This window comes from Camelus dromedarius, chromosome 14 (assembly GCF_036321535.1).
Source record: "Camelus dromedarius isolate mCamDro1 chromosome 14, mCamDro1.pat, whole genome shotgun sequence".
NCBI classification, from domain to species: domain Eukaryota; kingdom Metazoa; phylum Chordata; class Mammalia; order Artiodactyla; family Camelidae; genus Camelus; species Camelus dromedarius.
In genome coordinates this window covers 55,959,867-56,020,814 of record NC_087449.1, presented here as the reverse complement: position 1 = coordinate 56,020,814, position 60,948 = coordinate 55,959,867, and the positions used below count along the sequence as shown (strand labels likewise).

The window sequence follows — 60,948 nt, the reverse complement described above, 5'->3', positions numbered from 1 at the left end:
GTTCTCACTTGTAAGCCGTGGGCCGCCCTGATTGTAGCCTGCTTCTCTCCCTTTTGACCCCTGGGGAGCAGCTGCAGGGAGCCACCGAGAAGGCTTGTTTACAGATGCGTTTGGCACGGGTAGGGAGACCAGCAGTGTTGAGTCCTTGAGTTCCAGCTTCCAGCTGCTCGCAGGTGCTGCAGAGCCTTCCCTTCTGGGCCATGAAGAGACGAGTCCTCACTGTTGTCTTTGGCTGAGGCTTCAGGAACTTGGAGATGAGGAGACTAGGAGACAGTGGGTCAGATGGCTGTCAGGGCATCGTTTATAACAGAGCCACGTGGGCTGGCCCTCCAAGGGGGCCTTGCATAGGGACCAGGGCTTGAGGGCCCAGGCCAGGGCTTTTCTCTGGGGCCTTGACAGGGGAGTGGGGTCCTGCTGTCCAGGGGTAGTAGTGGATAGAGATGGTTTAATCTACTCCCTGGACTCCTTTGTTCTGGAGAAGGAATCCAGAGTAACAGCCGTAGAGCTATAGCGTTTTGAGGCTTTCAAGGATTCTAACCCACTCCTCTGCTGCCCATTATGAGGCCGGCAGCCCACGGTGTGCCAGCCTAGTGCTCAGCAGATGGTTGGGTTGCGTTTTTTTCTGGAATGCATGCCTTGGGGCATTTGACATTTATTCAGTGCTTCCTGACACCCCTGCCATGTAAAATAGAAGGTCCAGATCCCATCCTGAAGGAGCTGCAGTCTGAGGGGGTGGATATAAACATAGAAGCAACAGTGTGTGGGGCACAATGTGACAGGTGCTTCAGGCGAGCACAGTCTGTAAAAGGGGCACCTGCTCACTTTTCTGTGAAGTGTGTCCTCTGCCCAGCTGAAGTGTGGGGAGTGCACCCTGACACACCTGGCTCAGCGCGTCTCAGGATCCAGGACGAGGAGGTGATGTTTAAGGGTGACAGGCAATGTGCTTTATCTTCACAGTAACTCAGTTTATCACCGAGGAAACCCAAGTGACTTACCCGAGGTGTGCAGCTAGGACATGGTAGAGCTAGGAGTTTTTGACTCCAGAGCTTTTAACTGCTAGACACCCCTTGTGGAGAAGTATCAGAAGAGCCAGTGGACAAATGGTGTATGTAATGTGAAATGCTTATTTTAGTCACAAGATTTATTTTGAAATGGCAGATAGAACTAACAAAGCAAGGGTTTTGTCTCTCAAAGGCTGGGAGCATAGGTTAAAGGTTGAGAATTTCTTTCTGATGCCTCTGCTGGATGAGCTGGACAGAGCTCTTATCCTTGAGGGCAAGTTGCAGGGGAGTAACCTGCCTTTCCCCTCACCGTGCTGGGGTCCTCCTGTCATACTGAAGCTTGCAGATGGGTGCCTGAGCAGCTTGGAATCATAGGCCATATTGAGTGTCCCCTGGTGCTGAGAGGAGAGGGCTGGGGCATATGTGTGTAGGGTGCTGTCATCAGACGTGTGACTTTGGGACTTGGCCAGGTGGGAAGGGGAGAACACATGTCCCAGGATGGAAGGGAAGCGAGTGGGACAGGGAACTATTTACTGGACACCCACCTACATTGTGGTCCAGTTCCCACAGTAACTTCTGAGCTAGCATCGATGGGGGCGCTGAGACTCACAAGGGTTACCTTATCTAAGGTCACTCAGCCTGGGAGAGGTCTAGGAGAGAGTCAGTCCCAGATCTGTGAGACTGCAGCTCTCAGGCTTTCTCCACACCCTGTGCCTGTTCTTTTTGAAGGATGAGTCTAAAGTCCCCTTTCATTTTTCCTTTCTGATTTGAATGAGCTGCCCTCTGTCTCAGCCTCCCTCTTTCTGGACTGAAGCAGTCTGAATTCATAGCAGCAGCCTTGCATTCTCCTGGTCACTTTTCTGGACCCGCTCCAGCTCCGTGATGAATCAGGGGCAGCAACTTGCCCTGTCCTGACTGCGATAACCATCAGCTATTCCTGAAGCTTCCCAGGTGGCTCCAGCCGAAGCCCAAGAAGGGGATGAGAGGAGGCCCAGGCTGCAGGAGGTGTTGAACGGAGGGAGGAGGAGGGATGGGAAGACTCCCAGGAGAAGGGAGACCCAGCAAATTCTCATGTCACCTAAACCTGATGGGACTGGGAACCTACAGTGCCAGTCCCACACCCCCAGTGAACACTTCCCCTCATTCTTAAAGAAAGAGCCAGGGTGCTGGCTGACGATGACCATCACTGACCCTTACAGCCCCTCCCAGTCCACAGAGCATGTCTCCATTTAGTGTTTCATGGTCTTCCAAAAGCTGCAATGGCGGGGCGGGGGAGAGGCTGTATAGAGTAGTGGCTTTGGAGTTAGAAGTGAGTCCTGACTTGGCTCTGCCATTGTCTTCACCTCTCTTTTACGGAGGAGAGTTAGCACTTACTCACTTGCCTCAGATTCCGCAGGCTGCGGACCATGGGGCTGGAATGAGGCCCCGCATCCTGGTGTCTAGAGTGGGGCTGCATGAGGAGAGGAGGGAGGAGCAGCATCTATAGGGCTTTGGTTCGCTGCTGGTTAAAGTCCTGCTTAGGAATCTGCTTGTTTCTGTGTGCTTACAATCTGTTTGTTTGCCTTCAGTTTCCTAGTAAAAGATGTTTTTGAAAACTACTTCCCTTTTTGGCTGAACTGAAGGGGAAAAGGATTCATCTCTTCATCGATACGGTGGTTCAGGCTTGATGCTCTGGAGCCAGGTGTGGGAGAAGCCCAGAGTTCAGACTGGATGTCAGCCCTGTCCTGTGGTGGGCAGGGACCGACAGCCTCTCTGGCAGGCTTGGAAGTGGACTTGAAGTCTTCTGCCACCCCTGCCAGGGACAGGGGCTGGTAGGCAGGGCTGCTGTTCCCAGCTGTGGTTTTGTCAGCCCTAGCAGTGTGACTGTAGCCTTCCTCACCCTCTGCCCTAGAGAAAGCTGCCTACAGAGCAACGTGTAGGTTCCCAGGAGAGTGAAGTGGAGCTTAGCCCGGCCGGAGACAGATAATGTTGTTTTGTGGGGAGGGAGTGGGCTCAAGACTCTGAGGCTCTTTGGCCCAGGAAGCATCAAAGGTGGGTCAGGCCAGCAATGGGGTGAGGACAAATAAAGAGGCTTGTGGTGGGCCTGGTAACAAACTACATCCTGACCAGGAGCCTGGAGACCTGGGCTCTGGCTGTAGGCAAGTCTTCCCTTCTGTGGGCCTCAGTGTCCTTATTTGTAAAGTGAGGATAAATCATGCAGCTGCCTCTCAGCTGGCTTTTCCAACAGGAAGTATTCCTGGTCTGTTACTTGCTTGTGACCATGACACGGGACAGTGCTGGTAGGCGGCGTTAGTGTGGGAGCCAGTTGCTGCTCAGTAAATGGTGGTGCTGTTGGATATTGATGATCAGCACAGCATCCTGAGGGGCCTGGCCACGCAGGAGGCCGTATCACTTTCCCTAGTAGAAGCTCCATGGAGGCTGTGGTTCCTGATGTGGCTGCAAAGTCCACAGGTACCTGGGTGGGTGAGGAACTGAACAGGATGGGGGTTTGGCTCAGAAAAGAGATACTCCCAGAGATGCTCACTCTCTCCTCCTACTAGGAAACTGCTGGACTCCTCTGCCCAGATGCCCTCTGGTCCCTTAGTGCCTGCCTCTCTTTCTTCTGGTGTCTTTCTGTCTTTCTGTTCCTGTGTCTGTCCCGCAGGCTGATGAAGGTAAAACTGGGCTGGAATCAAGAAGCGGGGATGCAGGAGCAGGACCTTGTCTTTGGGCTCTCCCAGTGGTTGCTGGCTTGAACCAGGACCAGTCTGTGCCAGAGTTTGTTCTGGATCCCTCATGCCTCCTTTGGCACCATCTCCCCATTTGTCAATCTCTGGGCCTCTGTTTTTTCTCCTGGGTCCCCCTTTGCCTTCTCAGTTGTGTGGGTGCTACTATAGTCTTTCCAAGTTGGGCGATTTCCTCTGGGGCTAGAGACTGGCCCTGCTCCAAGGTCATACACAGTCTGTTCTCTCACTAGACCATGAGCCCCTTGAGGGAAGGGCCCAGGTCTGAATTGCCTCCGGGCTCCCATGTCCAGCATGCAGCCTGTGACCCCCAAGTCCTGACCAGAGGGCCCAGCCCCTACTGGCCTCAGTCGTTGGGCTGGCTGAGGTAGCACAAGCCTGAGTTGGCCAGTCTCCCTCACAGGTGGCATGGGTTGGGGTTGGGGAGGGCACTGAATCAGAGTACATGGCTCCTTGTGTCCAGCTTCCTCTTCCTGGCTGGCCAAAGTCTTGGGAACAGTGGCTGCCTTTCTGGGGCAGCCAGGGCACCTGGCCAGAGTATGCTCTGTCGGGTACTGTCAGCTCTTCAGCAAGCCCTGGTCCTCCTCTTAACCTAGAGAAGGCCCCGGGTTATTGGTGTTGTTCTTGGCGGACCACTGGGCCCCTCAGCAAACAGGGAGGCGAGTGTGCACCCGGCCTGGGCCTGTTTGTGTTGGCCTCGCCAGGCCGGGGATTAGCTCAGCTGGGCTGCTAATTGCCTCCGAAGTGCCGGCCGGGATGCTGACAAGGGCTGGGCCTCTAGGCCCCTCCTCCCCAGCAGGCACTATGCCAAGCTTGGGGGCCTGGCCCAGAAGGGCCCCTTCTCTCCCCTGTCAGCGCCTGCTTGGCCTAGACCCTTGAGATGCGGGCAGGGGGTCAGCAGGCCTGGCGGCTCAGGAAGGAATGGGGGGAGATGCCTATGAAGTCATCGCCTGGGCCAGGCTAGGCCACACTCCACCCCTCCCCCACATCCCTGAGACCTTCTTAAGTCAGATGCCTTCTCTTGAAGCTCAGCACTCTCTCCTCTTACTAGGAAACTGCTGGACCCCTCTGCCCCGAAGCCCTCTGGTCCCTTGGCACCTTCCTCTCTTCTGGTGTCTTTCCGTCTTTCTGGACCTGTGTCTGTCCTCCCACCTGCTGCCCTTTCCTCCCTCTATTTCTCAGCCTTCCTTAACCCCTCTCCGCTGCCCTGTGCTTCCTTCTACCCTCCATTTTCCTGTGTTCTCCGGTCCTTCCTTGGCCGAAGATCCACTTTAAACCCTGCCTCTGGTCTCTTCCCTGAGACCACTGGCTGTCAAGAAGGAACTGAGAAGGAGGTCCCTTTTATCATGTGGTTTTACAACCTTCCCAGAAACCTTCAGGCCTTAGTCTGAGGGCTCTGTCAAGGATGGATCTAGACACAGCCTCTCTGCAAGCTGACCTGCCTGAAGTCCTTAAAGCCTTCCATCCCCACAGGCGGAGCCCCTGGGCCCCACAACCTAAGCTTCCTACAGCTCTGACATGCCCACCTCCACTCCTAACTGTGCCCTTCTTCACCCCCGCTCCCTGTCCTAGCCCTGCTTCTCACCCATATTGGGACCTTGGTTCAGCCTCCTACTGGTGCCTGGAGCAGCTTTGCCATTGCCTTGCTGCTCCCTGGATGTCCTGATCCTTGGATTCTCCCTTCCCTGCCTGGGGATCTCTGCCCTGAGACATCCCCCTGCTTCTGATCTCTGGGATGGGGCCACAGTAGGACCACAGTCTTGGGGCACCTACTTTCAGCTCCTACCCTACCCTACACTGTCTCTGCTTCCTCATCTCATCTTCCCTTTGACCTCCTCAACCTCAGTGCTACCTTAATTGCCTCCTACATTCATGAAAAGGGAATTATTATATTTATGATAATAGCTGCCATTTGTGGAACTTGACATATTTTATTTAACATCCCCAAGAAATAGGTTCTATTACTATTTAGCCCCATATTATGAATGAAGTTGGGGCAGCACGAGCAGCCCCATATTATGAATGAAGAAAATGAGTCCTCAAGAGGGACAATGAGTTGTCCAAGGATCCATATAGTGAAGCAGTGGTAGCACTGGGGTTCCAAGCCAGGTCTGTTTGATGGCAAAGCCTGGGTCCTGTTCCCAGTTCTAGAAAGTGGTTGGGTGTGGGCATCACCTCTTTGCTCCGCCTTGGACCCTCTGTATCAACAGTCCCTTCCTGTCTGTTTTTGACCTTGATTTGAAGATGTGTCCTTTTCTATCCACCCATACTCTAGACCTCCTCCCCAATCCTTTACAAATCTGTGTGTACCCCTGCTATCCTAAAAGCATTTTGCTTTGGCCCTTTTATATCCCAATGAACTTTTGGAGAGCGAAGCACATAGCAGCCTAACCATTCCCAGGCTAGTGTGGATTTGTTGCAGTGGGCGGGGGAGTGGTGCATGGCCCCCTTGCTAAGGATGAGGACTTCACTCCCCTAGGCTCAGGTTCCTGACAAGCCACCTCGGGTACCCCTGGCAGCTGTGACTTGAGTTATATGGAGTTTTCCATCCAGACTTCTCATCCCAACTGGGCTCCAATCCTGGAGTTTGCTTCTAGCCACAGGCTTTGAATCCTTGTGTCCTTGGCAGGAACTAAATTCTTTTCCATTTGTCCCCCACCTCCTCAAATCAATACCCACTTTGCCAGCCCCTCCTCTGTCATTGTCTCTGTCCCTTCTCTCCACATCAGTGCTTTAGAATGATTCTGAGACCTTGGATCAGGCCAAGGTTTGAATAGCTGGATCAGAGAAATGCAGATACAGCCTCTGGGTGTCAAAGGTGAATCCCAGACAGCATGTGGGTGGGTTCCTTGAGGCCATCAAACCAGTTACTCAGAAGGTGAAAGGGCAAAGAGGGTCCCCATGGCTAGAGTTTGCTACTGTTTCTCTGCTTTCCCCATGCCCTTCCCCAGGTCTCTCTTCTCCCTCTTCTACAAAAAGAGTCACTGCCACAGTTGCAAGATAAAGAAATAATCATTTTATCGCGCATCGGACTATTTCATGGGGATGTCACAAAGGCAAGGAGCCTAGTATAAAAATTGGGGATGGCGCAGGGACAGCAGAGGGGGTAGCAGCAGCCAGAGCCGGGGCTTGTCCAGCCCTAGGCCTCAGAGGACACCTTTGCCTTGTGGTAAGACTAGTGGAGAGGGTTTCGGGCAGGGCTTGGACCCTCTGGCCAGCTTCCAGGGTGGGTGGGCTCTGTCAGGCCTGTGCTGGTTCCTCCTCTTTATTTGGGACAGTTTGGAGCTGGGTGTGTCCAAGGAAGTGCCATTTTCCTGCGTCTGTGGATCCCTTTGGCCTTTGGGGTGCTGGTGGCAGCGGTGGTCGGGCTGGGCAGAGGTTGCAAGAATCTTGGTTGCTTCACCGAGGTGACACCCTTCAGAACCCAGGAGGATCTGCTTTGAGGAGCCTCCTGGTAGGTGGAAAGGTGAAGCCTATGAACGGGCACAGGCATTCTCACTTCTTCCTGGGGTAGTGCCCATCTTACCAGCATCCAGCCTGGATCTGCTAGTCCCCAGGCTCTGGGGACAGGACTTGGGGTGGGGGAGGGGTCTCCACTGCTTCCTTTGTGTGGGCCTGGCCTCTGCAGTGAGGGGTAGTATTTTCCCTGGCGCTGAGCAGACAGCTGAGCAGAGCCCGCCAGAGGAGCAGTGAGCCCAGCTGGGCTGCTGTGGGGACACTCGGTCAGCTCAGCTTTCATCCACATCAGAGCCTGCCTGCCCCACGATTATCCCTGCATTTGAATGTGGGTCCAGCATCTCACTTGGTTTTGGCCTTCTTGGGTGGACATTGAGCAGAGAGCTTGGCTGGGGGCCAAGGGTGTTGACCCTCTCTTCGTGAGGGAGCCAACACCAGGAGGCACAAAACACAGGCCTGGAGTAGAGCGTCTACAGGCTGGAGCCCGTGTTCTGGATCTGAGACTTTGAATTTAGACACAGAACCCTGGAGCCAAGAACTTGGGGGTCTTCTGAGATCCTCTGAAGGGGATCCCAGAGCTTAAGACATCAAACCAGGAGCTTGAAGCCCCAGTGTGGGGGCAGCTTGGAGACTGGGCTGAGAGCAAGGCCCTCTGGGGGTTGGGAGCCCATCTGAGAAGCAGTTGGGTCAGGCCAGGGCTCTCTATGTGCAGGTCCTGCTCACAGAAATTTGGGCTGGGCTCCTGCTGGTTTGGCCCTGCACAGGGCCGGGCCCGGGCTGCTGGTGCTGGCTCTGCGGGGCTCCTCAGAGCCCGAGGTGCCTGGGGGCGGGAGGGCCTCTGCTGCTGAGACCTTACCTCGTCAGCTTTCCAGCTGTCCTCCTGTTCCCTCAGAGCCTGCTCTGTCTTGGCTGGAGGGCTCTTCTGGCTCTGCCTCTGCACCTACTGGCTCTGGGACCTGGCTGCGCCTTGCCCTTTCTCCTGCAGAATGGGCACAAGCATCCCTGTCTTGTCCTCACGAGATTGCTGTGGTCGTCCAGTGAGACAGCCCAGGACAGGGCCCAGAACAGTATCTGCTCGATAGATTTGGTTAAGGGAGTGAAATAAAGGTTGGGAGAGGGCTTTGCTCCTGTGTGTGTGTGTGTGTGACGTTTCCACTCTTAGCTTCAGCAAGGAGCAGCACCATGAAGAGACGCACACTGGGGTGTTGCTGTGAAGGCCCTGCTGGGGTCTCTGACTTGGGACGCAGCCGTATTCCTGCCTGGGAGGGACCAGGGGGTAGAGGTCTCCCTCTGTGAGGGGTAGCTTGGCTGCTGGGCTGTGGGGTCTCACAGAGGTTGAACCTCAGCTGCCCTTGGCTGCCTGAAATTAACCCTTTGCCCTGGACCTGGTATCTGCCCATCTCCTTTGCAGAGGGCTTGAGAGACGAGGCCACCGAGCTGAAGCAGCCAGGGATCTGTGTATGTCTGGGGGTGCCACTGCCATGGAGATGGCGCCCATACCCCTGCCATAGGGTCACCCCTTTCCCTGGAGGGCAGAGTCAGTAGGCATGTGGCTGTAACACTCTTTGTTACCCACCTTAAGTCTACAAGTAGAAAAACAGATACAGATAACTGAGTGGTCAGCAGCAGCCACATGTGGACAGCCAGAGGCATGAGCAAGGTCCCTTTGGTTAGTGGCAGCCACAAGGGTCCAGGCTGCAGGGAGGCCCCGGTTGGTGCTCTTGGGGTCGCCCGCCTGGTTTCGGCAATAAATAACATGAGGACCCAAAAACCAAACCAAAACAAAAAATACAACCAGTATCTTTTGGGGTGGGTGGTGAGGGACTGTTTAAATTATTGGCCTTCCCCGGGCCACGGGGTGGTTGCTGGGCGCAGAGCCGGGCGGCAGTCACCGGCACGTGTGCAGCTCGACGAGGCGCTGGCACTGCCGGCACTTGACGAAGCAGCACCAGTGGAATTTGCAGCTGCAGCGCTCAGCTAGCTCTACCTGTGCTGTGTGGAAGCCACGGCCGCAGCACAGCAGCTCACAGCCGTCGATGGCCTTGGATGTCTTGTTGCACGTGCGGCCCCTCGTGCCCAGCACGCCGCTGCGCATGTCCTGCTCACAGAAGTCTGGGCTGGGCTCCAAGTACACCAGGTCCTCATCTGTGTGTGGCTTGAACTGCGCGTTACGCGGCACCAGTGCCCTGGAGGAGCCCACACGGCGTGGCTCCACCTCGGTGGCTCCATCAAACTTCTCCTTGAGTGCATGGCCCACCTGGCGGAAGGGCGGCACGGCTCGCCAGCACGTCTTTACCTCGCAGGAGCCCGACACCCCGTGGCACTTGCACTCCACCCGCATGTGTGTCAGGATAGCCTGCGGGGGACGGGGAGGGGAGAGGGGCCGTCAGGGGAGGCCAGGGAGGGGCCGCTAGGGGGTGGGCAAGGCGGGGGCAAGGATGCGGGGAGGCCCGCAGGAGAGGAGGAAGTTTGACTGTTGTGCTCCCTCTGTATTAAGCTCCTGCTGTGTGCCATGGTAGGCTGGTAAACTGTTGGGAACAGTTGAAGACATTGGCCCAGCCCTTGGGGCACTCAGAGTTGATAGAGGAGAGACATTAAAGGGCTGTGTCATACAAAAACAGTGACGTGATGGAGAAGAACACGGCTGCACTGGACCTGCACAGGAACCTTGCAGTCGGGATCAAGGTGGCAGATGGTGTCACAGTTAAGCACATGACCTTTGCAGCGACACAGAGAAAGTGTCCAGCTCTGCTGTTTATTATGTGATGTGTGTGACAAAGCGGGATGGAGACCATACCTGTGTAGGTATGTGTGTGTGGGGCACGTTGGGGGCACACGTGCTGTGCTGCGGGCCACACACATGGTTCTGTAACACCTGGTCACCTGTCTGCTTCCCTCTCCCACCACCCTGCACCCCACTGACCTGCAGGAGGTGCCTGGTGCTAGTGAGAGCCTGTTTCCCGAGTGGCACATGGGTGGAGAGTGGGGACCTCGCCGAGCCCGCCCTCTCCCAGATGAGGGGTGGCGGGGCTGTGCACACTACCTTCCTGCCGGCCTCGTTGTTGTGCAGGTTCATGAGGGCCCGGCTGGACGAGGCCCCCTTGTTTCTCTCCCGCACGTCCACGAACGACTGTGAGAAGGCCACACCGTAGGCAATGTTGTCCGAGCATCCTGACCACTGGAAGCCTGGGGTGCGGTGGGCATGGGGAGCCGAGGGTGAGTGAGGGCCAGGGCCCAGGCCCCTGCCCTCCGCCCACGCCCTCCCCACTGCCTGCACTCACCCTGTGGGCTGACCCCATGTACCGTCCGGTCACAGCCGCACTTTTCAAGCTCCCCGCTGCTGCATGCCCGCGTCACCGCGAAGGCCACACCTGCCGAAGAGATGGCGTACACGAAGGCCGCCTCCCGAGTCCCTGTGGGAGGCAGAGGGAGGGCAGGGCTGGGTCCCAGTGCTCCTCCCTGCACCCTCCTTTTTAGAGGGGAGGGGTAGATGGGGCCTCCATCTTGGAGAGAGCAAGGCAGGCTGACTCCCGCGGGCCAGGACTCAAACGCTGTGCCGGTGCTTGTCCTTACCAGACCAATGGCTAAACACACTTGCACACGCCGATCACTGCTCCGCGGTCTGCACGTGTGCTGACCACTTATCCTCACAGCACCCATCAGTTAAGTACTGTTATCATCCCCGTTTTCAGAGAGATTAGCCAACTTGTCCCAGGTCACACAGCCCATGGCTGAGCAGGCAGACAGCCCAGCTTCAGTGCTCTGAGCTACCGTCATGTCCTGTTCTCACAGCCTCGCCACAGGTTTAGTCATTTTATGAGACAAGAAGGGCTCAGAGAGGTGAATTAACTTAGCAAGACTACAGAAGTAGCAGAGCTGGCCTGTCCACCCAGCCCTTTTTGTACCTGTTCCCCAGCTGGCCCCTCTAGGCTGAGGGGTCCCCCACTCTATGAACCTGCCCCAGCCCCCCTGCTGAGACTGGGCCCATTTCTGAGACTATCTTGCTTCCTTACACCTTTAAGAGCAGATCATAGTGACAATGGCCCCTACTGCTTACCACAGCCATTGCTGATGAGGGGATGCCCTCTGCCGCTGGGAGTTTTATCCGTGCCCATTTCACAGATGGCACTGTGCAGGTTTGGGGAGGGGAAGGGGGTCCCAGTCTCCCAGGCAGGAAGGGATAGGACCAAGGCTCAAACACAGGTCTGTCCGCCTCTGCTGCCTGTCTTCCCTTCTGCCCCGTGGCTTCTTGGCGGTTCTATTTCAGTGCCTGCCCCATCTCCTGCCTGAATGGGTGTTTTTATCCTCCTAGGAACTGTGCCTCAGGGGGTGTAGCTGCTGTGTAGCCTCTTTCTGGGGGTGTGGGTGGTGGGAGGGAGTGTATTTGTGCGTGCGTGTGTGTGTGTGTGTGTGTGTGTAGTGCATGTGCACACGGCTAGCTGGGTGTGTGACCAGACGGGCTCTGCTCCTGTCCTGGGCCCTGTGAGGGCCTCTGTGTGCCCGTGACTGTCCTTCTGTCTCTTGCTGGAGTGTCTGTGTCCGCAGGAGCGGAGGGGGCAGGCTTTGGCCTCGTGGTTGGCAATTACCTCTGCGACACCCAGGTCTGTGCTCTCGGCTGCCCCGGGGAGCAGTCGCCGTGGTCAGGCGGAAACAATCACCTCCTGTGTACCCGCGTCTGTGGACAGGCAGCGGAGGCCGAGTGCTGGGGCCGGGGGCAGCGCAGCCCCGACGGCTCAGGACGCCCTGTTCTCGGCTCGGCCCTTGAGCCGGGGATACTGCCCACCACCCACTCTCCACAGCCCACCCTCTGCCCTGGCCTGGCCATTTGGGGCCAGCATGAGGGGGCTTGGCTGGAGCCACGGGGGCCTTGACAGCCCGAGAAGGAATCCTCTCCAAGTTAATCGAGGTTAATAGCAGGATCATGTTGGTTGGTTTTGTGCTGTGGCCGCCCAAAGAGAGACGACTTTAGTTTCTGGTATTTCTGGTATTTCCAGGCCTGAACCAGCACAAATCTCTGCCCCAAAGACCAGGGGGGAAGGGAAGGCGGGAGGTAGGGTGGATGGGACTGGCAGGGTGGCCCCAGCTCCTGGCCTGGCATGTCCTTTCTCCTCTGCTTCTCTGGGCCCTCAGGCAGCCCCTGGCCCAACCCCAGCTCTGGGCCCACCTCCTCTCCCGAGTGCTAGCAGTCCTGGCTGCAGAGCTCCCTGTCAGGTGGCTCAGGGAGACCCCTGCCCCATCCCCAACCAACATCCATCTCCAGGACTCCAGGCCCCCTTACCCTGGCCTTGGGAGCAACTGGCTACGGTTCTCTCCATGGGGGCCTGGAAGGAAGGTGATAACAAGAGCTGAAGCTTGGGGAAGTGGCCTGTGCTGGGCGCTGTCTCAACCCCTGATGGAGTTTATGTACTCTGCACAACAACCCTGGGAAGTAGAGACTTTTCCTCCTCATTTTCCAGAAAAGGAAACTGAGGCACTGAGTGGTGAAGCAACTGGTCCAAGAACACCCAGCCAGGAAGTGGCGGAACCAGAATTCGGACTCAGGCAGCCTTGACATGATTCGGCCTCGCAGAGCCTGGAGGCAAGCCCACAGGAACCTCCCTGCTCCCCGACAGTACATCTCTTCCCATCTCCCACGTGTGAAGCCATGAGCTGTGGGACGTGTCTAGTTCCTTCTGTGGGTTCTTTCCTGGGGGTGGTGAGCAGCTGGCCTGTGCTCAGCACAGGAGGCCCCAGAGGCCTGGAGAATGTAGATGAGCAACTGTGCCCTGAGAGCCGATGGCAGCGGCTCCTCCAGCCTCTTGACTCCAGCGCTGTGCCCCTCTGGGCTCGTCCCCTCTGCCCAGCTGGAGCTTCACTCCCCGGTGGGGCACCTGGCAGAGACCACCGAGACACAGGAGAAGGATTGTGGTGCGACTACGAGGGCAGCAGAGGGGAGCTCCCCGGTGACCGGCTAGATGAATGGGCCCTGGTCCGGGCGTTGGCCGGTTCCAGCTGCAGCGGGGAGACAGTCCTGGCTCTGTCCTCCTGGGACAGCAGAGCCGGCTCTTGAAGGTGCTAGCAGCTGCCCTGGGACCTTCTGCCTTTTCCATAAATCCATTTTCCCCCTCCCACAGCCAACACCTCTCTTCCTGCTCTCCCTTCTTCCAGGGCACCTCCTTCCCTGGCTCCACCAGCTTAAATCCTGAGTGTCCTCTGGATCCTGCCTGACTGCCATCTTTTCCAAGGTGTTAAGGCTGCCGGGGGCTGGGAATTCAGAGTTATCCTGAGGGGATAGCTCCACTCTCTGAGGGCCTACGAGGGCTTTTCCATCTGCTGTCTAACATCTGCTCATGGCCACCTGAGCGATTGGCTCTCTCCGGCTCTGCCTGATGGAGGAAAAAGTGAGGCTCAGTGGCTTGTCTGGGGTTCCCTGGCCAAGTGGGAACTGGAACCAAGGCCCGCCTGACTCGAGGCCTGTGCTCTTCCGTGAACATCATGTGCACTGTCTCCCCAGATGTCAGAAGAAAGAATGTTTGAGCAGGAAGGAGTGTTTGGAAGAGAAACAGATGAGGCTGAGTTGGGCTGGAAAGGAAGCTACGGACATGGTGATCCTTGGGGCACCGGGCAGGTGTCCTGGTGGCAGTGTCATTCCGAGCATAACTCATGTGTTTCCAAAGCAGACCCAGTGGAAGTTCTGGGGAGGTGGGGCAGGACAGGCCCGGGTCTCTGAGAAAGTCACTGTCCTCGTCCTCTCCACATCCCTGCCCCCAGCCTGCTTTCCAGTTTCCTTTGCTTTCTTCTCTGCAAAGTTCATCTCTTCTTGAAACCGCCTCCAGGAAGCCTCTTTAGATTTAAGAGGCAATGAAAGACAGGGGAAAGGGGAAAGGCTTTGGAGCTGGACAAAGCCATGTTAAGACTGTTACTGGTGATGTGACTTTCCCCAGTTCTAACGTGAGGAAAATGCTGCTGCCTGGCAGGCAAGACCCCAGCAGTTCTGCACATCCCTCCCCCCATCATGGACTCCCAGGACTCCGGGCGCTCTCACTGGCCTACCCGCCCCACGCAGAATCGGACAGACTATTTCATCTTCTAAGTGCCTCTGCAGCCAGATTGGAAGGTCCAGGGGCCAGGCTGTCCCTCACCTTCTCTGCCCCACCTTGAACCCAGCACAGGGTTGGGCACAAAGCAGGCCCTTCACAGCTACCTGGAGACAGAGGTGGGTACTGGGGAGGAGCGAGGATGCTCAGCCGGGCAGGCCTGAGATCTAGTCCTAGCTCTGCCCCTTCCTAGATGTGTGATTTCAGTTTTCTTGTTCATAGAAATGGGGCTGATCATAGTTCTGATCTCTTCAGATGGGTATGGAAATCTCATGAAGTGACAGACAGGAAGTGCTCAGCCCAGTCCCTCGCTCAGAGTAGGTACCTGGGACATAGTAGCTACTGTGAATGTTGAGTTGGGCACTTAAACCCTGAGGGCCTGTTGTCCACATATTTGCATTGGGGTAAAACCTTCCTTAGGGCAGAGACACTTCCTTTCTCATCAGACATCTGTTAGCCACATGCTGTGAGCCGGGCTCTATAATGGCACCAAGGATGCCAAGGATGGGAAGCCAAGGTGAGTCTGTCTTCAAGGAAGCCCCAGTGCAGAATGTCTCTGGGGTACCCCCTCCTCAGACCTCCTGTGCCTTATCTGCTGGCACCACAGGCTGGCCTGAGAGGTCCCCAGAAGGAAAGCACGTTCTCACCCTCACTGGGTCCAATGTGATGCCAATATTGAGGACAAAGGTGAGAACACAGGTGTTAGTCACTGCCCAGGCCCGAAAAGCATCTGCTCAGCTCCAGCCTGATGGTGCCGTCAGTGAGGTGTCCTGGATGTTAGACGCATGGGGAGTGGAAAGACAGTCTGGGCTGAACCGTCACTTTGCTACAACCAGTGCACCACATCACCTCCCGGTGAGGCAGCTGGAGCCCAAAGGGGCCTCAAGGCTCATCGAGTCCTCTCTCTTGGGACAGGAATGTGATCAAGGTCACAGAGAAAGATGTGAAGAGGCAGGGGGAGGCCCCGCATTGTCTACAGAGGGAGGGAAGCAGGAGAAGAGGGGTTGGCATCGCCTTCCCATATGCCTGCCCTGCTCTGGCCAGCCCGCTCTGAGACCCAGCACACCTGCTGCTCACGGCCACACCGAACCTTCACCAGACTCCACCGCCTCTCCCTCCCATCCTCAAACTCTTGTCGTTCATTCCACAAATATGTATCAATTACCTCCCACGTGCAGGCGCTACTCTAGGCACTGGGATCAAGCAAGGACCAAACCACAGAAAGGCCATCCCACACCTGGCCCTGAATGCCTGCTCAGCCAAAAACCACCCTCTGCCCCATCCAGCTTCACCACATGTCTGGCAGATTTTCAGCCAGAGGACACAGTTTGGCCCTGACTTATACACAATCGTCACTGGTCACCATAATGTCACCATCTGTCTTGCCTCTGTAGGCCAGTAGCAGGGGGCCTACACTGCCTGGGAGTGGAGGGAGGGTGGGGTTGGAGCCTGTGTAACCTCGGGCAATGCTGGCAGTATGATAGCTGCCCCTGTCCCCTGAGGGGTGCCGTGGAATCAATCGGCCCTTTGGAAATATCATCTCTGACTCCTGCCGGAAGCCTGGGAGCTGGGTCCTGGGATTGCCCCAACTTTCTAGGGAGGAAGGCGCAGAGACAAGGACAGGGGATGGACCCTGCCCAGGATCTCATGCCAAGAGCTGGCAGGTGCCGGATCTGGGTGCACTACACCCTCTGCCTGCTGTCACGTGGGAGCATTCCACACTCAGGATTGTCGTGAGGGGGGTCTGATGCAAGACAGCACCCAGGAGGCCCTCAACAAATGGGGCTCCTTTTCTCCAAGCACGCCCTGGCTCTGGGAGGGATCTGTTTTCTTTTGCACAGCAAAGAAAACTACAAAGAAAACAAAAAGACAACCTACGGAATGGGAGAAAATATTTGCAAACGATATGACTAATAAGGGCTTAATTTCTAGAATATATGAACAGCTCATACAACTCAGTAACAAAAAACAACCCAATCCAAAAATGGGCAGAAGACCTAAACAAACATTTCTCCAGTGAAGACACACAAATGGCCAACAGGCACATGAGAAAATGCTCAATATTGCTAATTATCAGAGAAACAGAAATCAAAACTACAAGGAGGTACCACTTCACACCAGTCAGAATGGCCTCATTAAAAAAGTCCATGAATGATAAATGCTGGAGAAGGTGTGGAGAAAGTGGAACCCTCCTACACTGTTGGTGGGAACGTAGTTTGGTGCAGCCACTATGGAAAACAGTATTGAGATTCCTCAGAAGACTAAAAATAGACTTACCATATGATCCAGCAATCCTACTCCTGGGCATATACCCAGAGAGAACTTTAATTAAAAAATATACATGCACCCCAATGTTCATAGCAGCACTATTTACAATAGCCAAGACATGGAAACAGCCTAAATGTCCACTGACAGATGATTAGATAAAGAAGTTGTGGTGTATTTATACAATGGAATACTACTCAGCCATAAAAAATAAAATAATGTCATGTGCAGCAACATGGATGGACCTGGAGATTGTCATACTAACTGAAGTTAAGCAAGAAAGATAAACAAAAATTCCATATGATATCACTTATACGTGGAATCTAAAAAAACTACACAAATGAACTTATTTACAACACAGGAACAGACTCACTGACATAGAAAACAAACTTATGGTTATGGGGGGAGAGGGTGGGGAGGGAAAGATTGGGAGTTCAGGATTTACAGATACTAACTACTATATATAAAATAGATATGAGAGGGTATAACCCAGTGGTTAGAGTACATGCTTTGCATGCACGAGGTCCTGGGTTCAGTCCCCAGTAGTTCCTGTTAAAATAACTGACGAAATAAACCTAATCAACAACCCGCCCACCCCCCCCAAAAATGGATAAACAACAAGGTCCTACTGTATAGCACTGGGAACTATATTCAATGACCTATAATGAGAAAGAATATGAAAAGGAATATACATGTATATATGTATATAGCTGAACCACTATGCTGTACACGAAAAAGTAATACAACATTGTAAACCGACTATACTTCAGTTAAAAAAAAAAAAAAAGAAAGTAGATCTTAAAAGTTCTCACCACAAGACAAACATTTTTGTAACTGTGTGTGGTGATGGATGTTAATTAGACTTGCTGTGGTGATCACTTCATAATATATACATACTATGGAATTATTACATTATACATCTGAAACTAATATATGTCAATTATACCTCGATTTAAAAAAGAAGAAAACGAAAGTAGGTAGCTGAATAAATACATCACACAGAGATTTAAAAAAAGAGTATCTGGGAATTCCTTGTACTATTTTTGCTATTTTTTTGTTAGGTTTGAAATGACATCAAAAACAAGCCCCCCCCCAAAGAGAAAAAAACACCAGCATGAACAAAGAGCTTTACAGCACAGAGGTAAAAACAACCACCTGTTTGCAGGAGCTGGGAAGACTGTGGAGGAGGAAGCTGCTGAGCTGGTGGAGAAAGAGGGCTGGGTATTTGGAGTAGAGGAAATAGCATGTGCAAAGGCACGGGGGTGTGAAGGGGCCTGGCATGTGAAACCCTGCCAATCTATCCACCAATCCACCTACAATATGGAACACCTACTGTGCATGAGGGGCTTCCCATGCTTGGGGTCTGCTGTTTGAGCCTAGTACCTGGGCCTCATCAGGCGGGCAGCCCTGGGTGCTCGGCAGGGGAACCTTCACCCTGGGAGGTCCTCTGCTACCAGGCCGCTGACTGGGTCTCCGCTTCTTTTCTGGAGCAGCAACGTTCAGTCATGCCAAGCATGATCGTGCCTTTTTGGTCCCTGCCAGCTCCCAGGAGAATGGCTTCCAAATTTCTATCACAGTTGGTTTCCAACAGCATCCAAATGGTTTGCCACAAGCCCAGCAGCCCTAGCCGTCCAGGACCACAGGTGCCAAGACAAAGGTTGGCCCAAGCAGTGCCTTCCTGCTGCCTGAGCAAGTCAAGGGGCCTGTTGACTGGAGGTGGCTCAGGAGTGTCAGTTTCACACTCAGGAAGTAGAAGAGGCCACTGGCTTATAACGCTCCCTCGAGGGCAGCGGCTTGACCTGGTGACCTCTCAAGGAGCCTTCCAGTTGCATGGAACATTCTCTCTGCCCTGGCCCACCTTCCTCTGGCTTAATGCCTTCTCATATTTCTGGTGTCAGCTGAGGGCCCACCTCCTCAGGAAAGGTTTCCCTGAGCATCCTGTCCTGGCCAGAGGAGGGGTCCAGTCTTGTGCTCCCGAGGCTCCCACATCCCCTCCATCACAGCATTCTCTCATCGTGGGTAAGAGCAAGACCCTGGAGCTGGACTGCCTGGGCTCAAGTCCTGGCTTGGCTATTTTTTGGTTCTGTGACTTTGGGTGAGTTGACCTCTCTGTGCCTCAGTTTCCTCATGTGCAATAAGGAGGCCTATCTCAAAGGGCCAGATGAGTTAATACTACTGAAAACACTTAAAGCAGCATCTAGTCCCTAGCTGGTGCTCCTGGTTTGTACGCTGCTGCCCCTGCTGAGCTGTAGTCGCTGCTCTGACTGTGAGTCCGGGAGGACAGGATCCGGGTGCTGTTATTCCCAGGGTCTCCAGGCTGGGCACGGTGATGCTCTCTGCACGGTTCGTCAAAGGTACAGACGAACAAGATGGGCTTGCTTACGAGAGGCCGTTGCTAAGGTAAAAACAGCATGGGGCTGGGGGTCTGGAGTTCCAGGTCTGAATTCTGATTCTGCCGTTTACCCTCTGAGGAGCCCTGGGCAACTCTATCCTTTTTCCCTTGCCTGAGCCTCAGTGTCTGACTGTACAACGGGATGGGAGCTCAAGGACTGACAAGATGGCACACTGTCTTGTGCTGCACAGCCAGAGAACAGCATCCCCCTCCAATAGCCCTCCAACCCGGACTCCTGCCTGCCAGGTCCTGATGCTCCTGGTGCCTCCATCTGCATCGTATGTGGCTTTAACTTGGTAAGTGATGGAAAGGTCAGGTCACTCATGGGCATGTGGTTCCCTACCCAAGGACACGATGGTCTCTTCCAGGGTCCGCAGCACCCCCGCCAGCCCCTGCCTCACCTTGCGTCACCACCTTGCCAAAGACAGGCAGCGAGTCGAGCGTGGAGCAGTTCCAGCGCCGGTTCCGGAACTGGTACTGGCACTCCTCGATGGCGAGCTGGGCGCCGCGGCGCACCGAGTCCATCACCTCCAGGTTCCGCTTGCACATCTGCACCTGCCTCTGGATCAGTCCCTTGAGCTTCTCGCATGTCTCCTCCTCGGAGATGCTCCCCACCGAGGACAGCTTGGCCAGGTACCTGGGGAGAGGGTGGTGGGGGGTGGGACGCGACGCAGAGCCCCTGCCCTCCTCCTTCCACGCCCAGGCTGAGGCCATGCCTCGCCCAGGTGTCTGGGGGCCGACTAGTCCCAGCGATGGGTCCTAGAGGTCGATTTCTCTCTGGATCCAGTGATAGCCCTCCTGCCCAGCTCCTGGGGTGGGAAGGGGGCAATGCTGTCTTGTACAAGGCCTCTGTCTCCAGTTAGACAAAGAAGGGGGAGCTCTGGGAGGGAAGCTGACAGAGCCTCTGTGGGATCTCTCCCTGATGGGGTAGCAGCCCCTGCTCCAAACTCTGTGCCCTGATGTTACCTCAGACCTGGCCTATGGGCTCCAACCGCTCCATATCGAGATACCCTCTAGGTGGGAGGCTGCAGCCACTGTCTGCCCTGGCTCTCTCTTTCCCGCCCCCAGGCAGGGACCCCCATGACCTAAGCCCACCTTCAGGATACAAGGCCATGATCCTCACTGCCAGCCACAACCCAGGGCCACCAGGTAGAGACCAGCATCAGTGCTGCAGCACCTGGGACGAGGGCAGTAGGGGGCTGGGGAATTGGAGACGGTGGTGGTGGTGGGGGCTTTAAAAACAAAGCATGCCATGCTCTCCTCTCAGCCTCTGGAGTTTTTATAGCCTGAGGATGGGGCACCAATGCTTGCCCCACCTCACAGGGTTACAGTGAGGACTGCAGTCCAAATGAGATCATTTATGTCAGGGCACTCTGGGATGAGGCACCTGTGGGAAAGGCTTCTACTGCATCCATTTCAGCAAGGACAGAGAGAGCACTACTGTTGATTTGAACACCTACTATGTGCTATGCACTGCGGCCAGCACTTCTTTCTGTTGCTTCCTCACTCCATATCAATGAGGTGACAATTATGTTCATTTTGTGGCTTCTAAAATAAAGGCTAAGAGGGTGACATGCCCAAGATGACCCAGGTAACAAGTGCCAGAGCCAAGCTTCAAACTCCTGCAAACCCCATGGGCATGCCTCTTGCCTGTTGCCCTCCATGAGGGCCCTGGAAGGCTCTGCCCCATCTAACGATGGCCACTTTGTGATCTGGGCCAGGAGCTCACGGGGCTGGGGCAGAGCTGGGGAAAGACCCTGTGAGGAAGAAAGTGGTTTCTCTCTCAAGGGAAGGGAGTGCATTAACTGAGCACCTACTAAGCGCCAGGTATGTCTCAGAGCAGTGAGATGACTGTCAAGGTCACCTGACTTGTAAAGGCAGACATGGATTGGAGTCCAGGTCCGGATGACCCTGAGGCTTGTGCTCCAAACACTGCCCCTCAGCCTGTCCCCTCTCATCACCCCAGCATCCCTAGCCAGGGCCCAGTGCACATAGTAGGTGCACAAGTGGCAGCCTGATGGTGGGAAGAGAGCTGAGTGGTGACTCTGGAAGTGCTCCTCTCCTTCCCCTGCCTCCCTGTCCCACTTCTTCAGTGGGAGATGCATCCTCCCAGGGCAGGGTTCCCTGGTGCTGCCTCCCAGGTTCTTGGAGGCAAAGCAGAGTGCACAGGATCACAGACTTAAGGAATGTTCCCTGCCAGGTGGTCTGGTCCAGACTCCTTATTTTACAGGTCAGCTCAGAGAAGAAAAGGGGCCTTTCCATCACCTGCCCGCAGGAAACTCAGACCCTGGTTCTACCTTCAGCCTCAGCCCCACAGATCAAGGGCTCTGAGCAAAAGAGAGCAAATGTCCCACTGCCCCTGACTCCACAGGGAACCAGCCCAGCAACCCCAGTCTTCCGAGCAGCAGGGGGCGATGACCCTCTTAGGGGTGGAGGTGAAGATGCTGGTGCATCTTACAAGGGAAGCTGCACAGATCTCTTGTCTAAGGAAGGATAAATGGGGAAGCCCATCACTCTCCGGGACTCAGTTTTTCCATCTGTAATGTGAAGGAGAGACCATGCTTGCGGCCAAGTCAGGGGACTGTTGTCAGGAGCAAGAGCGATCCTGCATATGAAAGATGGTCTGACCGGGGTCTGAGGCAACGAGGCAGAAACTCGACGTCTGTTTGCTGAGCGAGGGAATGAATAAGTGAGTGGCCCCAGACAGAAAAGCACACAGAAAGCCTAGTAAGATAGGGGAGATTTTTATGACGATGACAATAAGACACTTTTATGGCCCTTCATCAGCAAAGCCTAAATACTTTACTTACATTATTACATTTAATCCTCACAGCAAGCCAAAGAACCCCCATTTTGTAGAGGAGGAAACTGAGGCACAGACAGGTTACGCACTTTGCCTTGGGTGCAAGGCCTCAGAGCTAGTAAGAGGCAGAGCCAGGACTCGAACCTGGTTTTGTCCGGCTTCAAAGCCTTTGGTAGAGACAATATTCTTTTATGTAGCTCAAGGAGATGAAGGACACCAGTGGGCAGAGGCTGCTGGGAGCTGGGTTTGTTCAACCCAAGGTGCAGTTGGTGGGCTGCCTGCAGGCTGCCAAGCTCTCCAGCCCCACGGGTGCACAATCAGCAGCTGGATTCTATATGTCAGGCACCTGGGCTGGACCAGAGCGATGGTTCTCAAATCCGGCTGTGCATTGACACATTCGTGGGGTTTGTTGAAAGCACAGGTGTCTGGGCCCCACTCCAGGCAGGGCCTGCTGGGCATCTGGGCTTTTAACAGGTTCCCAGCAGCAGCTGTGAAGCCAGGCTGGCACTAGCATGGAGGACACTTTATGGGAAGCCCTTGGGGAACCACTGGTGAGGCTTCCTTTTAAGCCCAAGGGAATCTGATTCTGGGACCCGCTCTCTTCCTCACTGCCGCACCAGCCCCCTGGCTGTGTGGCCTGAGTCTGGCTTTCTTTGTCTGGAAATGGAGGTCGTGGTTCCTCTTCTGCAGGCGGCTGTGAGAAGTTAACGTGATTAGACGCGGCTGCTGCATCCGGCTTTCACCCCGGCACATCATGAGTGCGCCGTAACTGTGATGGTCTCTCCCTTCCCTGGCAGCATGGGCTGGTGGAGGTGGGCGGTCTCGGGCTGAGGCTGTCTAAGCTGCCTTCACTTTCCCCACGTTCCTTGCCTCCTGGGACTCTCCCAGTCTTCTCTACCAGGTCCTGCCCAGAGGATGCAGACTAGCAGTGTCCTGAGGCGCAGGCAAAAGCCTGACTTTCTCAGACAGGAGACAAGGGTGGCTGAGGGTCAGGGGTAGGGTGCGTCTGTAAGGGAAGGGGGCCGATTTGGCACCTCAGCCCTGCCTGGCTGCTCCCTCTGCCTCTGCCAGCTGAGGGAAGGGGTCCCCCGTGGAGCTAGTCCCACCTGGTGCTCTTGGCCTGCAGGGGGCGCCAAGAGCCTGACTACTGGCCATGGGCCAGGTCCACGTTTGGGAGGCCACAGGTGAGGGGACAAGGCGTTGGGCCTAAAGCTGGATCCTTTCCTGCTCAGATGCTAGGGTTGGACTCTAGAAGAAGGGGGCGCCCTATTCCCTCTGTGACGTGGGGGCATAGAGCTGGCATGTCCCCATCTCAGCCTCTGCTCTTGCGTCCGGCCAAGGGGCCAGGTTGGGCTGTGCTGGGCCCTGGCTTCTGTGTGCAAGGCAGGGGTTCTCTGGGCAGGGGAAGCAGGCTGGGGAGGCCTGGCTGAGCCACCAACCCACTTTGTGACCTTAGGCAAGTCCCCACCCCACTCGGAGCCCATCTCCTCACGGTACCGTAAACGAATGGGTCTATGTCAGAGTTGGCTGGGATGATGGGGGCAGGGGGTGGGTCCAAGCCTCAAAGGCCTCCTGGCCCCATGCCAGGCTGATAGATTGAGCCCCTGCCACTGAATGAGGAGGGAGATGGACCGGAGGAACTACTCATCCCCTCTGCCAGGCTCAGGACTCAGTGAGGGGACACAGGCTAAAATAACAGTAGTAGGATTTAGGGGTGAGCTGCTGGCCTGCCATGGCTGTGAGTCACTGGGACAGCTTCCAGGAAGCTGAGGGACCTCTTCTGCTGAGGAGTGTCCCTGTCCCCAAGGCTGGCACCAGTGCCCACCACCCCCAGCCCCTGCCTTCTTCTGGCCCCACAGCTGTCCCCTTCCATGCCATAGGAGGTACAGCCCCACCCCCCAACCCGGCTCTCTCCAAACCCAGAATCTTGCTTGGGAAGGACTGGGTGTCAGAGTTGGAAATGGAGCTGGGAATGGGGTGGGGACAGTTTGTACCCCAGGCATCACAGGCCCTTGTCCATGCTGCTTACTTGTCTGGCATCCAGTTAGGGTACCTGGCCTCATTTTACAGATGAGCAAACTTAGGCCCAGAGAGGTGGAGTGATTTGCCCAAAGTCACACAGCTAGTGAGTGGCAAAGCTGGAATGCACACTCAGCTCGAACTGGGAACTCTCTTTCCCCTGTACCCTGGTTGTGGCTCTGCTTTGTTTGACAGCCATGGGGGGCTGACGCCACCCTCAATGTCACGTCGTGTCTGTGGCCTCCTTGATGCCTAGCCCAGGGCGTGGCGGGTAGAAGGTGTTCAATAAATGCTTGCAGTATGAGTGGAGGCTCTGTCCTGACTAGGTCCCCTCTGCTCCCCTCCTGGTAGAGTGCTCGGGGGTGAGGGAGGAAAGAGGGGCTCCTTTGCTTTTCAGTCTGCTGAGGACTTGGAGACCCTTAGGGGCAGGCGCAGTTGGTCCCTGGGGCCTTAGGAGCCCCCTCCCCACACCTTAAGGTGGCTCAACCTTTCCCCTAGAGACACGCTTGCCACTCGCTAACCTGGAGTGGGGTGGGGCTCAAATGTCAGCCGCACAAGCCGTTCCTGGGGGAGACAGAGCCTGGGCGTGATTGGCGCTGGCTACCACTGGGCTGGGCTAGCCTGTGCAGGGTCTTGGCCATCCCTGCTTCTTCTCTCTTTCTGGTTGTTGCCCCAGTTTAGGCTTCTTCCTGCCACTGCTGAGCACAAGCTTAGCAATTTGCTACCTGCTGCCCCGGCCACCCAGGGCTCCAGCCACAGCCGTGCCATCGATCGGGTTACCCCCCGGCCCAGGCCGCCCCACGACCGCTGCCAGCCAGCTCATGCCCAATCTTCTCCAACGGGGGCTCCGGTCCTTCAGGCTCCTCCCAGGAGGCCCTCCCCGCGCCCGGCCCGTGCCTGCAGCCTGCAAGGCTGGAGGGCCCTGGCCCTGCCAGGGAGATCAGATCCTCTCAGCCACCTGCTGTTTTCATTAGAAACTAAAATTAGCTGGGCTTGTCCCAAGCTTTTCCAGGTTTGCTTGCTTTTTAAAAAAAATATACAAATTCTTAGAGGAAAATCTGCACCTCTCTGACTCCTGCCAGGCTCTTGCTCTGGGCGTCAAGAGGACAGGGGACGGGAAATAGCTGGAGCGTTTGGGAGGCCAGGCAGATCAGTGTCGTGGGTCCTGGCCCCACGAGTGTCCAGGTGGGGGCTGGGACGCCAGCCCAGGCCTCTCTGCCCCCTCCCTCTGGCCTCCCGGCCTGCCCGGGCCACATTTAGAGCCTTCAGGAGCAGTCGTGCCTGTGACACCAGAGAGAAAGGAGGCCAAGCGGGCGGGAGGAGGAGTCTTCCGGAAGGAAACGGGTGCTTGCTGAACAGAGCCGCCTTGGGAGACGCAGCCGGGTGAAGGCTAGAGGGACACAGACCCCATCCAGGACCGTGTTCTCATGGCGGGTGGGGAGGACCTAGTTCCCCAAGATGCTTTCACACCTCCAATTGTTTTCAGACCTTTGAAGGTTTCTGTATCCGCTGTCTTAATTTCCTGCCATCCTTCCCCTGACAGTGTCCCTGTCCTGGAGGCTTATCCCTTTGCATGGCAGGCAGTGTGGTGCACTGTGCAAGAGAGATGGACGGATGGGTCAGAATCCCATCTCTGTGTTACCTGAGGCCAGTGAGGGAACATCTTTGGGCCTCAGTGTCTTCACCTCCAGAATGGGGAGCAGAATAGTTCTGATCTCAGGAGGCTTAAATGAATTAAATATTCAATAGTAGGCACTCCTTCTCTGTTGGTGATATCATTACATCATTACATCATTATCATTAAGATGTTCATCGTCATCATCACTGTCATCTCAAAGCCTCTTCAGAGTCCCTCGAGCTGGACCTTCTTCTGGACCACAGACTGGTTCTTCTCATTTGTCTTATTTGGCTTGGCTCCATCAGCTCTCTTTGATCTGGGTTCCCAGCCTTTTTTTTCAGCTGAGCACCCCTGATGGGAGGACACACGTCCATTGGGAACAGTGGATCATACCAGCCTCGATCGCAGCTGTAGATTTCTGTCAGAATCTCCTGATGGAGTATGCAGAGTTAGAGAACATGTTTCCAGTGATTCTGGCTCATCACATGGATCTTCCAAAGACCAGGAGTATAAGAGATGGGATGAAGTGGGGATGGTGCTGTTAGATTAGGAGCTGGGATGCTGGGGTGAGGACAGCAGGGGTCCAGGACAAGTTCCGGTGTGCCCAAAAGACTTGGAAACCATTCAGGGGACTAGATGACTGGAAGAGAGAGACTTTACATCTGTTGTCACTTGTGCTTTTTAAAGAATTGTCACTTGCTTTACTATATCCTTATTGAAACCATGTAGGGTTGTCCAGGTGGGTATCAATCCCTCCCTTTTACAGATGAGGAAACTGAGGTTCAGAGGGGCATGTGTTCAAGGCCATGCAGCCAGGAGTGGTCAGGATTTGAAAACAGGCCATTCTGGCTCCGAAGCCTGGGCTGGCTCATCAGACTGCAGAGATGGCCCAGGGTACCGAGGGCATGATGATTTGGCATCTGTGGGCAATGATCTGAGGAAGGTGGTCTCATTCTTTCACTGATGAGTCTTTCTAGAGCCCTGTGTCTTTTCTGGACTATAGTGAAGGCATCTCTCAGGGTTGCGTTCAGGAGTGAGGAATGCCAAGGGGGGAGCCATCTCAGTGGTTATGTGACTGCCTGGACAGTGTCTGGGCCTGGGGTCCCTGCAGTTTCTTGGGCCATGGAAGGAGTTGCTGCCATCAGCCTGTACCCCCTGGAGGGGCAGCCAGCGCGGAGGGGCTGGCCTTGGAGACACTCACAGTGGGTGTGGGGTTGGGGGTGCTGCCTGCCTGCCACCTTCTTTCCAGATGTGGTGTAACTCCAGAGTTCTCAATGCCCAGGTCAAGTTCTCTTTGCCCCCAGTGCCCTTCCTCAGTCGGGGGAAATGATGGCCTCCTCGGAGTCCAAGGCCCCACCCCTGTACCTCAGGGTGTGATTCCCCCTCTGCCTGTCTCCTGGGATCCCCAGCTCCTTCTCTCCATTCTTAGAAGCTAGAACCCCCATTTTCTGTCTCTCTGCGTCCCAGTTTCCATTATTTTCAGCACCCTGGTGCCCCAGCTCCCTACAGTTCCTCCCTGTCCTCCATTTCCTACTAGGGAGCCCCCATGTTCCATCTCATTGTATTTGTTCCCAGGGGAGCTGGTGGCTGGCTCAGGGCCAGAAAGTAGCCACTCAGACCTGAACCTGGATGGTTTCAGAGCTGGGCCAGGGGTGAGGATTTTTCTTCTCTCTCTGGGGCACTTGTGGGGTGGAGGCGAGTAGGTGTCAAATTTAAGGCACTTACTGACCTTGCCTCGCCTCCTTGTTTTCCAGTAGAGAGCTTCTCCCCTACAAAGACCCATCCAACCCTTGTCCCCAGAGTGCCTTTCTTGCCCTTGGAGTAAGGTTCAGGCTCTGGTGGTTCCAGGTTTCTAGTGGGTTCCATGGCCTTGGCGCACCCCTTCTAAAGGCCCGATCCTGGGAGAGCCTGTGGCTGAGCGCCTCCCCCGCCTCACTCCCCCACAACAGGGTAGGGCAGATGGGAAAACCTTGGTTCCTCCCTTGTCTCTCATCACCTCCAGCAGAGATGCCTGGCTAGGGGGATGGGCTGCAGGCCTGCTTTCATCTGCTGCAGGGAAAGTTCTGGGAAGACAGTCGGGAGACTGGGGTGGAGTTCCAGCTCTACCACTAATATGCTCTGTGACCCCAAATGCCTAGCACAGTGCCTGATGGTCTTGACAAGTGAGTGCTTCACAAGATTAAATGAGGCTTACCAGGCAGTCACTCTCCTGCTTGGAGGTTCAGTGTCCCAGAACGGGGGTGAACTCATCATCTCTGAGAACCCCTCTGACTCTGATGGCTGTGATTCGGTCCTCTTTGCCTGGGGTACTGGGGCAGATGGACATTCCTGCCTCAAGAGGAACACTCTGCTTGGGAAAGAGTTCCTGAGACCCAATCCTGTGATGATATGACTTGTGTGTGAACAGGGTGAGAAACCGGGTCTGGAAGGACCATTCAGAGTCACAGAAGGAAAGAGGCCCCTCTAGTCTCATCAGCAATTTCATGCTGCTTCGAATGGGCCTCTCCAAAGTTCCTTCGTAAGCTGCGAGCTGTCGGGAAGTTCCTTCCCTCCCCGGACACATCCCTCTCTCCATCTACCCACCTCTCCCCGCCTCTCTTCTCAGACCAGGTCCCCTCCACTGCGGGGGTTCTGACTTGGCCAGGGAACTTTGAAAACAGAGTTTGATTTCAAGTTTGCCAGGAGATGGGGGAGGTGGAGAGGGGTTTGGAGTGGGGAAGGAGGAGCTGGGGAGGGTCACGGCAGGGAGCGAGCCTTCTCCCTGGTTTGGCTGAATCACAGAAGATGCAGTTCAGGACTCAGAGATAAAACCTGGCAACTCCTGCGGAAATCTGGACAGCAACCATGGGGTCGCAGCTTCGCCTCCCAGCTGAGTTTACTGAGTGGCTCTTGCAAGCTCGTTTGGAGTGGGGGTAACTGGGGAGGCAATGGTGGGCAGCTGTCACCCCTGTATGTGGCTCCCTGGCCAACTCGGTGCCCGGCTGGCTCAGGCCAAGCCCTTCTTCCCAGAGGGAGGAACAAGAGGAGGAAGCTTCGTGCAAATGCTCAGCTTTCCAAATGCACCCACAGGGCCCAAGTTGGGCGAGTTTCAACAGGTTTGGGGAGCACTGTCTTGTCAGATGCTTGCTGAGTTGCTCAATTGCTAATCCAGGGTTGAGGGAAGAAAGTCAAGCCATAGCAGACAGCTGGGTCGTGACTGCTGCCTGAGCAAACCCCTGGGGCAGAGCCTGGTCCCGGGGCCCTGGGAGGAGGGTGAGGGGAGAAAGCACTTAGCCTGGCTCTGGGGGGTGCCCTGGCCGGGAGCTGCCAGGTGACAGGCACACTTTCTGATACTCACTTTGGCACATCTTAGCATCACCTGAGACACAGGGCAGTAGAGCAGAGCCTCCCTCCTACTCGAGGTCTTTGAAGGTGGGCCATGATATGACAGCAACTTAAAACCCTCTGGAGTGAACAGGCCCTTCCTTCCTTTGTTCACCAAATGTTGACTAAGCACCTACTACGTGCCAGACATGTGCCAGGCACCGAGGCTGCTGGGAGGTGTTTATGTCACAGCCTCGGCCTCCAGAGGTTTATAACCTTGTAGAAGAGGTAAGAAGCCATACTCTTAGACTACAGTTAGATATTCTCAGAACAGTTCTATAGGCGGGAATGAAAACCATGAGATCTGGACACATGAGAGCAAGTCAAGTTCAAGTCCTGCTTCTGATGTGCAGAATGCCCTTGGGGAAGTCACTGCACCTCTGGGCCTCTGAAGTGGGGCTGAAAAGAATGCAGACTCCCTCCTGTGAAGGGGGAGGGGGACAGTTTATGTGGTTCTCATAGGTTCTAATAGATGCTTTTTAAGACACTGATTCTCAGTCGGGTGATTTTGCCCTCCAGGGGACATTTGGCAATGTCTACAGACATTTTTGGTGGCCACCTCGTTGAGGCATAAGTGGCATGTAGTGGGTAGAGGCCAGGAATGCTGCCAAACATCCTATGATGCTCAGGACAGGTCTCAAATGTCAATGGTAGGATCTGAGAAATACTGATGTGAACATGTGAACTATAAAGGGCCGTGGGTGTGTTAGTGATTGTGATTCAATGCCCACAGCCATGGGAGGTGCTCCAGGTGGATGGTTTTTTTCTATTTAGAAGGGAGGGTTTTTTTTTATTTTAGCTGGAGATGAGGGGGACCCTTCCTGGGGGAGACAGACCACACCTTTACCTGTGGGGTTGGCACTGCACATCTAGGCTGGCTCTGCCCACACCTGGCCCAGCAAGTTGTGCTAAGGGAGTTACACACCCCTGCCAGGTAAGCAGGCACACAGGAGCTTGGCCAGGAGACGGAGATGCATACCTGCCGGGAGTCAGATCCAGTGGGGACTGAGATGCCTCCCGCAGTGGCATGGAAGGGGCTCCAGAAACCGCTCCTCGGGCCGGCAGGATCTGCCCGGGAGCCAGGCTGGCCTCTCTGCCTTTGTGAGGCACTTCCAGGGGCCCTGGTTGAAGAGCAGGTAGGCAGCAGCCTAGAAGCCTATCTGTGTGACTTGTGTAAGATCACAGGATCTGGACAGAACAGTTTTGGGTAAACAAGGCTTGGGAGCAGCACCCCGAGCAGCAGGCCCGTTCTCTCCAACACCTCTGTAACCAGGGGCACGTCTTCCCCAGTGCAGTGACAGCCACCCTCAGCTTCCCGCAGTGGCCATGCTGCTGTTTCCATGGCTGTGGCGGGCACTGTGCTCAGCATGCTATGAGCACAGGCTCACTCTGCCCTCATCACCCCCAAGGACGGGTACCATTTAACAGATGAGGACTGAGCCTCAGAGAGGCTGAGTAACCTGTCCAAGGTCACTCTTCTGGTCAGGGGCAGACCTGGGGGTGGAACTGCGTACTGTCTGTCCTGGAGACACAGTTCCTAGCCACTCTGCTGGACCACCTTTGAGTGCAGCACAGGCTCCCTGCCCTGGCCTAACAGGCCTCCGTTGGGGCCCCAGCTGCATGCATTACTGCCTGTCTTCAGTGTCCACAATGATGAAACCTTAGTTTATCTGTTCTCTAACTCTTCCAGTACTTGCACTTGGGGTTCAGAACCACCTGCTGAGGATTGTAGCCCAGAGGGGAACAGAGGCCCATCCAAGGTCGCTGAGCACTGGGGGCCAAGCTGGGATTGGAACCCTGGTCTCCCGACTTCCAGCCTAGCCCCAGTGCCGGGGGGAACATTCAGAGACAGAGCCCAGGTCTGTGGCAGAGTCCAGGTCTTCCACTGATGGACTGTTTTCATCCATTCATCCCTCCCTCTGTGGTGGGAGCTGCCACAAGCTGTCAACTAGCTCCTGGTGCCAGACACAAGTCTAATCAACAGCTTCCAGCTTCTCTGGGCTTGCCCAGGCCTCAGGCGGCAGAGCCCTCCCAGCTCCAAGCTCCACCCTGCCCAACAGCTGCACGCAGCGGGACACCTGGCCTCCCCGCCAGGCCACCCGCCCTTCTGAGACAACGGACAGCACTGGCTCTTGAACCGGCTAGCCAACTGACCCTGGATGGAATCCTGACTCCAGGTACTGGAAGGGGAGTGGACACTCAGGCCTCGCTCCTCTGAGAGCACTGCCAGCCATCCTCTTGGGGCCAGACCTCCAGCGTGGCCTACACTTGAAAAGACACAGTGCCAGCCACCGTGCCTGGAGGGACATCTGCCCGCCAGAAGCTTTTCCTTCTAGAGGCAGCTTTTGGGTCAGATGCCTCTGACATTTACTGGCTAGGTGACTTGGGGCAATTACCTCTGTGATCCCCCAACTTTCTCATCTGTAAATTGGGATTCAGATGTCGTCAGTATTTAGATAGCACGGGGGGAGCTATTCTAATTATTGTGGTCCAGATTCTACGATCTCCAGGACAAGTCCCCTCCATAACTGCTCCAGCTCATTCAGCTCATCCCTCTCAGAGCAACAGCATGCACACTGTCTCACCCATTCGTGGTTTTGCTCTTATCTTGTCTTCCTCCAAGCTCCTTGGGGGCCAGGCTGTGACATCTATTTCCCCCAGAGCTGGCCCAGTCCCTGGCCTGGGGTTGGACCCAGTATTGGAATGTGTCCAGAGCTCCCTTCTCCATCACAGCCTCTCTGGTTCGGTAGGATCCTGGGAAGCCTCTTGTTCCTCCTGCCTTGGGCTGAACAGAGAGACCCTTGGCTCAAAGCCCGGGGTGGAGCAGGAGTGAGCTGGGTCATCCAGAGACCTGCTTCATGGCAACCTGAACCATCACTGCTGCAGAGAACAGGTTTGCCAACCTCTCTTCTCCCTCTCGGCCTCCCCTCCTCACCTCACCCCCTACGGCGCAAGCACGAGAACTGTGTTGGAATTCCCCATGGTTTGCGTGACCCAAAGCTGGGGCTGCCTCCCTAGCTGGGATTTCAGGCTTGGACATGGCTGAGGACGGGTAGTGACACTATCTGGACCACACTGGCTTAACTTTGGGACGGCTTCAGGGAAGGGGGTATGTCACTGCCCGGGAGTCAGGGCACCTGGGTTCAGTTCTCATCTCTGAGTTTAAGCAAGTAGCTCCCCCTCCTGGGGCCTCAGTTTCCTCATCTATAAAATGAGCCAAGACGCTAGATGCTCTTGAAGGATGTCTCTCTCTTCCCTGAAAGCCTGAGTCAGACCCGTGAATTGCCACCTTTCCCTTTTTCGTAGCCCTCAGTCCTGAGCTGGTCAGACCCAGTTCTTGCTCTTCCTGCCGCTCATGCTGACTTTGGAGACCCCATGCTTGGAACCTATGCTTCCGAGACTCAGCTCCAGGGGCCCCAGACTCCCCCATGTCCAAATCAGCTCCCCTCTTCGGCTCTGTGACCCAGGCCCCACTCAAGGAGACGGCCTGCCGGAGGTAGTGGGAGGAGGCGGTGGGCCTCGGTTTCTGTACACTTTGCCACTGCCCCTGAAGTGTTAATCAAATTAAGTCTCCAAGAAAAACAAAAGCTCTGCAGCCACTTCGGGCTGCCTTGGAGTCACTCACTCTCGCTCTCGGAACAGCTGGGAGAATTCCACATCACCTCCGTCCCCCAAGCCCTGGGTGGCTCTGACCCCAACGAACACACTTCTTCCAGCCTGCAGGGCCCGGGCGGCCGCAATGACCTCATAGCAACAGCCATTGGACACTCAGGGCAATTTCATGGGAGATATTTGTTCTTTGGTCTTGATGCAGAGAGAATTTTTTCCTCTCCCGCTGTCTCCATGGAAACCCCAGCTACACTGTTGGCTATCCCCCTTCCCACCTCATGCTTTTCAGATCAATATTGGAGCTTGGCTCCCCACTGGCTGCCCACAGCAGATGGGGGCAGAGCTCTGGGCAGAAGGAATTGGGACCAGGGTTAAGCCTGGGGCCAGAGGAATGGTCACTGAGGGGGATGAAGAAGGTGTCCAGCGTCCTCTTGCTTCTCTGTTCCCCCACTCATGAAAGCTCATCCCTTTAGAATCCCTCCACCCGCCCCAGTGAACCTTCTGTCCCTTCGCAGGGAGTCCCCTGAGCCAGGCCCAGTCAAGGAGAAACAGACAGACAGGTCACCAGCGGTCACCACCCCTTCCTCCTTAGGCGAGACACAGGGAGGTAGGGGGCTGTTGTCCTCTTTAAGGTCTGGACGGAGTTTCTTCCTGCCCCAGCCGGCCAGCGCCAGCCTCGGGCTTTTGGAGGCCGGTGGTCCCGGTTCCGTCCCTCCTTCTATCCGGGATCCCGCCCCCTAAGTAGAAACAGGTCCCTGCACGCCTCCAGCCCAGCCCGCAGTGCAGCGCGGGGCAGGTCGGCGAGGGCAGCTAGCTCCTGGACTTCTCGGGACTAACCTGCTATTTATTAGGAGTCAAGGTCCCTCCCGGTAGTGGGCTTCCTCGGCGACCTGTCAGCTCAGTCCGGGCTGTGCTCCGCGCCCGACGACCCACTCCAGCCGCCGCCCCGCGCTCGCACCCCTTGCGCTCTAGGGATCCCCAGGACGCCGCCGCCACCCCTGCCTTCTCGGTGCTGGGAGCAGGACCCGGGCAGAGGGGTGTCCAGAGGGAAGCCCAGGTGGTGGTGGCGGCGGCAGCGCAGAGGGCGAATGAACCTCGCGTCCCGCGGCCGAGACACCTGCCGGGCGCCCCCGCGCCTGCTGCCCCGCGCCGCCTGGCACCGGCCGCTGCCCCCAGGGCCTGCCCCGCCCAGCCCCACCCGGCCCCAGCCCGGCCCAGCCGGGTCCCGGCCCGACTTACAGCCAGTTGCTCGCGGCGGCCGAGAAGACGGCGAAGACCAGCAGGCGCAGCGAACGCAGGCACGAGCGGGGACTCATGGTGCCGCCGCGGGCGCCCGGCCCTGGGCAGCGGCAGCGGCCGCGGGGTCCTCCCGTCGGGGCAGCAGGTGGGCGCCCCGCGGGTGGGCTGGGGCGCGGCGCCGGGCGCGGGCCGGGGCGCGCGCGGCGGGGCTCTGCCTCCGTGCCTGCCGGCAGCCCTGCCCGCTGCTGCGCCCGCTGCCCGGCGCGGACCAGACTGTCAGCGCCGCCCCAGAGCCGGGATGCGGCGGCGGCGGCGGCGGCGGAGGCGGGCGGGCGGGCGGCCGGGGGGGCGGGCTGGGGGCGGGCCGAGGATGGGGTTACCTGGGCGGGCCCAGCGGCCCGGGACACCCCCCAGGGGCGGGCCGGAGCGGCGGCGGCCGCGGCCGCCCTGGCCCGCGGGACTGGCTTCTCCGGGGGCCTCCCCGGCCGGGCGCCCGGGAGAACCTGGAGCCCAAGCCCGCTCCAGGCACGCCTGGCTGCGCGTCGTCTAGCTCGGTCGGGCTAGAGGCGCGGCGACCCAGCTGCCCGGTCCCCGCCTGAGCCTGGGGGACAGGCGGGCACAGCTCCCCCAGCCCGCCGCTGCGGGCACTGCAGCGTCGCCCTCGCCGCCCCGCCTCGCCCCCCGCCGGCGCCTCGGAGCCCGACCCCGGCCCGACCGTGGCTGACCGGCCAGAGCGCGGCTGCCGCTCGCGCGCGCCCAGCCGCTTGCGCTCCGGGCGCCTGGGGCTGCGCACCCGGGCGTTCGGTGCCCCCTGCCCGGACGCCCCGCGCCAAGCCCCTCCCTGCCTCCCAGCCGGCGCGTCCTCTGGTCCGGCCCCTCCCTGGCGCTCACCTCCCTCCAGCCTTCCGGGAGCTGGACGGGGCCTCCCCAGCTTCGGGCAGCTTGGGACAGTGGCCGGAGACTGCCGGAATCCGAAACCTCGCTTCTGGCTGGCCACAAGATCTGGGCGCGACCTAAGCAACAGGGTCTTGACCAAGTCCCTTATCTTGCTGGTCCTCTGTTTTTCTCATCCGAGAATTGGACATAAGACCTGGGGTTTGTGAGGTTGGAAGGAAATGAAGAAAGGTCTCAAGCACACTTGCCAAGTCTTGCTTTGCGTTTTGGTTTTCTGTGTGCTTGTTTTATTTATCCTTCTAGATCCGGCAGATCAGCCCCTAGCTGGCACAGCGTAGGTGGCTGCAATGTTTGTGGAATGAATGAATGAAGAGAAAAGGGCTGCAGCCTGTGCCTGGCTGGTGCAGAGTGATCAGTTCCACACCTTAGTGACTGGTGGGAGCTATTTGCCCATCGCCGGGTCACGCCCCCTCCAGGTCCCTGATCTGATTGTATTCTTCCTCACCCTGCCTCAGCCCGCATTATACAGCCTCCCATGGCTGGAAAGCTCTCTTGTGTAAATGGGGAAACCAAGGCCCAGAGAGGGCCAGGGAGCTGCCCCACCTCACCAGGGTTGGGGACAGAGCCATAGAGCAGGCTCACACTCCCACCCGCGACCCTGTGCTCTTCACTGTTCCGGGAGCATGAGGTTTGCTCCCATGTAGATGGTCACATTTGGGTGCTAGAAGGGTACTCTTCACTCCATGGAGTCCTCTGGGCTCAGCACAGAGGAGGGGCTCAGTAAACATTTGGTGTTGAGAGTGGGCAGGAGGTGGCAGGGATTTGTGGGGCCGAGCTAGAGTACAGATGGAGGCTCACATACCATATGTCTAAATATTTGCAAGTTATAAATCAAGCTAACAAAATGTGAAATAAAATATGTTCTATTCTCCTACTTTGACAAGCACACTTTCATAACAACCCGGAAGGCCAGCTCTGAAGGTAGAATTTTCAGACTCCTCAGACCCCGCACTAGAGCATGGGGGCACAGGGAGAGGAGACCCCCTCCTTTTCCACCTCTGCCTCTGGCCTGCCCTTTAAGGAGCCTTGTGCACACACGTGTGAACATCTCAGCCTGTACACACAAGCTTGGTCCACGCCATCCCCCCCTCCCCCAAGAGCTGCTCCTTGGCTACCCCTTGGCCACAGGGCTGGGCACATCAGTGGTGTCACCCAACCTCAGGGGGTGGGTCTGCAGAAGAGATCTGCCCGGATCCTGGAAGTGGGCTTAGGGCCATATGGGCAGATAATCCCAGGGCCCTGAGTACCAAGGGGGTGGTGTCTAGAGGGGGCACAGGCTCCAGGTGGCATGTCCCCTGGCCCCATGGTCTCCTCTCCCTGTGGGGAGAGCTTAGCTGGAGAAAGACCAGAGTTCGGGGTCCCAAGGGCAGGGGCCACTCTCATCTAAGAGTGGTATTGAATTACTGACTATTTTGAACCAATATATTAGCTTCTTAGAGTCTCAGTGTGGTATGATGGAAAATAATGATAGTAATAATAATAATAATTTAAACAGCAGCTGGCAATTATTTTAGGGTGGCCACATAGCTTCTTTCCAAACCAGGACATCTTTGAGAGTGACTGGGGACTCTAACTGGAATATTTACTGGGGTATCAGGCAAAAAGCAGGACTGTGCCAGGCAAATTAGGATGTCTCATTTTGCTAAAATATTGAGCCCGAGCCCTCGTATGCCAGGCGTTGTTTTAACTGCTTTACATGCTGTCATTCATTCAATTCTCACAAGAAATCTGGGAAGTAGGTACTGTTCTCTTCTCCATTTTACAGATGAGGAAATAAGGGTTAGAGCAGTGATTTGCCCAAGGAAAGTGGTGGCCCTGAGACTCCAGAGCCACATCCCCAGCCCCTAGGCTGGCCGGTGCCTGTGGCTCTGATACTTGGGCTTGAGCCCCTGTCCCGCAGCACATGCTCCAGACATTTGGGGAGCTGCTGGACCTCCGATGTCTGTACCGTCAGGTGTGGACAACGCTACCTGACTCCCCTTCTCCTGGGGCTGCTGGGAGACGCACATGAAGCAGTGGGTGTGAGTCCTGGGAGCTGGAAGGAGCAGAGAGTAGAGGAGAGGGAGTGAGCTGAGGTCCCAGGCCAGAAAGGCCCGCCCTGATCGTGATAAGGGAGAGGAGTCCTTTGGTCTGAGTCAGTGGAAAGTCTTAATGTGAAAGTCTCTTTGAGGAAATGCTCTTCCAGCTTTCAAGAGCACTTCAGTCGTGAAGTTATAAGTACAAATTAATTAAAAAGTTCAGCCATCAATAGCTCTTTCATAGTGATTGCATATGATAACAGCAAACGTGTATCTAGTACATTCAATGTGCCAGCTGCTGTTCCAGATGCTTTGCTTATATTAACTGATTTAATCCTGGCCACAGCCCTCGGAAGTAGATGCCGTTGTTATTCCCACGTACGGGTGGTGAAACCCAGGTGCTGCTCTAACGTGCTTTAAGATATTATCAATGACCCTATGACATTGGCACTATTATTGTTACTCCCACTTTACATACAGAGAAACTGAGGCACAGGGGGTAAAATGACTTGCCTATGGTCACATGGCTAGTAAGTGGCACAGCCAAGGTTTGGACAGAGGTGTTCCGGATGCTGAATCACCCACTACACTCTTTAAAAGACAAGAATCTTCCGTATGTCAAGATTAATGTCTGGGTCCAGAAGGTGCGGCCATGGGGTTTTTCTAGGCTCCTCCTGGCAGTTACTATAAACCCTCCAGGACTGAGGTGGGGTCTCCACCCTCTGAATCTCCTCTCTGCCCAGTGCATTGAGCACCCCACACAAACGGGAATCTGAACTCGTGTTAGTTGTTTTCTGTTACTTGGTTGAAGGAAACAGTTCCTTAACTTTTGGAGTGGCCCATTTTTGGAGTGAGTTCTCCTCCTTTACTGGTAAAACTATGAAAATTCACCAAGGAAGGGAAACCTGGCCAAGTTTTTAATCAGAAAGAATCATATACTGCGTGTCTAAATTATTGCCAGCTCTCAGTGACTGAGTCCAAAGCAACATGGTTGGCTGTGTTTCCAGCCCGATCTTAGAAGCACCCGGTAATGCCGGTAATGGAGCATCTGGTCAGCTGGTGGCTGGGATTTCCAGTCCAACTTCCTAGAGTTTTGAGATGAGAAACTGAGGGCCTAGGCTTGGTGTCTAGAACATTCTTAAGTCTATATATGCATTGTTCAAGGAGATAAAAAGTAGAGAGTGCCTTTCCTGCCACTGTGGTCTGCACCATCTCAGGATTAGCTGGACAGATCTGCACAGTTGTCTTCTCCAGAGCTGTCCACCCTGGGGCCTCGTTCCCAAAGAGCACCGGAAACCTGATCAGTTTCAGCCAGCCATGTGTTCTTGTGTGGCCCTGGGCAGCTAGCTCCCTGCCCCTCTCTGGGCCTGGCATTTGCTCCCTAAAGACCCTTCTAGGAATCTAGAGAGAGGATAAAGTGCAACTTCGAGTTCTCAGGAAGACCTATATTTGTTTCCAACCCTGCCAGATCACTTTGCCAATTTGAGCCTCAGTTTCATCACCTGTGCAATGGGGGTCATAGGGATATTGCGAGGAATCAGTGTGATAATGTGTGTAAAGCCTTCGAAGCACAGGGCCCAGCTTCCATGAATGTTAGCTCTTCATCTTGTTGTATGGTTTAAACCAGAAGTCACACTCCAGTGGTCTGCAGGTGTGTTTTACTTGGCCCGCCCAATGTTTTTAAATGTATGAATTTGTTGACAACATTTCATGATTGGGAGATTTCACATAAGAAGCGAGACCCCCAGCTTCTCTTGAAAAATGGGGAGATTTGGCAATAGGGCACCCACTTTCTTGTGTGAAGAAAGCCATCTCTGCACATCTTTAATGGCTCACACGTGTCCCTGCAACCCTCTACAGAGCCCTCTGGGAAGGAAGGAAGCCAGTGTTTCCTGAACATCCTACTGTGTGTCAGGAGCTGTGCCTGACATTGCAATTTAATTCTCACCATAAGTTATTAATGTCTTTATTTTGCCAAAGAGGAAATAGGGGCTCAGAAAGTTGGGATAACTTGCCCAAGATCACTCTGTTAGCAGATAGCACAACCCAGGACTTCCAATCAAGACCCGTGTCGCTTTTCTCTTTTGGGGGCCCTCTGCCTAGTACCGGGTCCATGGAGACACCTTGGTTATGACCTGTTGATGGATTGATAAATGGGTTTAGGCATGTGATGTCAATGCCTGTGGTTCCCATTCTTTATCTTCAGACCCCTGGGGGACTGTGGAGTTAGGGTAGGGGTCCAGGAATCAGTGCGCACACCTAGAAGTCTTGGAATAAAACTCTCTTGCCTGTCTATGATGATTGTAGTTTTAAATGCTTTATTATGAAAATGTTCAAATATGCACAATAGAAGAAAGCCGAACTGTAATAAATCCCTGTGTCTGCATCACCCAGATTTAGCAGTTTAGCAATATTTTGTCCCATCTGCTTCATCTACTCATTTTTGTTGTTCTTGTTTCTCTTTTTCTTTAGGGCAATATTTCAAAACACATTCCAGATATCTTGTTGTGTCTCCTGCACATATTTCAGTGTAGATCTCTAAAACCAGTGGAGGGTTGAAGCCAGCTGGTTTCTGGCTGCTGAGAGCCAACTGTGTGGTCTCTTCTCAACTCCTTGTTCAGTGATGTCATGTTGGTAGCTTGAAATCAGCTGTGGTGGGCGTATTTACACCACGGAAATTGGCAAATGCTACAAACCAGGGCGCCCTCCATCCCCCACCGCAGAGAGCCGGTTGTTAAAACATTTACAGGCACACTACTGTCCAAAACCCATGGACATGACTGCCATGCTGTCATCTCCTCTAATGAAATTAACACTAACATCCTAATCAAATGTCCCCAGTAGTTTCAAAAGTCATCTGTTTACAGATGATTTGTCCAATCAGGACTCAGACAAGGTCCACTTAGAACATTTGGTGGTGACATCTCAATTTTTCTTAATTTGGAGCATGTTCCTCTATCCCCTACCTGCTTTTTTTTTTTTTTTTTAATGGACTTGATTGTTGCAGACATCACCTTCGTGGATCTGTAGAGGGTCTCCATCCTGCGTTGGCTGTAAGTTCTGTCAGTTAATGTATTCTTCTGTCCCTGTATTTCCTGTCTTTAAAGGCTGAATAGATTCAGCTCAACTTTTTTTGGTGTTGTTGTTTGTTTGTTTGTTTTTGGAGGAAGGCCAGAAGATTTCATAGATGATGCTGGGCTGTACCATTAATTTTTCAATGGTCATAGAGAACTTTGTGATGAATGTAATGCAAAGTCATGGAAAAGCGTTAAAACATTTATGGTCTCTTTTTGCTATTTTACCATCAACGTAGATGACAAGTACACCTGCTATGGAATCTTTTGCTCTGAAGGAGGGGTCCTCAGACTTAGGAAAGCTGGACCCCTCTGATTGGGCCTCACCAGTCTGGGCAGGTCTTTCTGCATTCCGGTCTCAGGGATGGAGAACTGCCATCGGAAACTCATCTGACGATGTTCAGGAATCTCATGTCTATCTCATGTCTAACTCTGTAGTCTTTCCTGCTTTAGGTCAAGCCCATTTTCTCTGCCTGGAACCCTGGGATTTCTTAACCTGTCCTCTGTCAAGTCTCTTCTAGAGCTGAGGAGAAAAACAAACCCAAAATAGCCTGTGATTCTGGGACTCTAAATCCTGATCTTGAAGTGGTAGTCATCTCCCCCTAGAGTGGTTCTAACTTTGCTATGCCCTCAGTTGCTGCCCAGGAGAAGTGATGCCTACCTTCTCCACCCATCTGAAGGAGGGGTTCCTCACAGATCAGCACAGAGGTCATTCTCCTTTGCCTGTCATCACAGGGTCCCTGTGCACCCCTGGCTGTCAGACCTGGGGTCTTATCCACCAACACATCCTTAAGTCGTGGTTCTGGTCCCTGACAGGGCTCTTGTCCTGGTCCGCTCTTGCCATCTGGATCGCATCCTGGAAGCTGACTTCTCTCCGCCTTCATCCTTTGGTCTGCTCCTTTGGGCCCTGACCCCACCTCACTGAGTCAGCTGGGAGCTTGCTCTTTCCTTCCAGAAACAGGGCTGGGATGAAAACACTTCTCGTGGCTGAGCCTTCTGCTTAACTCTTGAAAGTGACTTGAGCTAGAATTGATGCTGATTCCTTTGGGAAGCCAAGTGTCATCTGGGGGACATGGAAGCCTCGTTAGCGCTATGCCTTGTGCCAGAAGTTTGAATCTGAGCCTGCGTTGAAGCTGCTGTTAGGATTCAACCCAGAAAACAAACTCTTCAGGGGTGGGAAAGCCCCATTAGACCCGTCCCTGGCACACTGGGGAACCCCAAAACAGCTCACTGGTCTGATAGGAACTTGGGGGTGGGCAGTATGAACTTGACTGTTTCTCAGTTCACATTACCTACAAGTCCTTGGACATCTGTAATCCTGGAGTCTCAGAAAAAAGGTCTGACTTGTAAAGAACTATTCAAGGTAAGTAACAAGAGATTCTGTTAAGGTCATGGGAATAGGGAATGTAACTGACAGCTAAGGATTACTGCATGTGGTGCCAAGTAGCTCTTGAATGTTTATTTTCTTGACTTGTTTTTATTCAGACTTAAAGAAATGGATTGCTGAGATGTCTTAAGGAGGACTTAATTTTCTTAAACATTCTCTAGTAGAATGAGTGATGTTAATTTCTTTGTCACACTTATATCTGAAATCCAACTTTCTGGACAAGGAGGCAGTAATGGAGATCGCTCCCAGTGCTGTTTTCCTTCGGCAGCAATCTGCCCTCATACTGGGGAGGCATTAGCAAAGGCCCTGGGGTCACCTAGCCTTGGGCTCTGACCCAGGTCTGTCCACGCTGGCTGTATGGCTTTCACCAAACCATCTATTCCTTCTCCCTTCCAGGCTTTTGCATGTGCTGTTTCCCCTGCTGGAATGCTCCTCAACTCATCTTTTACTGGGCTAATTCCTTTCAGGTCTTGACTTACATGTCATGTCCAAGAAAGTTTCTTGGTCTCCTAGTTACATATTTTCTCTCAGCCCCCTGAATTTTTCCTTAAAGCACTATCAACCTAATCAAAATGGTTATTAAATAGTTATACGTAAAATTCTTTGTGTCATATGCCTGTCCCAGTGGATTATGATCTCCAGGAGGGTAAGGACCATGCCTGCCTTGCTCACTGCTGTGTCCCTAGTGCCACCGTGTACCTGGCACATAGTGAGGGCTCAATAGATAACTGCTGAATAAAGGAAGTGCAATTCTCTAAGGCTCAGTTTCTTCATCCAGAAAATGGGCTGATGAGTATCTTCTTTTTAAATGGGAATAGATACACCTGACAAACATTAGTTTTTTCCTATCCTCATACTTGGCAAAAAAAAAGAAATCAGAAGAAATAAATTGTCTTTTGAATTGTTTGCCTGAAAAATCCATAGTTCAAGGAGTTTCATAAAGTTAGAAGTGTAATTCTGGAATGATTGAGAATTCTGGAATGTCCCTGGTTTCTGCCACAGGGGGATGGACTAAATGACTCTCTCAGATCCTGAGGTGAGGGAGCATTTCCTCCTGGGGATGAGAGAGCTGGCTTTCCTGGATGTACTCCCCTACGTTGGTCAGGGGAGACCTCCTGGCCGAGGTGATATCTAAGTTCAGGCCTGAGGAGTTAGTAAGTCTAGCTCAGCAAATGGTGAGAGGAAAAGTATTCTAGGCTAAGGGAATAGCATGTGCTAAGGTCTGGAGGTGAGATGGCATGAGGTGTCTGAGGAATGAAAAGTTCAGAGTGGTGGGTGGGCAGAGACGGAGGAGGGTGTGGTCCTATGATGAAGACGTCAGCAGGGGTCAGGGAAAGAGCAGAGAGGGGCCACCCAACATGTGAGGGAAGCCCTGGAGGAGACTGAAGCTTGTGGGACACTGTGTGCACATGTGAGTGTGTGCGTGTGTCTGCATGTGCATGTGTGTATGTGTGTGTCCGTGTGTGTGTGTGTGTGTGTGTGTGTGTGTGTGAGGGGACAGTTGGGGGTACAGGGGCAGCATCCTTGGCCTCCAGCCAGGAACCACACACACAGATGCCCAGCCGGCATCCCCACAAATGCAGACACCCCGGCACTGGAGTGTCAGAAACCCGCTGGGGCAGGAGCAGCTGCTTCTAAATCAAGGCCAAAGGCAGCCGAGGGGCCGGGTTGGGTTTGGTGGCTCTGCCCTATGGGCTGATGTGGGGGCTGGGGCTGAAGGGGGCTCTCCATTAAGGATTCTGGGCCAGAATGAGTCCGGCTGGTTTGGGGAAGTTTATTTTGGAAACTGGGATGATGCAAAATTAAGTGGGGAGGAAAAAATAGATGAGGCGGCGGTGAGGGTCTGTCTGTGGCCGGCGGGGCTGAACGTGTCCAGCTAGAAGAGCGTTGTTGGGTAAACAGATGGGGGTGGCAGCTTTCTGCATGTCCGCTATAAATACCCAGCAGCTCGGCCGCCCTGCTGGGGTTTCCTGGCATCGTGGGTGTGGAGATCAAGGTGCAGACACAGGGCACTTCCGGGAGCAGCAGGGGGTGGCCAGGGCACTGCTCAGATCATAGTCCCCTGGGGAGTGGGATGGGCACTGAGGGCTGAGGCTGAGGCCCTGGGCAGGGTGGGAGGTGCTCCTTTGCTATAATCGGCTGTGGATCTTCGGCAAGCCCCATGATCCCTGCGAGTCGCAGTTTCCTCACCTGGAAGATGGGGTTGATAAAATAAGGCAAAGGAAGTGTCACTCTTGGCACAGTGACAGGTATACTGCAGACACTCAGGAAATGCTCTCTCCCATGGTCACACCGCTTAAGTGCTGTGTGACCTGGGTGAATTCTCATCAGTCTGAACCTTAGTTTGCTCATGGAAAATATGAGAAGAACCGTTGTCTGCAGGGGGGACTTGTAGGTGTGGCAGTGGATTGCAACGTAAGTGGTATTTCAGGGCTGACTGTGGGCAGGGCTGGAGCTCCCCTGGCCCCCAGCCCTCCGAGCCCTGGAGAGATGGCTCTCATCTCTACAATAGCACTTAGTAACAGTGATAACGATGATGATAACAGTCATGCCCACTGCAGGCCCGTGATGATCCAGGTACTTGGCAAACTAAGTTATCTAAGTCCTTTGTTGTCTCAGTGTATTTTCCCAACCTCTCATCTTACAGATAAGAAAACTGAGGTGCAAGAGAAGGGACTGCCGGCGGGGGGGGGAAACAAAGCTGAGATCCACAAGATCCTCTATCCAGTCAATAAATACTCAGTGAAGATGAGCCATGTGCCAGGGAATTTAGAGGGTCCCTGTGTGCATGGAGCTCACAGCCTGGTGGGAGAGATGGGCTGCAAATCAGTGAGCAAGTGATACACAGACAAGCATCTAGCATCCAGCATGTCCTGGGACCTCCTGTTCTCTTACATCTTTAAGTGGATGTGTTTGATGTCCTCCTAGGACCAAGGGACTTTCTTATCCAGTCACCTGCAGTGTTGGCCCTGGAGTTGGCAGGTACCTGCTGAAATGAATCAAGAACAAATCAATTCAGTTCATCAAAACATTGCTAAACACTACTCTGTGCAGGACTCGTGCTGGTCATTGGGGATCCAGGCCTGGCTGGGCTGTTTGGAGAGAAGGGAAAGAAGGCAATGCCTCGTACACATCTGTGTGACATGTCATGATGAAAGAAACATTTCCATACTCTCTAGAGCCCAGTGAGTTAGGCAGGGCTGCTGATCTTTGTCCCCATTTTACAGATTAGGAAACTAAGATTCAGGGGGGTGAACTGACTCACCCAACGACATTCAGCTGGGATATGGCAGGACAGGGCCTGGAACACAGGACTGTCCAACTTCAAATCCAGTGTTCCTTCCCCTGTAGATGGGAAGGGGACCCTGGGCCTGTGGGAGAGGCTCCAAGGGCCTCCCAGCTGCCCCGAGGCCCATGTTTGCATGTCACTCTCAGCAGTGGGACTCTGGCCAGAGGAAGGGCAGGCATTTCACTCCTGCCACTTGCATCTCATTATGAAGGTGCCTGCCTGCAGTTGGAGGGTGGAAGGACACCCTCTGGACTGAGTTTCTGGAGGCCCAGCTCTGCCCTTTACGAGCTTGGCCATGAGAATCCGGCTCCCCCTCCTTCAGCCTGGATGCTCCACATTTCTCCCACAGGGTGCCCCATGACCTGTCTTTGGGCACAGTTGGGAGCAAGGGTCCTTCTAAGACTGGACCAGGACAGGATTTATGCTCCAGGACTTATGCTAAAGCAGACTTGCGCTCATGTCTGATTCTGAAATCTCCACCCACAGCTAGCAGGGCCCAGGAGCTGGGAGTGAAGATGCCTCCTCAGGCCTCTGGATGCCTTAACTGAGGAGATGGGCCAGGGTCTTTGTTCTCTGTTTCCCCTGCCCCACCCAGTCTCCATCCCACTGACTCTGTGGACAGTGGTTCCAGGCAGCTGAAGTGGGGCACAGCATTCCCTAATATCCAGGTTCCCCTCTTTCTGGGTCCGTGGTGGGAATGCACTGTCCATTCCCTTAAAGTTAGGGATGACAATGTGACAGCTACCAGCTACTAGCAGGATGGTGGTGGCTTGGGTCCTGAGTGAGGACCACATGGAGTGGAGCCCCCACTAACCCGCAAGCATGGAGTATGAACAGGAACTAAACCAGCACTGTTTGGAGCCATTGAGGTTTTGCAGTTGTTTGATACTGTGACATAATCTTGTGTATCAGTGATGGGTTCTGAGGGGTGGGGAAGCACATGGGACAGCAGGAGAGACTGCAGCCTTGGGATTAATGAACTTATCCTTCTTTCTTCCTTCTTTTATTTATCTATCCATCCATCTGTCCATACATCTCCCCATTCATTCACCTACCCATCTATCCACTCATCTGTCTGTCCAACTGTGTGCATCCATCTGTCCTTTCATCCATCCATCCATCCATCCACCCACCCACTCATCTGTCCATCTAAGGAGTCACACCCAGGTCACCTCGGCCATGAAGACTGACCTTCTCCCTTGTGCTAGGAGGCCTCTTTGGAGAAAACATGCCCTTCTCTCTACATGCCCAAATCCTCTCTGTCCACCAGGGCCGGCTCAACCCTTCTCCAAGAAGCCTTCAACAACCTGCTCTCAGCCCCAGCCAGGGTCTCCAGGGGGCTGGAGAGACCATAGAGCCCTGATCATCACAGCTGGCCCACATATGTGTCAACTGAGTCACAGCCTGGAGGCACACCTGCGTTTTCCCAGAGAGAGCTAAGGCATCACAGGAATTCGGCTGCAGTAACTTCTGGACCCTGATTGCTAGAATGGCCCCAAATGCACATATCTGGAGATTCTTGTCCTTGGCAGGCCTCATGTGCCCACTTTGGGCTTGGCACACATGATTACCCTAGAAATGTGCCCCCAGCATCACAGCTCCATTCTTGGCCCCTCCAAGGTTTAGAGCAGCCTTGGGGTCCACCTCGAAACACAGGTCTTAAAAAAAGGGGGGAGGAAGTCCTTCGTGTAGGGAAATTGAGTTTTAGTGAAACTGTCGCATGCTGGTTGGTTAGGGGAGCCACTCAGCCTTCGCTGTTTCCTCCAGGGTCTCCGTAACAGCCCTTGCTGAAGCACTGAGAGAGAGGAGGCCTCCCTCCACCTTGGGAGGCAGGATAGCTTAGTGGTAAATGCACGGGCTTTGCAGGCAGACTGTGGGGCTTGAGTACCTTTCCACTTCCATGTGGTCCCTGATCAGGAACATCACATCTCTGAGCCTCAGTTTTCACATCTGTAAAATGGGGTTTTCCTCATTGTTATGAGAAGGTGATAGGATAGGGACAGAAATGCCCAGCACACAGTAGGTGTGCAATAAATGATAGTTACTATCAATGGTTGTGGCACTGTGCACCAGACAGGACCTCACTCGGTGACAAATGTGCAGAGATTTGAGGGAAGAGTGGGAGTGATGGCAGTGATTTATTTTTGTATTAAGTCCAGTTTTTCTTGTGAAAGACGCTTAGTCACTAGACTTAAATATTAGGACCAGGATCAAGGGCACAATTCAATTTACACATTTATGGGGGGGAAGGGAATTTTTCTTTTCTAAAACTACTGGCTGCCAGGTGCCAAGGTAAGCAGAGTAGGTGCATGATTTCTTGGGAGCCTCGTGTGGGCTCTAAAGGGATCATTAGCCCCATTCTACAGATGGGGCAGCTGAAGCTCAGAGGCCAAGAGAGTGGTCAAGGGCACAGGGTGAACAAAAAATGGAGTGAAGATTCTGGCCCAACTCCTGTGCTGTTTCTTGCACAAACGGTACTCAGGCCTCTGTGCTGGTCACTCTCTTCACTGCCAGTCAAGGTCATGGGATGGCTTGGGCAGCTGTGCCAAAGCCTCTCCTCACTCCCGCAGGAGGCCGCCCTGCCCTGGAGCTTGGCTTTGGCTGCCACCCCAACCGGAGTGTGGGCTCAGGTCTACTCTAGGTCAAGCTCCCTTGGGACGCAAGGGCAGGAAGGAGGCAGGAAGTGGGCCGCCGAGCAGCAGGTGGAGATGACAAGGAGGAGCCAGCGGGTTGCTTCCCAACGCCTCATCCTGACTCCCAGGGTCCTTTCCCCGACTCAGGGCCGCCACCACCTTCATTCTGGAGCCCACATCCCTCCTTCTGGTCAGGGAAGATTATTAGCCTGGGGCCCCTGCCTTTGATTTAGGCCACAGTGCCCACTATCAGGAAACCGAGGCCCAGGGACAGGAAGGGAGACCAGCCCAAGTGGCAGAGCCAGAACCGAGAACCTGGGCTCCAGACTCCCTGTCAAACCCCCAGGGTGATCCTATTTCCTGACAGGTCACTGGCTATTTCCCACAGGAGGTGGGAACAAATGATCTGAAATCAGAACAGTCAAGGAAAGTTCGGAACACACAGTCAGCACAACTAAACCCCACAGAGCCTCTCCTGTCTCAGGGCCTAAAGACATCGCTTCTTCTGGGAGTGAGGATGCAGGGCAGCGCTTAACCCAGATCCCCCGTTCTCACGGTGATGTTTCAGCACCTGGGCAGGGTAGAGGTTTTGGAGCTTAGGGACATTTCTAGCTTCCCTCCTTCCTCCTCCACGATGGCCTTCGGGAAGGCTGACCGGAGCCCTTGCACCAGGCCGGGCCTCCTCAGAAGACTGTTTCTGTGCCTTCCTGTTGCGGTTTTGACTTTGGAGAAATGCTCTGGCCTTGAACTCATCGAGGGCCAGCCCCATGTGAAGCTCGAAGTTTGTTCAGCCGTTTTGGGCTCCCGGTGGCAGGGAGCTCGGCCTTAAGCAAAGTCCAAACTGACCGCAGGTTTCCAGGGTGACTCTGGAGCGGATGGGCCTATTTATATGTGGTGGGCATTATATCACCACTTCCCTCCACGCTGAGTTGGTGAAGGTTTTTCTCTAGGGGAGGAGTGTGCACATCTTCCCACCATCATCCTTGCCTTCCCTGGCTTCTCTGCATTAGAAGGCCGAGCAGCCAAGGGAGGCAGTGCTGCAGAGTGGTTAGGGTGGGGATGCAGACATACCTGGCTCTGAATCCTTCATGTCTGTCACCTCCTCCAGGAGGCCTTCCCTGTCTGCTCTGCCCCCGTTTTGTTGTCCTCAAAGGATTTACCATGATCCGGATGACCTCATCATGTACTGATTTGTCTCACTGCTCCCCCACTAGGATGTCAGCTCCAAGGTCAGGAGCTGTGCCTGTTCACACACAGATGTATTCTCGGTGCCTAGGACGGTTTCAGGTACACAGTAGGTGCTCAGTCAAAGGATGTTGAATAAATGCACGAATGGGGCATATTCCTTCCAACAGTGGTTCTCAAATTTCAAGGAGCATCAGAGCCCCAGGGTGCTTATTAACTGACTTGGGTCCTGCCCCAGAGAATCTGATTCAGTGGGTCTGGGGTGGGCAGCAATCTGCAGCTGGTATGGGGGCCATCCTTTGGGAAGCACTGGCCCAGGGCCCCTGGGCAACACAGGGTCCCAGAGCATGGCAGGACTAGTGCTGCGCTGTGGGTGTGACTCCTGGCACATCCTGCCTTCAGGGTCTCGGGAAGGGACCGTGCAGCAGGAGGGGCCTTGGGCACCGCAGTAGGGGAGCAGAGTGTGGACCCCACCCAGGTGAAGCTGGGCTCTTTCTCCCCTCAGGCATCTGTATCATAGATCCCACTTTCTTATAATTCCTTGTTTAACATCTATTCTCTCTGCTAGGCTCTCATTGTCCCAAGAACAGGGATCTAGTCAGTTCTTAATTGCCCTTAGACCTAGGCAAACGAGATCCTGATCTTGACCCTAGACCCTGCTCTGGCCCTCCATTTTCTTCACTCTATCCCACAGAATGAGGGGCCAAGGGGATGCCCACCCAGAGCTCATACCACGTCCTCCCTGTAGACCACCCTCCAGTTGCTGGAACACCTGCCACACTCAGAGGCCTGAGCCGGCTTCCAGGGCCTGTGTGGGCCCCGGCCCCAGCCCGTTCTCCCGAGGGTGGACTGTGCTGCAGCTGTGAGCATAGCCAGGCCAAGGTGGCCGTGGAGCAGACGTCTGGGGCGCATGGACAGAGTTTGGACTTGCCGGCTGGGATGTCTGCACGCTGAACCCAGGGTGGGAAGAGAAGGGGCCAGGCTCGGGGCCTGATGCCTGCCTCACCCTCTTCTTACTTCTCTCCCTGCTTCTGTGCTTCAAGCTGGCACCCTCCCTTGACAGCAAGCAAGGGAAGGGTGAGGGGATGCAAATGTGTCACTTCCTTGCCATGTATGCTCATCATTTATGTAGGGCCTGCAGTGCCCAGAGCTTCCTTAAGTTTCCATGTTTAATCCTCACAGGGTCCAGGAGGTTAGGTAATGTTTTCTCTGTCCTATGATGCTCAGAGAGGCGAGGTGACTTGTCCGAGGCCACACAGCCAGTAGAACCCCCTCGCTTGCTGACTCCAAAGTCAGTGTTCACAGGTTGGGGAACTGATTTTTTAGGAAAGAGCAAAACTCTGGGGAAACTGGGTGTGTGCTTGTGCTGTGTTTTCTGGAGCGGTGATAGGGTGAGGGGAAGGGGTGTGTATGTTTCTGAAGATCCTGAAGAGGGCAAAGACGGGACCACCAGGGCATCAGCAGTGTCCAGAGACAACTTGGGAGCTCTTTAGATCCCCAAGCCACCATCAGACATCCCAGAGCCTCCCCTGAAATGAACACAAGTCAAGTTAATACAGGGTACTGGAACCTGAATGTGGCATCAGCTCAACCCCCCTGGCTCACTTCCAGCCAGGTGGCTGCCCCCAAAAGCAGCACTCTCTCAGCACAGGGCTCACCTAGGAGAGGGCTGAGCCCTCAGTGTCCCCCCAGGAAAGGGCTGAGCCCCTGGACCAGGGCTCCTCCAGCCAGCCAGTGTTTAATCACATGTCAGGCACTATGCCAATTTCGTAGTCACAACAGCCCAAAGGGGGTGGTTACAGTTATTATCGTCATGCTACATATGGAGAAAGGAGGCTGAGAGACATGAAATGCTTGGCTTGAGGTCACAGAGCAGCAGGTGGAGAGGGGGACTTGGACCCAGGTCTTTCTGACTCCAGAGCCCGAGAAGTTTTGCTGATGCCTTGGGAAGTGTGGCTGGAGGAGCAAGAAGAAGTGAGTTCTGACTCGCTCTCCCCTTGGCTCCCAGACAGACCAGAAAGTGAGTGTGTGGTGCACTGGGGCTGTGGGGAGCTAGGGTGGCAGGAGCAGTGGGGGGTTATGCATGGATAGGAAACCCAGCCTGGCGATGCCAATCCCAGCAGGAAACACCTTTGCTTGTTCGGCCAGGCTGTGGGCAGAGGGCAGCTGTGTTGGGTGCCTACTGCCACAAGCTGGAGATGGTTTCTAAGGCATAGAGTAAACAGTTGCCTTGGCTACTTGGGTGTGCACCTGGGTGATAGGTCAGCTCTGGAATATTCCAGGAAGTGAAGGAGGGATCTGAGAGTGAGGTGGAGGGCACGAGCGGGAGGACCCAAGAGAAGTCTGCTGTCACAGAAGCTGGCCCCAGCTGGAGGGCTGGCTTGGTCTCCTCCTGAGGGAGGAGGGTCCTGGAGTCAGGACATCAAGGAGGCTCTGTTCTGGTCAAGCTGACAGCATCTGTGTGATGGGAGAAAAAGAGGACATCCTCTTTGTTACTAATTATTGCTCCTTTCGGTCCCACACTATGGGCTGCCTACTTGCCGTCATCCAACAAACAGGAGTGGAGCAGACTCTGAGCTTGGGGTACAGCCTGGAAGAAGTCAGACTTACCGTCCTCACCTCCACGGAGCTTTGGCCTCCTCTCATCTATTGTTTGCAAGGTGAAACAAGCTTAACAAAACAAAACACAAGGGGTGGGGGGCATCACATGATTGTGAGACTTTCAGATGCTGCTGGCTCCAGGGCAAAAGAACATTTCAGGCTTAGCTGCTCTGTCTCTTGTTTGTACCTTCTCCGCCTGGGGCTTCATTCTCATCTGGGCATTCTCCATGGGGCCTGAAGATATCTGCCCCAACCAGTGTCCCTACCATGGTTCTTCCTATGTCAACATCCACGTATCCAGTCTAATTCTAGAGCAACCTCTGAGACCACTGGTGGGAGGCATTCTTTTGAGGAAGAGGCAAAAACAATGCATCCATGATTGAGAAGACAGATATTCAAGGACTAATTCAGCCAATACTTATATAATTATAATTGTAATCAGTGCCATAAAGAAGTACAGAGGGAGATCAATAAATGAGGGAACCTGATCTGATCTGAGAAATCAAGGAAGGCTTCCTGAAGGAATTAGCCTTTGAATAGGGATTTGACACATAAATATGAGTTAACTGGCCTAGAATGGGGAACAGATTTCCAGGCAGAGGGAACAGAATGGTGTGATGCTGGGTGCAGAGAGCCCTGGGGAGAGGACAAGAGATGAGTAGGTAGGTTGGCAGAGTCAGCCCCTCTGGGCTTCTGTGGAGGCAGCAGTAGGAATTTTGGAGTTTCCTTGAGAGCAGTAAGAAGCCATTGGAGAGCTGTAACCAGCCACGACATCATCAAATATATGTTCTTAAAAGATCTCTCTGGCTACACTATGGAGAATGGATTGAAGGAGGCAAGCAGGCCTTGAGAGGAGGTTGGCTTACAGTGTCCAGGTGGGAGATGATGGTGGCTTGAATGAGGGAAGGGATATAAAAGACAGGATGAATTTGAAATACACTTTTTGAGATAAAATGGATAGAATTTGGGACCTGATGTGATGGGGGAGGGGTGGGAAGAGATACCACACTTGAAGGCTGGCTTCTAGGTCTCCAGCGGCTTACACAGAAACCTATGGCACGCGGATTATTGGCTCTCATTTAACTACTCTGGAAACTGAGGCTCAGAGACAGGAGATGACTTGCTCAAGGTCACACAGCATGTGAATGGCTAAGTCTGGATGCAAGTCTACCTGTCTTCAAAACCTTTGTTCTCCATGGTTCTTTCTCTGCAATGATCTCTTCCATGAAGGCTTTGAGAAATGAGTGGTAGATTTAGGGAGGCTTGGGGATCCCAGCTCCCCGCTGAGGGAATATCTGCAGTGAGTTGCCTGAGGCTTCTAGAAAGTCCACAGCCAGAAGCCCAAGTCAGAGAGCTAGTCAGAGAGGAGCCTAGGGGAGGGTGACTGAGGATGAACACAGCCTCTTCTACCCCTGACAGCCAGGATATGTACAGCCCGGGGAACTTCGGTGTCTCAGGACGAGCAAGAACCCTGGAGTCAGGCCTGGGGGTGGCATTCTGGCCCAATGACTTCTGAGCTCTGTCTGTAGGATTCAATTAGCTTGCTTGTAAAATGAGGTTTACATCCCTACATTGCAGGGTGATCACAGACAGATGAAGACTTGGCACCAAGAAGGGGTGTAAATTGGCGCCATTAAAATTCTCTTGTGCTAACCTTGGGGGTTGAGCGTTATCGAGAGAGTAAAGCAGGTTTTCCTGTTTGGGGTTCTGGGATGGGAATTCCCAGAGGTGGGAATATTGCAAAGACAAATCCCCAGAGCAAGTGGTCGGCACCAGTGCCAGCCCAGGCACCTTGAATTTTTTACCCTCCTCTCCACAGCTCAGCAAAACCTGTTCTTCTCCAGTTCACCCCAATCCACAGTGCATCTCCACTCCTCCAGGACTTGAACTCTCAGTGAACTTGTACCTTATGTGGCTGTCTTCTTGCTGATCTGACCTTTGCAGCGACCCCTCAGCTTCCAGAAAGTGAGACCAAGTAGAGTTGCCCAGTCAGCTGAGTGATCTGGAGTGACGTAACCTCACTGTCTCCCTGTTAACTCAGGAATCCAGAAGGGATAAGACCATCCTCCCCAGTGTATATTTAAGGATTTAGTGAGATAATATACGTGACGTACCCAGCACAGCAATAAACAGCGCTTCTCATTGTGGTGTCATTATGGGTTTGTGCATGTCTCCTTGTCTAGACCAGGAACCTGAGAAGGTAGGGATTGCACCTCACTGACCTCTGAGTACTCAGAGCCTGGCAGGTTGCCTGACACATAGTAGGTGCTCAGTTAAGCCCTGTTCAATAAGTGTGCTCCCTTTCTGGAGTCCCCAGCAGTGCCTTGCATATTATTAAGAGTCAGACTAGGGTACAGATTAGAAGAATGGATTTTGGGAGCAGACAGACTTTGGGGTTCACATCCTGTTTCTGACTTGTAACAGCTATGATGCTTCAAGTCACTTCACTAAACTTGCTTTCTTCTCTGAAAAACAGGATTGAAAAGCTACCTCCCAGGGTTCTGTGATGATTCATTAAATCACAAAACTTATGCATGTGAAATGCTTAATGCGCTTCATGATAGGAGCTGCAATTATGATAATTAATCAACTAACTCCCATGTATGTGGCTTCCCAATGCAGTGGGCTCCTTGTGGGTGGCTTTCTCAGCACCCCTCTGCCCTCCCAGAGAGCCTTGATTTTGGTTTGGGGAGCCGTGTAGTTCCAGGGACTGACTCCACCTCTGTTGCCAGCCAGGAGTGAGGCTAAGTCAGTAAGTGCATTTCAACTTCTGGCTCGGTGACTGGCTTAGTGTTGGGCATGTGATCTAGACCCATCACATCAGAGTGAACGTTGGACTTTTGCTGGGAATTCTGGAACAAAGATTCTTCTCTGATACCCTACTAGCCTTCAGTGACATGATCTTTTTCTTGGGAACTGCTGGGAGGTGTCTTGGGACTGTAAGGGAAGCCAGCCTTGAAAAAGGCAAGTTGAATAAGAGAAAGAAACAGGGTCCTCGCTAGCACTGTTAAGCTGCTGGATCAAGCCTTTCCTGAAGGACTTTTCAAAAAATGTGAGCCAATAAATTGCCTTTATTATTTACGGCTGTTTGAATTGGGTTTTCTGTTCCTAGTAACCAAAGTCACCCTTACGGATACAACACATACATTTCTCCACCTTGTGTAGCTGTCACTTCCTTTCTGTGGGTGTGGTGACATCGGCTCAGGCCACATTTCCTCCATGAGCACATGGACTCTGTGAGAACCAGCTGACGCTGCTGCCTGTCGGAAACCAGACCACCCAGGAGCCGAAAGATTATGGAAACATAAAGAAAACCAGAGCAGGGAAAAATCCAAATGAATGCTTCCAGAATAACCAGAAAGAAAGAAAAAAAAGTGGTGGCAACTCTAATAGCAAAATAACTGACTACCACACTCCTGATTGAGGAGGGTGTATCCTGAGCTAAACCACCTGAAGGGTGTGTCATCCTTGCAAGGAATATTCCTTGCTTCTGGCTGTCAGTATCTCCTCCCCTGCAGGCCAGCACTCTGGTTTCCTTTACTGGAATGATGGCTGGGGTCCCACCTTCCCTAGTCAAAGGTGGGCTAAACAGAAGCTCCCTTTCTGAGACTGAATCTTGAGCTGAAGAGCCTGGTGCATCCATCTCTGTGTCAAGATCCTCACCATACAATTGCAGTCGTGAATGCAATGTACCTTTTGCTATCTAACTTCTGCAGCATTCTTGGTTCCCAAGCCGGGTGCTCCAGCTCCCTTTGGATCCTGTGAACTCCCAGTAGCAGCCTTCCAATATTTTTCCTTTTACTGAAGCTAGCAAGATTCATTTCCGTTGTTTACACCCAAAGAATCCTCAGTGACACACCTGCTGAAGGGGTTGCAACAAGGTGGGAGAGGAGTCTATCACTCATTGAGAAGCCTTCTCAAACGCAGGCTGGGTGATTTCCCATAAGGCTGTGGCGATGCACTCTATGGGTCCATTCTTAGGAAGGCAGACTGGTTAATCGTGAAGGGTGTCCTCAAATTCATAGAGCACTGTCAGGCATCAGGCATTGTCTGCAGGCTGAATACATACATATATAATGATGCTGAAGAGATGAATAAAATGCAAGTTAATTTCAAGGAATTTCTGAATCCATATTTTAAAAAACCATTAGGTAGTGTGTCATATAACCAATACTAAATGTAAAATATGGGAAAGTGTTCACATGGAAAAGGAGTGCTCCTCTTGAAAATGTCAGAATCACTGCTGTGGGGAGTGTGATGAGCAGAGGGTGTGTATTGCCGGACCACAGCGGTCACCTGTCCTTCCTGCCTCCAAGGACCCACTTTTTCTCCCCCAAGGACTTCACCCTGAGAGAGCTCCGGGGGATTGGTTTCTCCCACTGGCTCCAGAGGTGGCGGGTGACTCAGATCTGGCCAATCAGAGCGTTGAATTTCCCTGGCCACAACTGATTGGCTCAAGGATGGGGACGTGACCCAACCAGAGCCAATGAGAAGCCAAGAGAGTTTCGCTGGAGCTTCTGGGAAGGAGGTGCGCACCGTGGCTTAAAGAGTTTAAACCTGAAGTGGCACAGAGGTCGGCCATCGCCGAAGGTGACGGATTCTGAGGGGAAACTTGTCTGTGAACAGAGTGGGCACGCAGGAGAGGCAAGCTGAGCTGGAGAGTGGACCTGGGTCCTCGAGGGTGGTTTGGGCCTCTGCTCAGGCCTCTCAACCAGCCCACCTCTGGACTCCTCAGTGACAGCAACCGAAGAACCCCCTTTCTCTTAAGTCGCTAAAGGACACATCAGAGAGGTGGTGCTAGAATTCTGAGTCTCATCCGATTCTCATCACCCCAGAGAGACCCCTTCTTGGAAAATGCACATTCAGTGTAATTCAACAGAGGTGTATCAAGGGACCTGCTTTCCTGGTGAGGTGAGAATTCCACCGAGTTGGGGGGGTGGCTCACTGAAGGGACTCATTTTAGAGTTGCCAGATTTAGCACATAAAAATACAGGACATCTCCTTAAATTTGAATTTCAGATAAACAAGTAGTTTTTTTTAGTATGTCTCATGCAATATTTGGGACATATTTATAGTAAATAATTATTCATTGTGCATCTAAACTTGAAATTTAACTGAGAATCCCATATTTTATCTGGAAAACCTACCCCAGACTTCCTCTACATCGCCCTAGACAGGTTCGTTCACAAGGCGAGGAGGAGGAGGAGGAGGAGACAGACAAGGGGCACGGTGAGCATTCACTGGATGGAGAGGGAGCCTGGAGATGTGAGGTGACAGGGGAGGAGCTGAAGAGGGGGAGAGGGAAGAGAGCAGAGAGGAGTGGGGTCATTGAGGGTGTCAGCAAATGAGGGCCCTGAGGCCCTGCAGGGGAAGTGTACTCGGCATGGCCATCACTGTGCCTGCAGTGGCCATGACCCCCTAGAAGAGGAAGCTCTCCCGTCCTCACACCTGCTCAAGGAGTCCACATTTGCACCTCATGACCCCCTCCCCGGCTCCAGCCACAGTTAATTAGACTAGAATGGGCTCTGATCCAAAGATAGCCAATCCAGACCCAGACTTTCACTGTGACTCAGTGAGGAGAGCTAAACTGGCCTGAGCAGATCCCATACCTGAGCTTAGAGATGAGGAGAGGCTGAGGCAGCTGGCAGTGGGAACTGAAGCTCTATGGAATTATGGGGAGAGGCTGAGAGGCCATGAGGGGTCTGTGCTAAGGGGAGTCATGAGGGAGAGAAGATGGGTGAATGAAGATCCCGTGAGGTCAGGAAACTAGATCCTAAACTAGGTCTTGGGGCTCCATCTGTGACCTCATTCTTGAGAAGGCCCCAATCTAGTGGGATCAGTGTACAGACAGGGAGATGCACAGAATACTTCTGGGACATAGAGGAGGAAGACTTCAGCTCTGCCTGGCAAGTTGAGGAGGGCTTTCTGGAGGAGGTGGCCCTTGAGCAGGGCAATGGAAGATGAATAGAAGTTCACCGGGAAGGAAGGCAGGAAAGGCATTGGAGGTGAAGGCACTGAAAAGCAAGAGTTCCTGATATGATGAGGTTGGATTAGAGATGAGAACTTGAAGTTGCCTGTCTGGAGGTGACATGTGGGATGAGGCTGGTCAAGGAGAGGGCAGAGACCAGAGTCACAGGCTACTGCTTTGTGGGGCCAGGTGGGCACATGAATGAGCTAAGTCAGTCAGGTGTGAGAGAGATCCTATGGCTTCGTAGGTCTGTTTCTATTTCCCATTTTTGAAAGGGTAGGGACCCAATAATTAAAATAATACTTATTGGGCAATAATGGCAGGGATCTCTCTGATTAAAACAAACCACAATGAAATGATAAAGAGCCAGTGTCCCCATGGGCAATTGGAAAGTCCACAGTCTGCCTAAAACAGAGACCCTTGACTCTGGCTACCCACTAGAATCACCAGGGGGCACTTTTCAGTGTAGGATTCCTGGACCCCACACCTGGAGAATCTGACTTAATTGGTCTAGCAAAATATTTTAATAGCTGTCCTGGTGATTCTAATTTGATTCTAAGGTATAGCCAGAGCCGAGAACCACTGGTCCAATAGGAAAGCCAGTTGGTACCTTCCAGGAGGGTGTCTTTCTAAATTTTTGATTTTTCAAGAAAAGCGTGAAATCTAGATTTTTCTGTTAAATCTCATTTTAAAATATTGGCTCAACTTAAAAAAAAAAAAGGCAGAATTGGGGAGTTCTTCCTATGGGCTGTTCTGAGCTCCTTTTCCTTACAACAACTCTATGAGATATTTATCTCTGTTTTGCAGAGGAGGAGACAGAGTCACGGGAAGCTATGTAACTCGCCCAAGGACAACATAGCTAGAAAGTGCTAGAGCGAGGTGCATACCCAGCCAGGCCTGGTTCCAGAGCCCATTCTTTTATCCACAGAACGCATCTTGGAACGCAGCTCGGATCTGGCCCCTAGCCCAGCAGTTTGTTTCCTCTGGTGGGTGAGTAGGAGAAGAAGGCCGGGGGCAATCCTGGCCATGATGAGAAAGAAGGCAGGAGTGGCAGAAGGTGAGTGAGTGGCACGGCTGCTGCCACCAGATACTCTTTGAATGAGCAGGAGGATGTACCCGTTTGCCATCTGTAATGGCCTCCAGCATCTCTGAAACCCCATGTGGCCCTGCCCAGGGAGTGGACCCCAGCGGCTCTGCTTCCTACGAGGTCTGGCAGGTTCAGACTTAGGTCTTGATCAAGTGCCCTGTGGGCCCTGGCAGCGCTGGCTCTGCCAAGATGCTGCTGACAAATGGGCTCACCTGGTGGGGCCGTTGCCAGGGGAAGCTGCAGGCTTTGTTTGTTGCTTTGACTCAGGGTAGGTCATCACCTGGCGACAGACATCACACCTCGTGCTGTAGGCTCCAGGCTAGGGCCCTGCACACATATCCATCTGAGGCTGGTTGGCCCCACCCAGTGAGCCCGACTTTGGCAGTCAGCTTATAAGGGGATATTATCTTCCAGCAGGCTTTGAGGATGGGCCCTGGGGCAGGGGTTGGGTGGGCACTCTGAGTAAAGCAAAAGAAAGGATTCAGTCAATTGGTGGGATTGATTAAGAAGTGGAAAGTGGCCATTTTCTGTGGCTCTATTATTATGTGTGCTGCATCTTGCCAGCTGTCTTTGCATCCAATTTCTTAATATTTACAACAATTCCAAGGGGTCTGTGTTGTTATCTCCATTTTACAGATGAAGTTGAGGCTCAGAAAGGTGAAGTGACTTGGCCAAGTTTTCATGGCTTGTAAATGGGGCTGTGATTTAAGTCCAGGTTGTTCCCTGGCCATGCACCTTCTGTAGACATGTCCTGAGGGCTTTTCTTGAAGCCTGCCCAAATCCCACTCACTCCAGACCCCAAGACTTGATTGTCTTGCCCTAATAGGTCAGAGCTGTGTACGCTTCAGTAGCACATGCACAGGTCACAGGCATCTGGGACAGACCAAGAGATGACAAATCTGAAGAATCATGTGGGCATCTGTATAGATCAATTGCAGAGAAATCTGGGGCTAGTGATTGTTAACACATTGATCAAATCATACAGTGATCTGTGGTTCCTAGGCTGGGAATCATCTTAGTTGAGTTAAAAATAAGAACAACACTGTACCTCTGTCTAAATAGTAGTGACTGTTTTGTTTTCCAGCTCATTTTTAGTTAATAAAAGTAGTTTGAAAATCAACAAACTTGTTGTCTTCTCAACTTTGCTCAGCACCTGCCTTCCTGCTCTTCTGCAGACTGGCTCGCCAAGTGGCATCTGGGCTGGGGTCTTTTGTTGCTCATCTCTCTTTGCTTGCTTGTTCAGTCCCGCTGAACATTGGCATAGGCTGCGTCCAGATGAAGGCTTCACTAGGTGGAGGGTCTGAGCTTGGGTCATGGGGATTTCCCTGGAAGAGCCTCCACCATGGCCTAGGCAGGAGCACTTCCTAGGAGGGTCTCATTTTGTGAGGTGGGCTCGGTAGTAGGTGGCTGGAGCCTGGGCCCCACTGGGAGAGAGGAGACCACACTGAGCGCTAGTGGCTGCCCAGTCTTTAGCGAGAGGCCAGCTTTTCGGCCTGGTATTCCAGGCCCTGGTTCACCCCTCCAGCTTCCTCCCCGCCCTACCTCCGTTGCCTCCAGACCTGAGCCAGCCAGCAGTCTCACTGTGTCACACCTCCACACCTTTGCACAGGCTGTTTGCTCCCCTGGGATCACCTTCCCTTACTTTCAGGGATAATCTGTGTGAAAGAGGCCAACACTGGGTTAAACGCATAATCAGTGCTTAAAAAGTGCACTTTCCACCCTCCCTCCTCCTCTCTTCCTCCTTCAGTGTGGAAACATGGTCCTTCCTCCTCTAGGGGAGCTCTTAGAATGATGCGAGAGGCACAGTACCAAGCCCGAGAAGCCTCGAGTCTTCGTGGATGGAAGAAACAATGTCTGAAGCCGGTCATAGAGGCAGTTGGTTGGGTTTTGACTCAACCAGTACCCAGGACCCAGGATCCCTAGGGATCATCCCCTGCCCACTCTTAGTCCAAGTTTTAGGGATGGAACATGTGAGCTGCCTGAGCCGGCCTGGTCATTGTGGTCCCTCAGCCACAGGGATTGGTTCCGTCAGAGCCAGTGGGACATGATGAGATGTTGCTGGGCTGCTGAACAGATCCAGGCCCTTCTTCTTCTGGACTTGAGTCTGGACCTGGTTCTCCAGCCTGCGCTCCACTCTGTGAGCTTGCCACAGCCCCCCAGGAAACACCCTCCAAGCTTAAGGAAGCCAAATTGAAGCCTGTGGCTGGTGATCTAGGGAGACACCCTTCTATCTACCAACTCCTGGGATACAGGGCCCCAGTGGGTAGATGCGGGTATCTGGAAGGAAGGAAATCCCCTCTTGGCCCTGGATGGGACCACAGGGATCAGCTGTTCAGTACCTGAGTGGTGCCCAATATCCAGCTCCAGGGGCCTCCTGGGCCAGGCAGCCAGGACTTTACCCTGAGGGGCCTCCTAGCCCCAAACCCAGTCCTTTCTGCTGAGACCTGAGAGTGGGATGGTGGGCACAGGGAAGGGAAGGAGAGACTGTCCCTTCTAGGCTGGCACCATGACCATAACCACATTCCAGGTGCTCAGAAGTGAATCCACAAATGGGGAAAAAAAGAGGCTCTAAAGCTGGTGGGAGACAGAGAGGCAGGCACAGGCCTCTGTGCCCACACCTGTCCTTCCCCAGCAGAAAGGGGGTGGTGAGGGCCCTGGGGGAAGGGGAGTGGAAAGAACATTGGCTCAGAGCCAGATGGATCTAGATTTGAATGTACCTCTCCCACTACTCACTGTGAGAGCTTGGGCAGATCACCTCACCCCTCTCGGTTTCCTCATCTGTAAAGTGGGAATAATCCTACATGTCTCCTGGGGTTATTGTGACAATTAAACAAGAATGAATCATGTAAAATATTCATAACAGTGTTTGGCACAATCAAGGAGTCCGCCAATGTTTGCTTTTATTGTTATAAAGAATAAGAACCTTGCTTCAGACCAAGCTCAGTTAACTCCCTAAAGAGTTGGCCTTGGTTTAACTCCAGTTCTGAGCTGGCAGACTAACTGTGGGCTTCCTCTTCAGGTGTCAGTTTGTTCATCTGTAAAATGGGGATAATAGTTCCTATTTCAAGAGTCAATGTGAGAATTAAATGACATAACACACAGAAATTGCTTAGCATCATGCCTGGCACATAGTAAGTGCTCAGTAAACGTCAGTTCCCTCCTCCCCGCCTCCCCTCTTTGTACTGGAT

At 53.7% G+C, this 60,948-nt stretch overlaps 1 protein-coding gene across 3 annotated transcripts; it reads right to left on the bottom strand.

Annotated features, from left to right (window-relative positions):
* Window positions 1-8,964: 8,964 nt before the first annotated feature.
* On the bottom strand, window positions 8,965-33,694 carry WNT4 (Wnt family member 4). 3 transcript variants are annotated; one of them, XM_031464305.2, is made up of 5 exons: window positions 33,565-33,694; window positions 19,315-19,550; window positions 10,462-10,593; window positions 10,224-10,366; window positions 8,965-9,536 (listed from the first exon to the last, which is right to left on the bottom strand). In XM_031464305.2, exons 1-5 carry the CDS (start codon window positions 33,639-33,641, stop codon window positions 9,069-9,071), a joined length of 1,056 nt encoding a protein of 351 aa, XP_031320165.2. In that variant the 5' UTR covers window positions 33,642-33,694; the 3' UTR covers window positions 8,965-9,068. The 3 variants fall into 3 exon arrangements, with proteins under 3 accessions (XP_031320165.2, XP_064350018.1, XP_064350017.1); XM_064493948.1 differs by having other exon boundaries at window positions 8,965-9,437; XM_064493947.1 differs by having other exon boundaries at window positions 10,462-10,551.
* Between the last annotated feature and the right edge of the window lie 27,254 nt (window positions 33,695-60,948).

Bases quoted from the DNA above. Each gene is read 5' to 3' on its own strand.
- WNT4 (XM_031464305.2), bottom strand. From the start codon at position 33,641: ATGAGTCCCCGCTCGTGCCTGCGTTCGCTGCGCCTGCTGGTCTTCGCC. The intron at 10,367-10,461 runs GTGAGTGCAGGC...ACCGCACCCCAG, and splicing joins ACATGGGGTCAGCCCACAGG to GCTTCCAGTGGTCAGGATGC. The intron at 9,537-10,223 runs GTAGTGTGCACA...CGTCCCCCGCAG, and splicing joins ACAACGAGGCCGGCAGGAAG to GCTATCCTGACACACATGCG.